The 72,089-nt window shown below is 35.4% G+C and overlaps 2 non-coding genes across 2 annotated transcripts; one reads left to right on the forward strand and one right to left on the reverse strand.

Annotated features, from left to right (window-relative positions):
- The first annotated feature begins 14,554 nt into the window (after positions 1-14,554).
- Trnah-aug lies at positions 14,555-14,627 on the forward strand. The gene has a single exon. It is a non-coding gene; the product is annotated as a tRNA-His (tRNA).
- A 32,002-nt stretch (positions 14,628-46,629) lies between these two features.
- On the reverse strand, positions 46,630-46,702 carry Trnan-guu. The gene has a single exon. It is a non-coding gene; the product is annotated as a tRNA-Asn (tRNA).
- Between the last annotated feature and the right edge of the window lie 25,387 nt (positions 46,703-72,089).

Genomic DNA, 72,089 nt, shown 5'->3' on the forward strand with positions numbered 1-72,089 from the left:
GGAAAAGGACATAAAGAACTGGATTGGTTGAAAAATATTTTGCCATGATATTCACAACCCATTTATTTTACTTATTTTTTAAACAAACTCATAACTTAAGTTATTTATTAACACCGGTCGACTAAGGATACCTGTCAACGCCAAGATCTCAATCAACATGTGATAAGAAATTTCAAATATAAATACCTGAAAGACTGGGGGAACTTCCAGTTAATACCAATCTATTTGATATAAAGACGAGTATAAAGACGAGAATTTATATTTATACCACCACATATCAGTCGGAAACTGTGACCATTGCACGCAGGCAGAGGTGATTAAAAATCTGGGTATTACTAGCAAAAGTACTACCTGGTAGTTCAATTCTGGCATTTTAAGTCGCGCATGGATTCCATGTCCATTTTAACAATTTGATGCTTACAAAGAAAGTCAAGACTCTCCGGAAAAATAAATGCGTACTAAAAATAAAATGTAGCAAAAATGAAAAAATTAGCTGTTCAAAAAAACAATCGCAACCCCTGAAAAATGGCTGAAATACGGAAACATTTAAGAGTTTCGTTTATATATAAAGCACAGATTCCACCGAAAAAGAAACTTTTTTCATAATTCCAGTGAAGTGGAAGTGAAAAAAGAAGATGGACAAAAAACCAAACACACACCCGAAAAACTGTCACTACCACTTGAAAAATGGCTGAAATACAGAAACATTTAAGAGTTTCGTTTATATATAAAGCACAGATTCCACAAAAAAAAAACTTTTTACAAAATTAAAATTCAATGAGTAGAAGTGAAGGTAGAAAAACTACATTTTCATCCAAGTAAAGATTCTTCGGAAATATAAATGCGTACTAAAAATAAAATGTAGCGAAAATAGAAAAAAAACTGTCACTACCCCTTGAAAAATTGCAGAAATACAGTAAGACTTAAGAGTTTCGTTTATATATATAGCCCAGATTCCACCGAAAAAAGAAAGTTTTTTTTATCAGAATTAAAATCCATCTAGCAGAAGGGGATGTAAAAAAAATGGGAAAAAAGCCTTCTGTTCATCAAAAAACAGTCATTATCCCTTAAAAAATTGTATGAAAGACAGTAAAATTTGTCTGTTTATATGTAAAGCACAGATTCCACCAAAAAAGTAACCTTTCACACAAAGCCTATTGCCTGTTCTCCCTCATAAAAAATTGTGGTTTTTATGGTCCAACAGAAAAAGAATCGGAAGAAAAGGAGGTAAAAAAATTGGAAGAAACCACCTGTTCACCTGAAAAACTGTCATTACCCCTTGGAAAATTGCTGAAATTCAGTAAAATTTAGAGGTTTCCTGTTTAAATATAAATCACAGATTCCACCAAAAAGTAAACCTTTCACAAATTAAAATCCATCGAGTAGAAGTGGAGGTAAAAAATTTCGAAAAAACCACCTGTTCACCTGAAAAACTGTCACTACCCCTTGAAAACTTGCTGAAATACGGTAAGAATTGGAAGTTTTCAGTTGATATACAAAGCACAGATTTCATCGAAAAAGAAACCTTTTTACAACATTATAAGCCATCGAGTAGAAGTGGAGGTAAAAAAATGGGAAAAAAGCCGTCTGTTCATCCGAAAAAACATTCACTACCCCTTGAAAAATTGCTGAAATACAGGAAGATTTGGTAGTATTCATTTGGTATATAAAACACAGATTTCACCGAAAAAGAAACCGTTTTTCAAATTTAAAATTCATCGAGTAGAAGTGGAGGTGAAAAAATGGGAAAAAATCACTGTTCATCCAAAAAACTGTCACTACCCCTTGAAAAATTGCTGAAATTCAGTAAAATTTAGGGGTTTCCTGTTTATATATAAAGCAGATTCCAAAGAAAAAGAACCCTTTTTTTCAAAATTCAAATCCAAACAGTAGAAGTGGAGTTAAAAAAAGATGGTTAAAAACCACCTGGCCATCGGAAAAACTGTCCCTACCCACTGAAAAATTGCTGAAATACTTTTTTTTTCTTCAAAAGAAAATAGACCGTCCGTAAAAAGAAATGCGAATACAAATTGAAATCAATGGAATATAGTTTACATTGTGCAGAAAAAAAAGAAAACAGCTGTTTACAGTATTGTCGCTCCCCCTTAAGAAACTGCTGAATTTCAAAAAGGTTTAAGAGTTTTCAGTTTAAAGATAAAGCACAGACAAAAAAAGAAATGTTTTCCAAAATTAAAATCCATCAAGAAGAACTGGAGTGAAAAAAGAAAATAGAACAAAAAGCAGATCTTCGTCAGAAACTACAATGCTGTAAATAATTAGACATTGATGCTTAAAAAGAAAGTACATACTCTCCTGAAAATAATAAACACAACAAAAGAAAAATCCATTTTATAGGTGGTGTGGAAAAAAAGGAAAAAACCAGCTGTTCGTCTGAAAAAGACATTACCCCATGATTAAAAATGGCTGAAATATAGAAAAAATGAGTTTGATAGGTAAAAAGAAAGTCTATATTCTAAAAATATATTTTGCATTGTATAAATTCACTTTTCCACATCCTAAATGTATTTGTTAAATGTAAACAATGTAAATCCCAGGCCCTGAAGATGATCTCAATAAAGATCGAAACGTTGGCACGATAAAGGAAATATTTTTCTGAAAACTACAACACACCAGACCGCATCTCACGATTTCTAAATAATTATCGATTAACAGTCACTAATCACCACATATAAACAAATATTTTTTTGCATTGTATAAATTCACTTTTTTTTACATCCTACATGTTTTTGTTCAATTTAAACAATGTTCGTAAATCCCAGGCTCTGAAGATGATCTCAATAAAGATCGAAACGTTGGCACGATAAAGAAAATGTTTTTCTGAAACCTACGTCACACCAGACCGCAACTCACGATTTCTGAATAATTATCGATTAACGGTCACTAATCACCACACAATTATACCAATATTATATCCTTCAAAAGGGCTCTTGTGACGGAAAACTGGACATTTTCCAATGGAAGTACTGCAATTGATCAGTACCAGTATACAATCTTGCGTGAAACGTACTGACATTTTAAGTGATACTATCATTATTTATTGTATTCACTATTTTTCGTGGTCCGCTCGACTTATCATTCTATTAATTAAGGTTTTAAGTTGAGATTATTTGTTGTGTGCGTTTCTTACTGACCTGATTCATAATTTGTTGAAGTCGTGAGGAGCAGGCAAGAATGAGGTAGTTTAGAAAAACACCTTCGTCATTTTTGCCGATGTTTCGACCTTTATTCGGGTCATCTTCAGGGCATAGATTGTGGTGCTATTCTCATGGTGTCATATTGGTTTTGTGTCACACAGCACTTTCATTCAAAATAAGACACCACAACAATAGCACAACATTCTGAAGATGACCCGAATAAAGGTCGAAACGTCGGCAAAAAAATAAGTTGTAAATTATGTTCTTTTATAAATATTTTTTCATTAATATTTTCATAGTAAGTTTAAAAAAGAATTGCAGCGGCTGAACTTATGGAAGACACGGTTGAATATCCCCAACTTATTCCTTGTTTTAATTGGATTTAGTTGATTCTTTAAATGAATTATTTTGTTCCAACAACTTTAGTAAAGTGTTTTTTATTTATTTTATGTCTTACCGTAGTTTATATTTGATAGTCAGAGCAAAAGGAACGATATAGAAAAAAATACACCTGTTGGGATTTTTTTAAATTAGAAAATTCATTCAAATGAGCCGGTACTTGTTAAGACTTCGGGTGGGTGAACTCATTACGTTCGGTCTCAGTACGTCTGAGCGCAGTTTTCCCTGGAGTCCCATTGTCCGCAATTAAATGCTTCCTAATTAAAATCAATGGCATAAAAGAAGGAACAACAAGGAGAAAAGCTAAAAGCCGGGAATTTAATAGAATCAATTAGTAAAAAGGGGGTTGAGGTTGAGGGTTGGGTGGTCCACTTCTCCCGGCGGCGGCTCATTGTAATTCAATTGTACCCCCTTGATAAGATCGCCCAGGTCGTCATTTGGTCAATGGTTAGATAAAGGAAAACCACATCTGCCCGGGACACGCAACACTCCTAGGCTCTTTGCAAGACTGTAATTATTTCATTTCGTTGTCCCTTTTGTGCTTTCGATACAAATGCGGCACACACGTACAAGCTTTTACTACTGGTTTATTTTTTTCCAATACAAAGCACTTTTGTCCCGGAACTGTAACTAGAAGCCTCTCAGACTTACCCAATTATAAGTCACACTTGATACCAATTGATTAAAACGTCGGTTCTGTCGGAAGTTTGTGAAATTTCTTGATCTTTTTAGCGATTAGCTATTTTTAGCTAAGGCGGGATGTTGTGAACTGTAAATTGAATACAAAGACGGATCAATGACGATGGTTCGGAGGATTTTTGGTTTTTAAGTTCGGAACGATTGGTTGAACCACAAGTGGTTGAAAATGGAGATAATTTAATCAGTCTTTTATAAGGTATGAAGATTTTCTCGAGTTCTTCTTTTTTGAATCGCTCCAAGTCGTTTGACGATTTATGTCCTAACATTACCTTGTCGAGGAGGGTATTGGCGCAGTAGACGAAATGATCCTTCGTTCTTTGAAAGTGGATTGTAGCTGTAAAAAGTTCCCAGTTTTACGCCTTTATTGTCTTTTTCCACCGCTTCAACCTCTGCTCAAACCTATCCACATAGGTCTTATTGATAATTTCAGAAAGGATAGGTGTATTCTGTATATAAGATGATGCCTAAGATACTTCCTTTGAGTACCCCTGTTTCTGTGCGATAGCCGGCTGTTAGAGAGGAACCACTGATTTATTTAAGCTTCTGGATCAGGTACTAGGAAGGACTCTCTTAAGCTTCCTGGCCATCTCCAACGCCATATCCGATTAAAGACTTGCTTCACATCTAAAAATAAACTGAATCATGCATTCTTTCGTTCAGTAGATAAAACGATATCTTTAACACGATGTCACTAGTAAATAGGGGAATGAGAACCTCTGATTGGTTTTTTTAATTTTTGAGGATCCATTGGGATGATAACTCTGTAGTTATAAAGATCTACAAACAATTGTAGGTAAGGAAAACTACAGATTTTTATATAGATGTCGAAACAGTGATTAAATTGAAACCAGGAGCTTTCTTTAGTAGAAGAAGCAAATGAATGAAAAACTTCGAACTTTGGGGTTCAAGAAACTATCCAATTTTCCGAATCGAATATCCTCAAGAAAAATAGAAAATACTACCTTCTACCTAATTACACAATCTATATTGATTTTATATTTATTAGTACTATTCCTCTCTTTTTTGCCGACGACCTAAAAATATTAAGGACGATTAAATAAAATGCTTCAATCTGACTTGAATTCACGTCATCTATGATCCATTGAAAACAGTTTAATACTAAATTAATTGTTCTTATCTAAGGATTCGAATCCTTTTTACATAAGTTTTTCATCTTAACCAAAACCTTAGATGATATAGGTTGAGATGGGGATCGAAGTCACGATAGCTCAGGTGGTTAGATCAGCGACGTATTGAGCGGAAGGTCGTGGGTTCGAATCCCGCTCGTGACACTGACTTTTTAATATCAACCAAGACCTTACATAAAAAGAAAAATTAATCGAAATAATTAATATGGTCAATTAGACCACTAAACATAAATGGATTACTATTTCAATTGTTTTACTCTTCTAAAAAATGTTTTCAAGCATAAAAGTGCACTTTGCATTTTATCAAGTGATTTTCATAATGATTTTTTATAATCATCAGATAGATGTTTTTGATTAATTATCACTAAAGAATAGTAATAAGAATAAACAGTTTATTTGAAAAAAATATTTAAAGTTAGTCATTGTCAAATTGAAACTGCTTACTTTAGGAAATTTTGATCTAAAATTATTCGCCTTTTATCCACAAACAAGTATAATTTTATTCAAATCGGTTGAATTGCTTTTAAAAAGATTACCAATGAATGCAAACGAGATCAAAAGTTAGCTTGAATCTGATAGTTATTTATTGTCAAAATCAACAAAATAATAATCAATGATATTAAAATAATTATTATTCGGAAATCGAGAGATGCGGTCTGGTGTGGCGTAGGCGTCAGAAAAACATTTTCTTTATCGTGCCAACGTTTCGATCTTTATTGAGATCATCTTCAGTGCCTGGGATTTACGAACATTGTTTAAATTTAACAAATACATGTTGGATGTGGAAAAAAGTGAATTTATACAATGCAAAAAAAAATATTTTTTTTATACTTTGAATGTAAAAAAAATTTTTTTAATACTTTGATTGAATATAAAAAATATACATTTTTTTGCATTGTATAAATTCACTTTTTTCCACATTTTTCATCCTATATGTATTTGTTAAATTTAAACAATGTTTGTAAATCCCAGGCCCTGAAGATGATTTCAATAAACATCGAAACGTTGGCACGATAAAGAAAATGTTTTTCTGAAACCTACATCACATCAGACCGCATCTCACGATTTCTGAATAATTATCGATTAACGGTCACTAATCACCACACATTTCAGAAAAACATTTTCTTTATCGTGCCAACGTTTCGATCTTTGTTGAGATCATCTTCAGGGCCTGGGATTTATAAACATTGTTTCAATTTAACAAATACATATAGTATGTGGAACACAAACATGTATTTGTTAACTTTAAAGAATGCTTCTAATTCCCAGGCCCTGAAGATGGTCTCAATAAAGATAGAAACGTTGGCATGATAAAGAAAATGTTTTTGTGAAACCTACATCACACCAGACAGCATTTCACGATTTCCGAATAATCATAGACTGTCACTAATCATCACACATTAAGGTAATAATATTAGAATTAAGACCATTTCAATGTGGGCCTTTTCTGAAACACGTTTTCACTCATAAAAGTGCACTTTTCAAGTTATTTAAAGTAAGAATTTCATAATGATTTTATAATCAACAAATAGATGTTGTTTGATTAATTATCACTAAACAATAGTAATTTTAGTAATTTTTTTTTTTTTTGAAAAAACGTTTAAGCTTAGAAAAATTGTCAATGTCAAATTGAAACTGCCTATTTTAGGAAATTTTGGACTATAACTGTTCCACTCACATCTACAAACAAATTTTATTTAAATCAATAAAATTGCTTTGTAAAAAAAAGTGCACAAATGTGGTATTTTACCGTGTAGATAATCGCCTTAAACAATTAAAGCATATATCATTACAATTTATCTAGACTGATCCTGAAAATATAAACTTTTGTCTATATAAATTAATCTGGCTTAGTCTTAAATAAAACTGGAATATTAAAAATATAAAAGACAATATGTAGTTTTCAGATCACTAGACCACAGACAGTGAATAATACGATCTGTCCTGGAATTAACGTTTATGAATTTTTTATGGTTTGATTGCTATAAGGTGATTACTGGCAATCGTGACAGAAGGATGAGCCGGTGGGACTGTGACACGTGTTTTCAAAACGAACCGTTCATCACAGACTTGTTGACGGTTCGTGACGGTCCACGTGCTTCCGTTCGCACATGGTTTTTCTAGTAAACAGCTAAATAAAACCAAACAAAACAATCTTTGGGACAGGGCTTTTGAAACGATGTCTATCACGAGAGCTAAAAGGGTTCTCTAATCTTCGGAATCCAAACCTTTTATTTCGTCCCAGACCTGGAAGAATTCCATTCAGGCGCAGCTGGTCCCCGATCACTGATCGATCCAAGAACCGACAAGATAAATCTTTAAATGAGAATATTTGTATCTTTTCCATCTCAATTTCGATCCTTACTAATTGCCTTTGTAAATCACAAGTATCTACATGGCGATCGAACTAAAAATATAATGCTAAAGGAAAGGAAAATCCTTCTTTATTAAGGCAGCGTTTTATCTGATTATTATTAACTTTTCCAGTTAATTATATTTCTAAGAGCGTAAAAATCCATTGAATATTCAGATGTTTTATTTATTTACGAAGGAAAGATGAATTGACTGTCAGGATATCGCCAATAAGTTGAAGATCAGGGATGCGGTCATCAGAAGAAGCAGATTTTGTAACTTACGCCAAGCTTTCAACTTTTATTGAGGTGTACAGGTTCAAAAGGTACAAATTGCAACGTTTATAATTACTATTCGGAAATCGTGAGATGCGGTCTGGTGTGATGTAGGTTTCGGAAAAACATTTTCTTTGTCGTGCCAACGTTTCGATCTTCATTGATATCATCTTCAGAGCCTAGGATTTACAAACATTGTTTAAATTTAACAAATACATATAGGAAGTAGAAGAAATGAATTTATACTATGCAAAAAAAATATTAGTGTTTATACTTTGATTAAATTTAAACAAAAAATATTGTAAAAATATTTTAATATGTACTACAGATAAAATATTCAAACTGTAATTATTTGTAGATCGTGAGGGGCGATCTAGTGTGAAGTAGGTTTTAGAAAAATATTTTCTTTGTCGTGCCAACGTTTCGGTCTTTATTAAGATCATCTTCAGAGCCTAGGATTTACAAACATTGTTTAAATTTAACAAATACATATAGGAAGTGGAAGAAAGTGAATTTATACTATGCAAAAAAAATTTGTTTTTATACTTTGATTAAATGTAAAAAAAATATCGTAAAAATATTTTAATATGTACTACAGATGAAATATTCAAACTATAATTATTTGTAGATCGTGAGATGCGATCTGGTGTGAAGTAGGTTTCAGAAAAACATTTTCTTTATCGTGCGAACGTTTCGATCTTTATTGAGATCATCTTCAGGGCCTGCGATTTACAAACATTGTTTAAATTTAAAAAATACAAATAGGACGTGAAAAAAGTGAATTTATACTATGCAAAAAAATATTTGTTTTTATACTTTGATTAAATGTAAAAAAAAAATATTGTAAAAATATTTTAATATGTACTACAGATGAAATATTCGAACTATAATTATTTATAGATGGTGAGATGCGGTCTGGTGTGTTGTAGGTTTCAGAAAAACATTTTCTTTATCGTGCCAACGTTTCGATCTTTATTGAGATCATCTTCAGAGCCTGGGATTTACAATCATTGTTTACATTTAACAAATACAAATAGGCCGTGGAAAAAAGTGAATTTATACATAATAAATACTCTCAACACGACACGCAAGAATGGCACAATTACACAGACGACAAATACAAATAGCCCTGAAGATGATCTCAATAAAGATTGAAACATTGGCACGATAAAGAAAATGTTTTTCTGAAACCTACATAACACCAGACCGCATCTCACGATTTCCAAATAAACATAAATAGGTTAAAATTAATAAAAGGGGGTTGATTTTTGTACATCAGTGTATTTGTAAGTTTGTTAATGTTGATCTTTGCGAATGAAAATCATGTTGATTTAGAATAACGTTTTTAAATATAGGGTTTAAGGAAATTAATACGATGCTTTCAAAAACTTGTTGTATACGAATTGGACTATAACTGGAAATTTTGATTTATATTACCATTTTTCAAAACCGGAACTATAAAACTAGTTTTAAGTTCAATTCCAGTGGATAGGGATTTTACAAGTTTATATTATTTCAAAATTTTATTATAATCCATCCTGTCCTGTACATTTACCAAAGTGAAAAACCTCCTTAGTACTTTTTCAAGAGTAACTGTTATCTTGAAAAAATGGTAAATGGTGTTTAATATCCGTTAATGATTATTGGTGGATCGTGAGATGCGGACTGGTGTGACGTAGGTTTTAGAAAAACCTTTCCTTTATCGTGCCAACGTTTCGATCTTTATTCAGATCATCTTCAGCGTCTAAAACCTACGTCACACCAGAACGCATTTCACGATTTCCAATTAATTGTAGATAAATATACCCAAGAGTAAAATAAGACGTACGATAGTAATATCAATTAAAATATTTTTCCAAAGGAAAGTCTAGGATTTGATATCAAAATTGGCCCATTCGAGATGATTTTATAATTGCCTGTTAGAGACAACAGAAGCCGTTTTCTCTCGAAATGGGTTAGTACGCCCCCGGCAGGAAGCCGATAACACAATCTGAACTTGTTTTTGTTAAATGTTGTAAACAAACGATTGAGGGAAGTCAAATCCTCTTCTTATCGTGTTTTTCGACGTGTGACATATTTCAGTTATCTCGGCCTGTCGTTTAATATCTCCTCTCTTGCAAAACAAAAATATAAAGGTTATGTAAAGTTTTATTATGATAATAATTTTGTAAAAAGGAATTTGTTCATTTTATGGAAAAAATGAAACTAGATTTTTAAAAAAATTATTCAAAAAAACGATTTTCTAAATATAAAATATATGTGTACAATAATGCTTGAATTTGGAAAATTATATACAATGAAATTTTATTACAATTTAAAAAATACCAAAGATCCTCTCGAAACACAAATAGCTTTTATAAACAAAACAAGATTTAGCCAGAAGTAAAAAGAAAATAGATAGCAGCAATAATTTAAAATGCTGCATTGTTATATATGTACTCTAGCCATTTTCTCTTTGATTAAATTCACTAATTTCGTGGCTCGCTTGACCAATTAATACATTATAATTAATTAAGGTTTTTAGTTGAGATGAAAAAAAGTTGATGGCACGAGCGGGATTCGAACCCACGATCATCGGCTTGATACGCCGCTGCTCTACCACTTGAGCTCGATCCACTCGGATACCAACTTCCCATCTCAACCACACCTTTTGAATTTTCCCTCCTTTTTGCCATTTTGAGATGGGAAATTGGTGTGAATGCAGTGAAGCAACAAATCAGAAAGACAGAAAGTGAGAGACGGAGAGAGAGAAAGGAGGGAGGAGAAAATAAGAGAGACAGAGAAAGAGACCAAGAAACAACTATAAAGAGGGTGATAAAGTGAGGGTGTGAAAGTGATAACAGTGAGACAGAAAGAGGGGAGGGTAAGAGAGAAGGCGAGAAGGGAAAAAAGGGAGAGTAAAGACCAAGAAACAATAACAAATAAAGTAATACAGTTAAGGAAGACACCATAGAGGCTAAAAGAGAGAAGAGAGAGAGAGAGAGAGTGAGAGAGAGAGAGAGAGAGAAAGTTGCTGGTCTCTAGGTTTGGAAATAGTAGTTTAGAATCACCATAGTAAACTTTTCAACTTTGAAAAAAATCATTTTTCAATGTTCTCGCTACTAAACACTTATTTCCCGAACATTTACAAGTTTAGTGTTGAACACATCTTTTTTGGAAATTTCACGTAGTTTTCAATGATATCAACGGATCTGTCCACAACCTTTTAGTTTTGGAGTTTTCATTGTTTATGTGACGCAAGGTCGTGAAATCTCAAAAAATCATAAAAAGGGGACTAACTCCAAAACTTTTCAGATTCAGTCCATCATAGAATATATATATATATATATATATATATATATATATATATTTGTGTGTGTCTCTCTGTGTGTGTGTGTGTGTGTGTGTGTGTCTCTCTGTGTGTGTGTGTGTGTGCGAGTATATTGGTGTCCTTTTTAGATGGCCCGGCTGAATTGCTCTTGACTCAATGGCGCTATACAACTAAACCAAAAATACATTTTAATGTTTTTAGTCTAATCTCAGATTTTTACCTTTTTTTTTAGAGAAAATTGTACAGTGTACCTCAGGCCCAGTTCAACTTCAAAATTTCAAATACGTCCCTATACAACCTGATCCATCATTATAAATGGTTTTTTCCCTCCTTTTTGCCATTTTTCAAATGTCTTGTAATCTACTTTATTCGCGGCTACAAATGAAATGGCCACGGAGAGCTTTAGTGAAAATATACTTCATTTTAACTCATTAAATTCACTAATTTTCGTGGTCCGCTTGACTAATTAATATTTTTTCAATATAGTCACGATAGCTCAAGCGTAGCGGCGTATCTAGCCGAAGGTCGTGGGTTCGAATCCCGCTCGTGACACTGAATTTTTTATCCCAATCAATACTTTACATAAAAATTAATTAATTGAAAAAAAGTTAATAAGCACGTTGAAAAGTTACATACATATTTAATATGACTGACTTTTTTTATCTCAACTAAAAACCTTAATTAATATTCTAATTAGACTTTTGATTTTGATTACTAAACTAAACATTATATATATATATATACATATATTTTTTATATATTTCCAAGGTTGTGGGGTTGATTAAAAATGTAAACTTTTATAGGAATAGGAGCATAAATTGTCCAGTTTGCTTCTAAAGTTACATGACAGTTAGATTATGCCTATCGTTTAGGAAGAAACTTATAATCGAGTTTACCAAATTTTGCCTTTCAGCCGGTACATTACACATTGTTTATCACGAGTTGCAATTTAGTGACAAACCCCCTATAATTTGATGAATTGGACGTACAAAAGGGGGTTAGACTACCACTAGTGCCTGTTATTATTTAAAAGGGATACTTTTCAATAATTCCGACACGGGGGTTGTGCAACCAGGGCCATGGGATCAAACACCTGTCCTGTTTATAAATATTTCTGCGGGGTTTTTAATCAATTGTCCTTTCCACCTAGCCCAAGGGGTTTTAATGTTAATAGCGATCGCTTTCTGACTGGTCAATAAGGCCGTGGGAATCCAGGCCTGCGACGGACATCCATTATTCAAAAACACCGCGCCAACTCCTTTCCTATTTAAACAGATCAATGTAACATAAGTGATTTTTTTGTACGAATGATTTGATTTTATTCTATTATTTGTTTTTAATTTTTAATTGTGTTAAAATAATGTTTTCACATAAAACAGTTTGGAAGTTTTAAAAAATTCCAGCAATAATAAAATGTTTTAAATATTAAATTCACGTCCTTGTTCTGATTTTTTTAATGAATTGTTTCATGGAGCGGAAAGGCTGTTTGTTGGTCTAAAGATTAAAAAAAATGTACATGATATTTTCTAGTTTACTGGATTTCATGAGGATGTCTGGTCTGTTTATTCTCGATTTACGTGTGCTACCGAAAACCTAAGAGCAATTAAAATTAACATTACAAATACATAATCATATCACTTTTAATTAAAGGATCCACACTTGGATCTTAGCATAACGGGTCAATTTTCTATTATGCCTTGATAAATACAACAGGCCGGTTTTTTATTTTTATGTTTTATTAGTTACTCTGTTTTTTTGTAATAATGATTACATTTTATTAGGTTTCATGGTTCGCTTGACCAAATAAATCCTTTTCAATTATTAAGGTTTTGGTTGAGATAATAAAGCCAGTGTCTCGAGCGGGATTCGAACCCACGACCTTCGGCTAAATACACCGCTGCTCTACCACTTGAGCTATCGTGACCTCGATCCTATCATCTACTCGGACGCTAACTTCCCATCTCAACCCCACCTTTTGAATTTTCCCTCCTTTTTGCCATTTTTCAAATATCTTGTAATTTATTTGATTCTCGGCGACAAATGAAATGGCCACGGTGAGTTTCAGTGAAGTATACTTCATTTTGCTTATTACATTTTATTAATTTTCGTAATAATTGTTGTTCAGAATTTTATAATAAAAAAATTGCCAAATAAACAACACAAAACAACTCTACATTGGCTTTAAAGTGTTAAAAACCAAACAATCGAAAAGTGCCATGCCTAGGCCGTGTCTTAAGAGAAACTAGGGTGTTTTCTCTTATATATNTATATATATTATATGATGGACTGAATCTGAAAAGTTTTGGAGTTAATCCCCTTTTTCTGATTTTTTGAGATTTCACGACCTTGCGTCACATAAACAATGAAAACTCCAAAACTAAAAGGTTGTGGACAGATCCGTTGATATCATTGAAAACTACGTGAAATTTCCAAAAAAGATGTGTTCAACACTAAACTTGTAAATGTTCGGGAAATAAGTGTTTAGTAGCGAGAACATTGAAAAATGATTTTTTTCAAAGTTGAAAAGTTTACTATGGTGATTCTAAACTACTATTTCCAAACCTAGAGACCAGCAACTTTCTCTCTCTATCTCTCTCTCTCTCTTCTCTCTTTTAGCCTCTATGGTGTCTTCCTTAACTGTATAACTTTATTTGTTATTGTTTCTTGGTCTTTACTCTCCCTTTTTTTCCCTTCTCGCCTTCTCTCTTAACCTCTCCCTCTTTCTGTCTCACTGTTATCACTTTCACATCCTCACTTTATCACTCTCTTTATAGTTGTTTCTTGGTCTCTTTCTCTGTCTCTCTTATTTTCTCCTCCCTCCTTTCTCTTTCTCCGTCTCTCACTTTCCGTCTTTCTGATTTGTTGCTTCACTATATTACTCTCTAAACTATGGCTTCATGCTCACTTTCTCCATGTCTTTCTCTGTCCAACTGTTTTTTTCTATATCTTTGTATCTATATATCTTTGTATCTATTTATCTATATATTTGTAAAAAAAACATCACAGGTGCCGTACAGATACAATAGGCAACAAACCCACATCGGAAGTCGTCAGACTGGCCAAACCAACGTTTGTCGACATAGCAGGAAGCCTTAACTATGTCTTTCATCTTGGAGTCTACATACTTGGATCCACTCAAACTTGAATCATGGCTGAAAGGAAGGAAAATTCAAAAGGTGAGGTTGAGGTGGGAAGTTAGTGTCCGAGTGAATCGAGGTCTCGATAGCTCAAGTGGTAGAGCAGCGGTGTATGAAGCCGAAGATCGTGGGTTCGAATCCCGCTCGTGACATTGACTTTTTTTTACCTCAACTAAAACCTTAATTAATTGAAAGATGCTAGTCTTTTCGGTCAAGCGGACCACGGAAACTAGTGAATTTTCTTAATATTATTGAAAAATTCTAGTTTCAAAGTTACTGCAACGAGGAATTACCATTAATCTTTATTATTTGTGACTTTCGTCGATAATAATTTAATTCAACTACGGTTTTAGCCTAATTACTAATACATTACGTGGCTAGACGGGTCATAATATTTAACGTAATCTATCGGTGTCGGGAATCTAGTAAGTATCTCGAGATTAAGTCACTGCCTAATCGATATTTAAACACCACGAAGGCTACTTTCATTTAATCCAAATTCACGTCGTTATGAAAAAGTATTCTCTTACAGGGAATTCCAAATAATTAACTTATCTCAAATGTAGAATCGAAATACTCGAATATTAAACAGAAAAAATTGTAATTGTAAATTTTTAACAAACCACCACCCTGTTGGCCAAAAGCGGGATGCTTTTGTTAAACAAATTAGCGTGTCCGCGATAACGCGATTCCTCCGTCCAGATATACGTTGTTTACGGCTCTTATTTACATGAACGTGACGGACTTTTTTTTTACAAATCCCAATCCGGAGGGACAATGTTTTTATTCTCGATAAACACGAGAGCGGGCGGACCCACGCTAACGGCCGTTATTTCTTATTACGATTCGGCCACGCAGGTCAGAAACACGTCTTTTCTAGGTGTAATTGCACAATTAAAAGAAAAGTTTTGAAATAAAACAATTTGTGGGAAAAAAAACCATAGGAAGAAACGGGAAAAATTCAAAAGTTCACTTTTTATCGTGAATATATTTATTTTGAACTCCGGTTGTAAAAGTTAACCGTTAAATGTTACGCCCATTTTAGAATTTCCCAAGGTTTTATTGTGGATTGACTTGTCCCTAATCTGTGGACAGGTAAACCCTTCGGATTTAATCCTAGAGTACCTACAATTACCTGTGGCTTTTCTCCATTCTACATTTTTAAAAATTTGTTTACCCTTTATAGAAACAATAGTGAACACCAGAAAAACATCTCAGAAGTTGTTTTTTAAATCAAGTTGAATCTCGTTAAAAGAATAATTATTCAGAAATCGTGAGATGCGGTCTGGTGTGATGTAGATTTCAGAAAACAGTTTCTTTATCGTGCCAACGTTTCGATCTTTATTGAGATCATCTTCAGGGCCTGGGATTTACAAACATTGTTTACATTTAACAAATACATGTAGGTAATGTTTGTAAATCCCAGGCCCTGAAGATGATCTCAATAAAGATCGAAACGTTGGCACGATAAAGAAATTGTTTTTCTGAAACCTACATCACACCAGACCGCATCTCACGATTTCTGAAGAAGTATTGATTAACGATCACTCTCGTTAAAAGGTTGGAAAGGCAATAAAAACAGTAATTAATAGTACGTACCGTAACTATCTCGGACGCAAAGATAAGTTTAGGTTTTCTTATTTCAGAATAACAACCATTAAAATATTTTTATGATTTTTAAATATACTCATATCTCAAGTTTTATTAACAGCTGTGTAAAACTCATTGTTCTAATGTCTCAAAAAATATCTATTCTATTTGACGAAATAACAAAATAATATAGATCGCAACATAACAAAATAGACTAATATTGTTAATACTGTTATAGTCTTTAGCAAAAAAATTGTTTTGCACTGATGATGACCTTAAAATAGATCGAAAGCTTGGCATTCGAAACTAAATTTGCTTTCTTCTTGACCATACTTTGATCCAGAATGTTCGTAAAATAGACCGATTTCTTTTTTTCCTCACGCTGAAATAGAGGGATACATAGATAGAGAAACATACAGTCAAAGAGAGAGGGAGAGAGAGAGAGAGAGAGAACAATTTCTAGTTCAAAAAGGAACATTTTACATTTTGGTGAGAGGTCATGGAAAAAAGAGACCAAGAGGCCATATTTAAGAGATTAATACCGTGAAGCAAGACATCAAAGAGACAGACAGAGAGACACGGAGAAAGAGAGAAAGGAGAGAGAGGAAAATAGAGAACGAGACAGAAACAGAGAAAAAGACCATGAAACAACAATAAAGAGAGTGACACAGTTAAGCATGACTGAGGGTGAGAGAGAACGGCGAGAAGGGAAAAATAGAGATAGTAAAGACCAAGAAACGATAATAAATGGAGTAATGCTGTAATGCTGAAGACAGAGGCTAAAAGTGAGGGAGAGAGAGTTTTTTTATTTCTATTATAACGAGGTACATTTTATATTTTGGCGAGAGGAGAGAGAGGCAAAGACTATAGTGTGGGTTATAAGCAGGGAGAGGCATGTTTTTCCGTGAAGTTGTAACGTATTTATTCGTCTAAAAACAAAAATTATTTTCCCCAGGAAATCAAAACCGGTTTGATTGTTCAACAAATACATAACGTCATTAACAAAACCTCAACATTTCATGATAAAATAAAGAACTTCTTTAAAATGTGTAGAGATTAGTGACCGTTAATCGATAGTTATTCAGATATCGTGAGATGCGGTCGGATGTGATGTAGGTTTCAGAAAAACATTTTCTTTATCGTGCCAACGTTTCGATCTTTTATTGAGATNAGAGAGAGAAGGAGATAATTAGATAGAGCGAAATAGATAGAGATAAATAGATATGTAATTTCTAGTCCAAAGAGGTATATTTGTTCCTGCCTGTGATGACCTATCGGTGGTGGGCTTGCATATTCCTATTGGACAAACTTCATTAATGTTTTGTCATATATGGTCAGGGTAAGAATACTACTGAAGCTGAAACACGTCTGACAGACCAAAAGAGCGAGGATAGGCAGACCAGTTTGATCGGTACCGGCCATATTTAATGCTGCACAAAATAAAAAAATGAGTAGGGTTTGCTACCACCTCTTGCTTTAATTAAACACGCTAGTGTTCTTTGATAAATATGAGAGTGTAATGCATCGTGTGAGCTTGTACTGGTTAAAATCATGTGAGCGGTAATCAGTGACACATCCAGTGGCATCAGGCATCTCGGAGAAAAAGATTGGCCAATGAGCAGGTGACCAGGTTATGAACCTATAATTTCGTCGTTACCGAACGCTGGCTGGCAGACATGTTTCGGTATATCGCCATCTTCAGTGGAGCATTTTATAGTTGTCGTTTTATTGTTGTGTTGTAGAACTTGTTTTTAGAACGAACATCAAGATGTACCGGGACGTTAAGTAACCCTCTGCCGGACAATGAAAACAGTTTTGTGTTACCAAAATAGGTTTCGTTTACACTTTAAACTCCTCGGACATTGTAAGGGTCGCGTATCGAAGTCGGGGATCGGCCAAGCCTAAAAGACAAGGGCATGAGCAAAGTGCTGTTGATAAGATCTGATAAGACGTGCGTCTCCCTCCCAGGTGTTTGGCCATTGTGAGCTTTCGCATTCCCCTTTTTAAAAAAGAGATCCGAACATGTGATAACAGGCGTGTCTTTAAGAGTATCTTTTTATTTATCCCACTCCCATGAAAGGTAAAGCGATTAACGCCCTTTCGTGATAAGCCGATTTTTCAACGTTTTGGTTTTTCCTGTCCAGACCGACCAAAATTAGTGTTGATATCCGATAGAAATTCAAACAGATAACTTCTTAAAAGTCTTTAAAAAAATTTAAAGTTTAAAGTTTGCTGTAAGAGGACTAGACAAAACTAAACTATACTCAATTATTGAAATCATCAAAAACCAATGATCTAGAATAGATAAGAGTCTAAATAAATAAAGCAATACCATCAATTCCACTTTTTTTTCTCGAGTCTCTATTGTCAAGAAGCATTGCTGAGAATTAAAAAATCTTAATTGATCGAAAATTTTATTTAAAAAAGAACACCCCAAAAAAAAGAAAGCAATAAATATTGATTGAGGCGTGGGCCAAAGACGGAAATGGTAGACGTCTGGTAATATCTGAGACCTGATGGAGGCTCGGATCAATTTAAATAACAATTACACCCACTAAAAAGAACATAAAAACTCACCCCTGAGGCCTTTTTTACTGCCGGTCTAATTGCGCTTTTTAAAAGGAGATACATCACCAGACGGCCTATGCAGGCCTGGGGCAACATATTTCATATCGAAGCTTTTATGGTCATTGGAACCGATTTAAGAAAGTAATTAAGTAGCACATTATATCTTATTGTCTTACTAAGCTCAATTGACAATAAAGGGTTTGAAAATAAAAGGGAAAAAATAAATGTTTCTGAGCGATATTTGTCCTAGCTTTATTGTAAATTCATGGACATACAGGGTGAGTCATTTTTTGACGCACCATTGGAAAATCAACGGGAGTGCGCAATAAATTAAAATTAATTATTAATCTGACTCGAGGCTTATTTCCTCTGATTAATACGATAATAAAAGAAAGTGAGTCAATTTTCGGTGCACCATATGAAAATCAAGATTGGTGCGTCTAATTATGACTCGGCACATTTTATTTTGTTAGTCTCGTACCAAAAAATAGGCTAGACACTTTTCGACGCACCATTCGTTACAAATTAGTTTTAGTAGGTTGGAAGGAAAATCTTTAATTTTTTTATTTTACCAGAAAAAAGGAGATTGTTATATTTATTTAATTTTTTTACTTTACCAGAAAAAAAATACTCTTAAACATTAATCAGATTAATTTGCGAAGAATTTTTTTTCTTCTAATTTTTACATTGTGTTTGAATAATGTTTTAATAATATTGGTTTTGTTTATTTTCCTTCCAACCTACTAAAATTAATTTGTAACGAATAGTGCATCGAAAAGGGACTAGCCTATTTTTTGGTACGAGACTAACAAAATAAAATGTGCCGAGTCATAATTAAGACGCACCAACGTTGATTTTCCTACAGTGCACCGAAAATTGACTCACTTCCTTTTTTTAATGTTAAAATCAAAAGAAATAGGCCTTGAGTCAGATTTAAACGCACCAACGTTGATTTTCCTATAGTGCACCGAAAATTAACTCACTTCCTTTTTTTAATGTTAAAATCAAAAGAAATAGGCCTTGAGTCAGATTTAAACGCACCGACGTTGATTTTCATATGGTGCACCGAAAATTGACTCACCCTCCGTGTTGGTTGTGCAATGTGGTATACTCATATATTATACTGTTACGTATAATTAATCTGGGAAAATTAAGCTAAGACCAACTGTGTTCTAATAATCCAGCAGAATTGTTAAACTTCAATCCCTTAAATGGCTATCTCATAATAACAAGGAAGAAATGTAAAAACCGTCCTTTTTCACTGTACAGCCAGATTTCCTTATAAAGCCTGGTCGATTATAAATAAAAAACTCCTCTGGTATACGAAATTCAGAAATCGGGATTGAAATACTAGACATCAGTAACATTTAATCCGGTTAAATGGTATGTATGCATTGAAAGAAAATTAAGTGGAGATTCATTATGAAAGGAAACAGCATTCAGTCAGAACATAACTGTATGCAAAGTACCCTGCCTAAAGTTTACACAATTAATTCAAAAAATGAAATAAAAAATTATCTAATGTGATACTCAGAAGAAGGATTACATACTAGGCAATATTCCGGGACATCAGGCAAAGAAGTCAGATGTACCAATTCATCCCAAGGTACAAAAGTTATCCCAGTTATTACCTGGATTTAGAGTACTTATCTGCACAGGTTTAAAATAATTGCAAGTGCAGTGTGCCCCCGTCTGATGGAAAAAATCAAACCACATCTTATTTCACTGTCCCAACTGGAATATCCCTCAAGGGGTACCTCAACTCCTACAGTCCCTTCTCAACCTTTGGATGCAAGGGGGGTTTCCAGATGCAAAATAATGGTGTAGCCTTGAGAGAGCGATTCACTCACTGAAGCACAAGTTGGATTCGTGTTTCTCGGCGCGGTTGATCTCCGTAAGCACCCTCCGCGTGCATATGGAAGATCGGAAGGAAACGTTTAGAATGCGATGATGCACAGACTACGCCTACCATGGAAATGCGTTAAGGGAGTTGTTGGCTTGCTAACTGGCCGCGGACGGTGGGTGATTGATCAGAGGAACCCGTTTGCTAGGGTACAAGATCCTGTCTGCACCGACGGCGGAGGGTGCATAAGAACTGAACGACGGGATAATATGGTGAATTCAGTTCCAAGCCCAGTAGCGTGCTATGTGGGAATGGAATCGTAGTTTGCCGTAAGTAAGGCCGGCGGGTACTTGAGTAGAGTCTGTTTTTCGGTGGTGCCTTTATAGAGTCCTTCACCGAAGGCTGCGTTTCTTTAGGAGGAGGTTAGAAATTTCCCTTTAAACGAAACCGCGGCCTGAGCGGATTCGGTAGTTTCGACGCTAGCGGGACCCTTCACTCAGAGTGATAGAGAGGTCTTCTCTATCTAGGGAGCGTGTTGGGAGAAAGGATGATGCATTTCAGCCCTTCGGGTATCCTTTACGCGCGCCACACGGTCTTTTGAAGCGGGAAAAGTCGGCATGTCCGTATGATTAGCTTCTACATCCGACCTCAGAGTGTTCACACTGTCTACCATGAGCGGAGGTGAGTTGTTTGAGAATCTAAACGGAAAATAAGGGTTATGTGCAGCTGCCCATGTTAAAGAACGTCATTGTCTAATTACGTTGCGTGCTATGTGGGAATGGAATCGTCGCTGGCCATAGCTAACTTGGTGGGTACTTAGAGAAGAGTCTGTTGTTCGCTAGGGATTTTATAGGCTTCCTTTACCGAAGGCAGCGTTCCTCTAGGGAGTGGTTAGAAATTCCCCTTTAAACGAAACCGCAGCCGGAGCGGATCCGGTAGTTTCGACACCGTCGTGACTCTACACTCAAGGGGATTTGTCTTCTCTATCTCGGCAATGCGGCGGAAGACCAGTTGATGCATTTCAGCCCTTTCGGGTATCTCTTTCTTCGCGGCACACGGTTAGGTGGATGAATAACCCAACTCCTCGGAAGAGGCAAGCTGGAGAAATCGTCATGTCTGTATGATTACTCTGTGGATTCGGTGGGTTCTACAACAATCCTCTCGGGATTAACACAACCTCCGTGCGCGGAAGTGAGTCGCTCTTACCTTGAGAATCTAAACATGTAATAAGGTCATGTGCCAGGTGCGCACGTTAAAGAACCTCACTGTCATGACATTGCGATGCTCAGTGGGAAACATGTCCCAAATGGAATAGAGCACCCCACATGGTCCTGCTGGATGACAAATTACAATACTTCCACAGGTTATACGAGAAACCGTAATGCTTCTAAATTCTTAGCAGTAGACTTACAAGCTAAAAATATTACTCAGATTTTTTTTTACGAGGGTTGCCAACAGCAGAGGTCATATAAACCCTCATGGTGCTGGTGTTTTTGAAAAAAAGCCCATTTGTAATTATGTCGGGTTCGAATGCAGGGCCGCTGGATTCGAACCCGAGACCGCCTAAACCGTTGAGGCCGCCGAAGCCCCTTCACTTATTATTTCGTTCATTAATAAAGATACTTAACATCTAACCCTAGGAGCAGAGAAAATATATTTCAAGATTTTTTTTTTTATTAAGGGTTTTATCTATTAGATGGGTTTTGGCATTTTGACCATATTCAGTGTTTGATTTATTATTATTTACGTATTCAATGTTGTTTATATTGAATATATAAATAGAAAATAACAAACAATTTTTAAAAAGAACAAAAACAAGAATTTGTCCAGAATTCTGTCAGAACTAAATATTCTCACGATTTTATTGATCAAATTAAAGAATTTATAAGATAATTTTTGTGTTTAGAACGAAAACTTTACAATTTTTGTTTTGATATTAATCGTCGTTCGACAGGAATTCTGAAGATGGTATCAAAACCGCCGGATTGGGTTTTAAAAATAGACGACATTCTTACAAACCCGGGTTTCTATAATGGATAATGCTGTTTGGAATTTGTATCGATGAGTGTCCGATTGTCTGGATTGTCCTCCAACACAGAGGGGACTCCCCAGGGGCCCGCAGGGAAATACTAGAAAGGTCCTCGTTGTGCAATTTTACAAAAGTACAAATTCCCAGGACGCTATTTAGAACGAGGGAGATTAACACGTTCACGGCCCGACTTCAAAATTCCTAGGTGACTAATGCCAATTTGACTCGAATCACAATAAATAAAAACCGGTTTAAAAAAAAGTCCATAGTTTTGTGGGCCAAGGTTTTTTTCCACGGGAGTAAAATAAACGGTTCGTTCGGATAATGAAGTTGACCAAATTCTTCTTACTTGCTTACATTTTTGATTTATTTTTCCCTGAAAAGTTGGACGTGATAATATATTAGGATCTTCTGTGTGATCGAATAGCTTTTCTATTATTTACATAAAATTAGGATTGTGGTCAGAAAATATAGATTTAGAATTTACCATAAAAAAATTAAAATTCATAATTATGACCGAGCGATTTAGCGAAGTAGGTTAAAATATTTTTTAGCAAGAAAAAAGTTGATATTGATTTTTTGCACATTCAAAAACCAAAAACCATTTTTGGGGAATAAACAAAGAAATCATTTTTTCCAAAAGCTTTTTTTCTTTTTTTTGAAAATCGCAAATACGACTGATATACAGAAAACTTAACTGAAGTTTAGATTTCTATAAACTGCTTTGCTCTGTCACAATAATCATGATCTTTGTAAATAAATTAGAACGTGAAATATAAAATAAAATGTTTGTAGAGATTTTGTTGATTTCATTCTTTATTTTTTTCATTATTCAGAAATCGTGAGATGCAGACTGTGTGTTGTTGGTTTCAGAAAAACATTTTCTTTATCCTGCCAACGTTTCGATCTTTATTGAGATCATCTTCAGGGTCTGGGATACATAAACATTGTATAAATTCATTTTTTCGCATCCTACATGTATTTGTATAATTTAGACAATGTTTATAAATCCCAGGCCCTGAAGATGATCCCAATAAAGATCGAAACGTTGGCACGAAAAATAGTGAATTCAGTTAAGCTTCGTTTTAAGCACCCTTTAAAGCCCTATAATACAAATTTTCACACTAAAGAAAAAACAATTTGGTTGAATTAGACTTTTTTTTTATCCAATGTTTGGTGTTCCATTCCCTTATAAAAATGCATAACTCCTCCAGATTTTATCTATTTAAATTCGGTGTTATAACAAGAGTTGGAAATCTGAATCTCTCTTCCTTCGGCCTGGGTTAACAAAGTTTAGCTTTTATGTCATTATAAGTGAGATAAATAAAATAAAGTTGTGTGGTGATTAGTGACGGTTAGTCGATACTTATCCAGAAATCGGGAGATGCGGTCTGGTGTGATGTAGATTTCAGAAACATTTTCTTTATCGTGCCAATGATACATGTATTGGGTTGTCCGGAAAATAATGCAGGATTTTGGTATTAAACAAAAAAAAAGAAACTAGTTACTTTAAAGCAATGTTCTTTAATCAAAATAATTTCCCATACNTTTAATGAAAACTTAAAATCCTGCATTATTTTCCGGACAACCCGATAGGATGTGGAAAAAAGTGAATTTATACAATGCAAAAAATATTTTTTTAAATTATATATATTCAAACAAAAGTGAGTAGAAATACTTTGATTGAATATATATAATATAAAATTTTTCTTTTTGCATTGTATAAATTCACTTTCTTCCACATCCTACATATATTTGTTAAATTTAAACAATGTTTGTAAATTCCAGGCCCTGAAGATGATCTCATTAAAGATCGAAACGTTGGCACGATAAAGAAAATGTGTTTCTGAAACCTACATCACACCAGACCGCATCTCACGATTTCTGAATAACCATCGACAAACGGTCACTAATCACCACACATTTTACAAAAACCACTATCTTCTATGCGTCAGGTTTTGCCTGTTAAGTTCCTTTTCAAAAGATAATTACAATTAATATTATTATTATATTGGTAAAGTTCCTGGACGTTAGGGAAGTTGAGGATTTCGAAAAAATGATTAGAGTTCGTGAGATGCGGTCTGGTGTGACGTAGGTTTTAGAAAAACATTTTCTTTATCGTGCCAACGTTTCGATCTTTATTGGGATCATCTTCAGGGCCTGGGATTTATAAACATTGTCCAATTAATATCATCCAATTAATTAAGGTTTTAAGTTGAGATGAAAAAGTTAGTCTCACGAGCGGGATTCGAACTCAAGACCTTCGGCTTGATACTCCGCTACTCTACCACTTCAGCTATTGTGACTTCGATCCCCTCGGGCCCTAACCATCTCAAAACCACCTTTTGAATTTTCCCTCATTTTTGCCATTTTTCAATCTCAACTTAAAATTTAGTATTAATCTAGAATCACACCTGTGAATCGTACACAGTCCCGCTAATCTAGTATAATCGTTAATAAAAAGTGTTTCTATATGAAGCCGCGATTTGCTTATAATTAGAATAAAATCGGGTAGTCGAAATGAGAAGTTTGTGGCATTGGCGATCGAAGTCACGGTAGCTTAAGTGATAGAGCAGCGGCGTATTGAGCCGAAAGTCGTGGGTTCGAATCCCGCCTGTGACACAAATTTTTCATTTCGAAAAAAAATTATATATATTTAATTGAGTATTAATATATTTAACAGAAACCGATAAAATTTAGTATGAATTGTTTTTCTTAAAAAAATTGGCCTACTTTACTCGAAGCATCGTTTAGTTTTTGTGAAAGTAAGTGAGTATATCTAATCTCATTAATACAATCCTACATATTATTTTCTTATTCTGCGTAAAAATAAATTGAACGATACATCAATTACTTGAAAATACATGAACAACAATGGCAAAAAAAATTATATTTATAAGAAGATTGTTATAGTTGGACCCATCCTTATTATTCGTCTTTTTCAGGGTATACAGAGAACATTTTCAAATTAATTTTCACACATATACATAGGTATATCACAGATGCTTGATAACTTACTAGTACTTAGGCAAAATGTGAAAATATTAAACAGGTTTGTCCAATAATAACAAAACCCCATCTCCTAACTATACTAGTTTTTAATAATAATAAAATTTATTAAATTTATAAGCAATATTATAATAAAGTAAATATAAATTTCTCAATAAAAAATAAACAATATGGCATGGAAACTCCGTCTGCCGGAAGATGGTGAGAACTAAGAGAAGAGAAGGAATTTTTTTTTACCACAATCTTAAGTAACTAAGTACTGTGATAAAATATTAAAAATTAATTAATTTGAATTGACATATTCAATTAACAATAATTTTAAAAAAATAAGAAAACGTTATTTCAATATTCAAGAGAGGCATAATAAAACTACCTACATTTTTACCTAGTAGATATTTTTTCCTTTATATATTAACTAAAGTATGCGAGGGGCGTCGGTGGCCGCAAGGTTTAGTCTTTGACACGGTGCTCATCACTGTAACGTAAAGGTCCCGGGTTCGAATCCAGCGGCCCTGCATTATGGGTATACAAATGGGTAACTAAAGTAAGTGAGGAAATTCAACGACAAAACAAGCGAGAATAGGGGGACCAAAAGCAAACTAACAAATTTCGTTGAACGAATCTTTTCAGTCCAGGAAATTCCGCGAGATCTGTCTTGATTGACAAAATTGCAGAACATAGAAATAATACACATTTTTCGCACGTTTAATTGGCTAATTAAACCTCAAGAGGAAAGGCAAATGTCTATTTTAATTGCAAGATACTGGGAATAAGGTGAAAAAATTGCGTCCAATTTTAATTATCCAATTAAGACTCTGTTTGAGATAATAAATCAATTTAATACGTTAATGCTATTGAGATTATATCAATGTTACAGTGCTATGGAATCTGGCTAGCCTTGATTTTAAATCCGACGTGTTTTGACATTTCTACAACCAACCAAACACTAAAGATGAGAAATGGCGAGAAATGCAACGGACCAAACAAGCAAATAGACAAAAGAAAACTGTTTTTACCCACAATCGAGTACTTCTAACATTTTGGAAGCTTCTCAATCTCTTTCAGTAAACAAAAAAAAACATCGTTTGAATCTGACAAAATTTTGTGTTTTGCCATTGTATTCATTCGCATATATTCAATTTTTTCATTTAAAAAAGGTTAAAAATCGTCGAAAGAAGCTGTAAAGAAGGAGCAGGAAGATCGATAATGGACAAACTTTTACTTATGGTATTTCCTCTTGGGAATACTTATTTCTAGCTCTTCTGGCCAGCTAGTCTTCGAAGTTGTGTCAGAGGTGTTTCGTCTACAGTCGCCTGCCCTGCTTATAATCCTGACTACCGTTTACATTTTACTTTTCTTACTTGTACAATTTCATTATACAAAAAAAACCTTTGGAATTGATTAGAAATTTTCCTTGTGACACTTTACGGGGTGAGGAACGTGTAATTTGATCATTTCCGACTATCCTAGTCTGGCCAGTTATCGTTGTTTCGACCTGTCAGATGCGTTTAGGCTTCAGTGGTGTCGTTCGCAAAAGAAAAAAAAAGTCAAATAATATATACAAACGTCATCAGAAATCTAATTCAGGAAGTAAAATTGGGGACTGAGAAACATAGTGATTTAGATTTTTAGGTGTTTTTTCAATTCATTGTCTCCTATCCATCCTGTTCTTGCAGGTGTCCCTCCAAATCTCCAAATAATCATGAGCAAAAAAAATTGAACTGTAAAACCTACAAAAAATACACAATAAATAATCATTTGTGGCAATAGTAATTTCCTTTTTTTATTAATTTCCCCCTCTTTGCCTCTCTCCTATTTCTTTTTCCAAAACTTCTTTAATAATGATGTGATTGACTATAGGCAACTTGTGTGAAAATCCTGGATTTCTTAAAAATAAATTTATATTTGTCACATAAATATATAAGTATTCAGCACACCTTCATTATTTGGTCAATAACCGTCGTCGTCTTTGGTATGTCCTCGCACGAATCAACTGATTTAACCGACTTTTGATATGCTAATGCGCAAAAGTCAATTAAAAGGGGGGTGAAAACGTCGTCGTCGCGTTGTGTTAAAACGCCCCCATGAGCGGGACGGGATCAGATTACCTGCGTTTTAAGTGAATGTTGTCTGCTAACAATTACATAGCCGTTCAAGTGGCGTGAAGTGCCTGGAGCACATGGGCAAATAGCCGACACCCTCTCATGCAATCCCATATGCCATGCGGGTTCCACCCCCTTCCTCGGCGCGCACGCAGACAATGTCCCATTAGACACCCCTTTATTGGCAAACAACCACGTCGATTAATTAATTCCGTGAAAATGAAATTATTGACATGTTTCCAATTCGTGTCTCCGCCAGGCGGATATGGTGTATTTTCATTAACTAGCTAAATTTTTTTTGTATATATACTACTACACATAAATCCTCTAAATTAACCATTTAAAATAAATAGAAAAATTAATTTGATTATTATAAAAATAATACCTTTAACTCGTATTTTTGTTGGGTGGGGCAGTAACCAGCTTGCCTCTCCCTTTTTATAACCTTGACAATACGTTTTCTTGACTACAGCTTTCTCTCTTTTGACAGTGAATATTTTCTCGCAGTGTTTTAAAATAGACCTTGGTTCTTCTTGACTTTGTGCACTGAGACTTAATGCTTTTTAACAGATCCCAAAGTTTTAAAGGTTACCGGGTGTACCTCCAAGAAGTAGATTGAAATCTCAGCCTGCATAGGCGTTCGCACCAACTGAGGATTCTCCGAAGTTTTTGCGATTGTCCGGGAATTAGGACTTTCTTGCCTGCCTCCGTATTTGAATACATTCCAATTAAACCAAATACTTAAGGCCGGACTGACCTTTGGACCAATGACGATGAGGTGGATTCGGTGGATGTACTTTTTTGCCCAATTTGGTATGCCGCAACAGTGGTTATTGGGTCTTCACTCGCGAATTTGCATTATGTTGAGACGTCGCGAAAATTAAGTGACCCAGTGCTGCTTGTTGCTTTCCCCAACGTCTGGAAACGGTATTTTGATGGTGAATATTTTCTCGCTGTGTGTTTAACCTAGACCTTGGTTCTTCTTGACTTTGTGCACTGAGATTTAAGGCTTATTATCAGATCCCAAAGTTTTTAAGGTTACTGCAGGTATCCTCCCAGTAGTAGGTAGAAATCTGAACGCAACAACAGAGGATGCTCCGAAGTTTCTGCGATGGTCCTGGACTTAGGACTTTCTTGCCTGCCTCCGTATTTGAATACATTCCAATTGAACCAAATAATTACGGCCGGACTGTCCTTTGACCAATGACTTAAGATGGATCCGGCGGGTGTACTTTTTTGCCAACTTGGTATGCCGCAACAGTGAGTAGGGACGCTTTTTGGGTCTTCACTCGCGAATTTGTAATATTTTGAGAAGCCGCGAACATTAAGTGACCCAATGCTGCTTGTTGCTTTCCCCAATGTCTGGAAACGGTTCTGGAAACCAGAGCAGACAAAAAATACATTGAATTGCTTCTGTGCCCATGAATGAAAACATACTAATGTTCTTTGTAATATAATTTCCCTCAAACTTTTAACTGTTATAAGTGCTGAAATGAAAAAAAGTCCTAAAAAGTTCATGATTTGGGTCTAAAAAAATTATATTTATTAATTATACGGCTTGAGGTGGTGTATGTGTTCTATGCTGTATGTTCCACCAAATTGAAAAAAAACTGTGTTTTCTTCGTTGCAAACTTTATCCAACAACCTTTTTATATTTCGTGTTTCATTGCTCGAAATTGAAGGTTCAAAGAATTAGTGTACCGTTTTGTAATGGTGTTGTATGATGTTGCTAAGTTGGTTTTTGTGTGGTCTAGGTTGAAAATAAAGCTGAAGACCTCAGAAAAGACCAGTCTTTGAAAGATTCGTGTGATTTGAAAGGTGATGAAGCTTGAGGATGCCGGGAATCGTTCGACAAACAGCGTTTTTTATTTGAACCCTGATGAAATGTGCGAAAGATCTGAAGCATCTCAAGCCAGATGGTGAAAGAGAAACAGTTTTAACGTCAAATCACAAAGACAAGCGATGAAATTCTCCTCATTGAAAATTGAACTTCTGAGTTGTATTGTTCTCTCTCATTAATCAGATGAAAAACCAGGATGAAATGACGTTTCTAGGGCATAAACGATTGTACAACAGTGAAAGTTAATATTAGGTATCAACAAATCAAATGGGATTGCCCGCCACAACAGAACAGTTCGACCTATTTTTGTCCCTCGATTTAGCCGTACAGAAATAATCTCGTTGTGGATAAATTGGAGCAAACTTATGCTACATAAGAACGCATTTTTATATTATTTAACTGTTTGCGTTTAAAAACGATCGTAGGGGCTTCATAAAACGTTCGTTAATGGCAAGTATCGCTTGAATATTAACCCGGACGAGCTGATTCCTATTTCAATAGCTCGTTAGAGCCCGTATGTGTGAACTTCCGTTTTCTTCCCTCTGAGAGGGCCGGCTGAGGTCTAATTCAATCATGTGGGTGTTTATTTATATTTGTGCGAGAGTAAGAAAGGGGTCGGGGTGCGTGGTAACCCGAGACCGCGTGTTATCCCGTTCTTTCTCTATTGCCAATTAGAAAAGGAGGGGTGGTTTTTCTTCGAAAACCGCCTACACGCCTGCCAAAACTCAGGTAATCTTATATCCGTGTGTTTCCCGGCCCGAAACCCTTTATCTCTTCTCGGGATACCTCTAATTGGGGGTTTCGATCCAAAGAAAACCATGAAAACGTTTTTTTTCGCCTTTATAAGGCCTAATAGAGTCTTTGGAGGAGCTCGATGACACAATAGAGGCCTCTTTTATCGGTTATTTTATAAAACAGGAGTTAGTTTTATGGCTAATAAGCCCATTGTGAACTGGATTAAGATCGTTTGCTCACAAGGTGCAGCTGCGGTTAACCACCTTCAATGTTGATAGGTCTGAAAAAGGACTAAGGTACAAACCACTTCGCTTTGTGTCCTAAACCGCCTTCTTTCTGAAAAAAATTTAACTCAGCGAACAATAACGATTAAATTATTAATTGTCTAATGAACCAGTCAACCGGTCAATCCGAAACCTTCATAAATCGTCTAAAAATAGAACTAAATGCTGTTGTAAGAAACCGTTTTAGAAAACGTTAAGTGCCAGCTGATAAATATTTAAAAAATAAATAAAATATGATAGATGTCAGAAACCATGGAATCTATTAATAATCACTAAAGCTATAAGTACATGAAATATTTTGTTTATGGATTATTTGGAGATCGTGAGATGCGGTCTGGTGTGACGTAGGCTTTAGAAAAACATTTTCTTTATCGTGCCCACGTTCCGACCTTTATTGAGATCATCTTCAGGGCCTGGGTTTTATAAACTTTGTTTAAATTATACAAATACATGTAGGATGTGGGAAAAATGAGGTTATACAAAGCTAGAAAATTTGAGTTTAAAACAATTTTATACAATGCTAGAAAATTTTAGATTTAAAAAAAGAATGAATTTATACGATAAATATAAAATTTTCTAGCAATTTTCCCCACATCCTGCATGTGTATTTGTATAATTTAAACAAAGTTTATAAAAGTGAAGTCTCAAGACAAGTGAAGTCTCTTGTGATTTTTTTTCGGTTGAAACGAAAATGATAAGAAAATGAACTAATCAAATTTCGTAAATTTGTTATTATTTTGTAAAGAAGTAAAATAACGAATATCCTGGCACACCTTTCTCACTTCATTAGGTGAGAAGATGTGTAGATGTTGTTCTTACAAATGGTTGACCCCGTGAAGACAACTACAGCTTCAAATCTTTTATCCTCCTTTATCACCGTGAGTGCAACTTACAGCTTGATGAATTGTTTTTCTTAAAACGCTCTAAGAAACTGACTAGTGATTAAATATACTAATAAAACGATAAAACGAGTGGAGAATGACAAGGCGAAACTACTGAGAAGCAAATTTCAAAACATCCTCGATTTTTTTTTTTTTAAATCACAATTTACATAGAGAAAATACGTTTCTTATAACCTGCTAATTACGTCGTTAACTTATTTTTAGGAGGTTTTTCTCATTTTTTTGGTTTTATAGATATCCTTTAATTTATCCGGATCGTACAGGATGAAATAAAATGCTGGGTGGAATCGCTCACGTATCAAAATTGCCAATTAAGCTTCGGTCTCCACTTTATTTTTATTTTTTTTATATTCTTTATACTTTTATATTTTAAGAGTTGTAAATTTTTATGTAATTACCTACTCGTTTCCTTTCATCCTTTCACTCGTTTACATTCTGCGCTCCTTTAAGGGCATATAAACAAATAAATACCGGGCAATTAGGCCGGCGACTGGGAACGAAAACCTGATTGCCAACATTATCACTCTAATTTGTAAATTTATTGACCAGAAACATTATAAAGAATGAGAACCATTCCTCCAACCAAATTTCACAATTTTGTTGCAAAAAATGTATAAAAAGAAAGTTAATTATTTTATCGGTTAACCAATAAAACCCCCTTGTTTTACCCGAGCCCAAGATATCTAGTGTTTTCAGACGCAAAAAAATCAACAAAAATTCAAAAACTTGCCTTTCCTTCTTATAACCGGGAATAAAGTATATTTTCACTCCTTCCTGTATTTCTCTCTCTGTCTATCTCTATCTCCTCCTCCCTCTCAATCTCTCTCTTTATTCTCTTTTTTGCCTAACTCTACTGTCTCTCTGTTCTATGCGTCTTTCTGTCCTCCTCTAGGGTCTCCTATACCTCTCTGTTGCCTTGCCTTACGGTATCACTGTATTACTCTCTCTCTCACATTGAAAAATTTCATTAAAAAACTTAGCTATTCAGGTTCATAACCAAGATTATGTTATGTTCTCACTTGCGCNCTCTCTCTCTCTCTCTCTCTCTCTCTCTCTCTCTCTCTCTCTCTCTCGTGGTATTTTCTAGTGTAGTAGAGCTATTTTTCGTACTTTTTATTATTATTATTATTATTATTTTTTCCAATTTTTATACGTCGTCAAAGGAAGTTTTTTCTACGTAATTTTACTGTTATAAATTTTAGGTTTGCAGTGAAAATTGGTTTAAGACTGCACTTGTGTAAAATTGGTTGAGTAGAGATGTGTTTTTTTTTTTCTATAGCTGAGTTTTTTTTAATAGAATATAAACAAAATTTTGTGAAATGCAGACAATATAAGGCGCTGAAGATGATCTCAATAAAGATCGAAACGAAGATGTTTTACTAAAACCTACGTTACACCAGACCGCATCTAACGGCCTCCAAATAATCATGAACTAACGGTCACTAAACACCACACATTTCTACACGAAAAGAACGAAGAAAATGGGATACTACGAACAGATTTTAACTACACATGGACACCAAGCAAAGAGTATTCTCAAGGACATCGCCAGGAATGAAAAATCCGTCTCTCAACACGACACGCAAGAATGGCACAATTACACAAACGACAAACACTTTAAGCCCTGAAGATGATCTCAATAAAGATCGAAACGTTTGCACGATAATGAAAATGTTTTTCTGAAATCTACATCACACCACACCGCATCCCGCGATTTCTGAATAATTAATGAAAAAAAACTTGCATCCGCTATCAATCAGAGAACCTTTTTGTTGAAATGCAGGCAATACAAGGCACTGAAGATGATCTCAATAAAGATCGAAACGTTGGCACGATAAAGAAAATGTTTTTCTGAAACCGACATCACACCAGACCGCATCTCACGATTTCTGAATAATTAATGAAAAAAAAAAACTTGCATCCGTTATCAATCAGAGAACCTTTTTGTTGAAATGCAGGCAATACAAGGCCCTGAAGATGATCTCAATAAAGATGGATTACATAAACAGAGATAAACATATCATCAATTACAGAACAGACACATAATGTTTCATAAATCCCAGGCCCTGAAGATGATCTCAATAAAGATCGAAACGTTGGCACTATAAAGAACATGTGTTTCTAAAACCTACGCCACACCAGACCCCATCTCACGATTTCCGAATAATCATTGGCTTACGGTCACTAATCACCACACTTGTTATACATACAACTATCATATTTCAGGTTCAGGTTATATATAATATATATATATTTTTTTTTTTTTTCAATTTGCCTTATTTGCAATTTTTTTATTTGTATACGATTTAAATCAGACAGTGCTCCTCCACCATAAGTTATGTGTGGCATGATTAGAGTTGGCATAAGTTGTAATTTGGTATTTACATTCTACTTAGCAAAACTTAACAATCTATTAAATCTATGTAAGGTCGAGTAGATATGATTTTTAAAAGAGAGAGTAAGAAAGAGAGAGAGAGAGAGAGAGAGAGAGAGAGAGAGAGAGAGAGCGATCGACAGGCAGCGATGCATAGTAAAGAAAGTGGTACAGTGAGGCAAAATACCGAGGGACTTAGCGAGAGGGAAGGAGTGGCAAAGAGGCAAGCAGATAGAAAACCAATGGCAAAGAGAGTGATACAGTGAAACAATTCGTAGGGCAGAGAGAGAGAGAGAGAGAGAGAGAGAGAGAGTGAGAGAGTGAGATAGATCGACAAACAGGGACACAGACAGAGATGCATAGTAAAGAATGTGGTACAGTGAGGCAAAATACAGAGGGACTTAGTTAGCTAGAGGGAAGGAGTGGGACATGGGCAAACAGACAGAAAAACAATGGTAAAGAGAATAATACAGTGTAACAATTCATAGGACAGGGAGAGAGAGAGAGAGAGAGAGAGAGAGAGAGAGAGAGAATCTAGTTTTGTTTATAGTTGCAGATTTTGGTCAAGAGTGAAAGTGAGAAGTGTTTGTGAGATTGAGAGAGGGAGGGAGAAAGGATCTAGACAAAAACGTCTATTTCTAGTAATTTAAGGTGTATTCTTTTCGAGTGGAAATGACATGATAAAGCAGATTAAAAAGATAGCTTTATTGTTGCAAAAGTCAGGGTGGAGTCTAAGGATCTGCTGGGAGATCACCTGCTTACAGAGGGTGCAGTGCGGGGGACAGAGCATGGAAGGAAAAGTAAGGATAGCTTGGAAGTATTTGGCAGTATAGGGATGATGCCCCTGAGCATGAGCAAGAAGCCAAGAACACTGGTTCCCGACAAATTTTTTATATTTTTGTTTATAACAAAGGAGTTGTTCTGCGATGGAAATGTTCAGTAAGAGTACTATACAATATACATAGCGAATTTCAATTCCAGCAGCAGCAGCTTTAGTCAAGGTTACTCTACCAATGATAATCTGTTTGTTCTTGTAATAATAGACATGCAGTTTTAGTATGGATGCTTGTTTGTTGGAAAGGAAAAGGTGTCTGTATTTTTTAAAACTTCGTTCTAAGTTTGCCAATGTAGGTTTCTTATTCATGAATGTTCAGACGGAAGGACACTTTGATCCTTTCAAACATAAATGTAAGTCTAGATTCGGTTGTTAGAGTGGATTCAGAAAAAATTTTGTTCAACTGTTATGTCCAATTAATATAATTCGACTATGTTTTAAAGCCATGAAGTAAAACATAACAAAAAAAGACTCAATTGGTGAGGGTTGATTGAAAAAAAAGTCCTAAAGCGGGTAAACGAGGGGAGACCGATTGCTAATGGGTGATATCACGTTGTGGTCCACGGAAACAATTACCGCATCTGTGGGCGTTGGAAATTAGAGTCGGACACCCGGTCGTGCCAGGGGCAGGGGCCTTGTAAAAAAACGCAGGGTAAAACAAGCCCGGAGAGAAAGAGGAGAAAAAACTGTGTCTAATAAGAAATAGCAGCTGTGCCGACAATTAAACAATCTGTGACGGCACGAGCTACAGGCCCAATTGCTTTATTGGGTGTTTCTCTAATTGTCGTGTGGGCGTCCTATCAGTCCACGGACGCCTACGTTAACANAGGAGGCTGATAGGTATTCTGACGGGCCACTGCCCACTGAGAAGACACCTCTTCGTAATGTGTATCCTACCAGATCCCTTTTGCCGCTTCTGCGAAATAAAAGAAGAAACGGCAAAGCACTACCTCGCAGAATGTGATAGGTATGCTAGGTCTAGATTTGAAATCTTCGAAGGAGAGGACATCACCAAATCACTCCCCGAGATAAAATGGTCCAAAATCTTGGGGTTTGTGAACAAGTCCAAGAGGTTTATGCAGGCCCAGCCGACCAAGTCCAGTAACTCGCAGTACGAGTCTACCCAGGAATTTAACCCCTCGGGTCTTGGTCGCCCACCCTGCATAATATATATACCCACGGGTAGTACTCCTATAAATCTGCATACAGATTGACATATGTAAGATTGTTTTGCCCTGTTGATGACCTTAAAATAGGTCGAAGCTTGGCAATAACAACTGAATTGGATTTTTTCTTCAAGACCATACCTTGGTCCAGAGTTCGTGAAACATCCCAGGTGGTATGGTGAGTGATGAGGATACTAGGAAGCAGGGTTTGTTCCCTCCAGGTACTGCAGCCTTCTGGCTTATTGTGCCTTCCTAGTTTTCTAGTTCAGTGCAATATACTCAATACTTCCTCTCAGAACTATCAGGTCATTGACTGTCATTCCATAGGTTTTTCTGTATACTAGTTTAAAACTTCATTTAGAAGTTGCTTCGCATTCGAAGATGATATGGGTTTCCTCCTCCTCATTGCATAATCTGCCGATGGGATCATCGTTACGTGTTTCTATGTTGTGTAGACGTTTTGTCAGATGCCAGTGACCGGTACTCGGTAGTCCTATCACACCTCTGAGCCTTGCCCTCTCCAATTGCAGCAGTGAATGCATCACGGTTTTAAGTTTACTGCGTCTACAGCCGCTAGAGTTTATCCACTTCTCCTTTTGCTTTGTTTGGATCCATTCTGCTTTGGAGGATTTATTTTTGTTATCCCTAGTAATGGTTCGGCGGCCTATGTGTGGTCTTCATTCAGATCCTCTTCTGGCCAGTGTGTCTGCTTTTTCGACACCCAAAATTCTTTTTGTGTCCTGGTATCCAAGATATCATTAGGGTGTTGTATTTACCCAGGTTTTGGAGATTGTGGATGCATTCGCCTGCACTGGTTAATTTTAAAGGATTTTTTTACATGCTGGTATCAAGGTCTCACGTGGAGTATACAATCGGAGTAAAGTAGGAGTGATCATGGATTAATTGGTGAATAACTGCTTACATCATCCCAGATGCAACCTGCAAGAACCACCACAGACATGGGATTATTTGCTTTCCGTCTGCCTAAACCGATAATGATCAGCATGTCAGTGGTTGTTTATAACGAAATAAAGAAAAAAAATTCCAATAGCAATTGACATACATAGTAATTATTCAATGGGAGCAGGAACACAATGGATTTTTTAATGGCTTTCTGTTCAGTTAGATTAGCCAACATAATATTAAATCCATTTACGTTTTCGTAGTCAATTGAACTAAGTTACTTCTTTCAATCATTTAATTATTCTTTCTAAAGTCTTGGTAAAGTCATAATATTTATTAAATATTAGAGTTGTATGCATGAATTTAATGAAGCGTAGAGAGTTTTAAAGAAGGACGGTTCAGTAAGCTACATAAATTAGGTATGGTTAAGTACTGGTCATTCCTGGAGCCTACAACCTAGTTGGATTACAAAAGGGTACGCGGTGAAAACACAGATGAATCGAATTGGATGACAGCAGGAAATCGAAAAAAAGGTCGATAAAATTTCTCATGGAACTAAGGGTGGTTTTGAAAGTGTAAGGTGCTGCATCATTTTAACGTCCACCAATTATACGGAGGTCAGTCATTAAAACGTCGTATTTCACGAAACGAGAAAGGGGGAATCCTTCAGTTTCCTAATACGGCCATTAGCTCTGACATTTCGCCGGCTTTTTAGTAAGTGAGACGTCATCGAGTTTATGCTAAGTCATCCACGCTCCCCCCCACACAAACCACCCCATTCTTCAACTTGATGTGTAAAAATTGTTGCTCGTCATCCCCTCCTGGCAGGGCCGTCACGGTGAAAACATTTAATAAAATTATATTCGAGTAAATTTTCAAATGTATTTTGTAAGTTTCTAAACAGTTTATTACAAATATAGGTAGGCTTGTTTGACCACTGTTTCGAATCAAGACGGTGATTAACGACTATAAAAGGACGACATAGTTTTGGGGTCAATCTTCAAATTTACTGCAGTATAAATATTTTCAAAAGTTTGTAACGGCTAAATTGGACGACGTCGTGTCACGATTATGAGAGTGAGGTCAACTAAGGCTGATGGAGGTAGTTGATAGGTCAATGGAAAGGTCCCGGAGCTAGTTGATCGTTGATCTTTCTTTTGCCGTCTATGAATGGAGGAGCGCCTACGCTCAATGAACATTCTGAATCATTCAGTACAAGCGAGTTAGATTCGACTGGGTGACGCGCACAATGCGGATCACGCGTACTTCTTGATGACGAATACACGAAAAATTATCTTTATGATGTCAATTGTCCCTCTTATAACTAAGAGTCATTAAAAAGACTGCACGCAATATGACAAATTAAAGCTGTCTTTTTGCCGTTTTGTTGACGTTCCTTCTTTCTGGGTCTTTGTTATCTTACCTCAAGATCAATCTCATTAAGATCTCTCTTCTCTCCGTTTTTTCTCTGTTCTCTTTTTTCCCTCTCTCTGTCTCTCTCTCCCTCCCTTCTCTCTTTGTTTATCTATCTCTTTATCTCTATCGAACATCACTGTATATACCACTCTCTTTACTATTATCTATCGATTCTTTTCTAATTCTCTATCCTCCTCCTTTGTCTATCCTACTTTGTATCTTACTTCTTTCCTCAACTACCCTCTATCTCTTTCTATCCACTTTTTTGTCACTAAATCGTCCAGTCGCACTGTATCACACCCTTTACTGTTGGCAATACTGCCCTTTGTCTGTATAGTATTCTCTCTTTCTCCCCTTTTGTTTTGTCACTAAATCTTTACCATCACTTTACCATTGTCTTTCGTGCCCTTTTTCTGTCTATTTTTCCTCTCTCTCTCTCACNACAAAACTCTCCTCTTTTTATACCACGCTGTGCCACTTTTTCTTACCCTCTCTCGTTTTATTCTTTCTCTATATCCCTCTATCTATCTATATACCTTATATCTGCATATCTTTATATGATTCTATGTATCTAACTAGCTACTTCTATCTCTATCTATCTACTTGATTATCTGTTGTCCTCAGTGTATCAGTTTTATCACCCTCTTTACTATTTTGCCATTTATTTTCTCCCTCTCAATAATAATACCTGACAAAAAAGGTCTTGGTACACAAATTAAATTTTTATCTTTTTCTTAAAGCTTACGGGTCGTAGCAATTCATATCCAAAGGTTGAAAAATCCCAAGTTTTCCGTGGTTGAAAGATTTTATTCAATTTTTCCTATTACATTAACTTACAATTAATTAAGGTTTTCAGTGGAGATAAAAAAGTCGATGGCACGAGCGGGATTCGAACCCAGGACCTTCGGCTAGATACGCCGCTGTTCTACCACTTGAGCTATCGTGACTTCGATCCCTTCGGGCCCTAACCATCTCAAAACCACCTTTTGAATTTTCCCTCCTTTTTGCCATTTTTCAATATCAACTTAAAAATTTTTCAATTTTTATTTCAACTTACAACCTTAATTAATTGGTCAAGCGGACCACGAAAAATAGTGAATTTAATGAAATAAAATGAAGTGTACTTCACTAAAGCTCTCCCTAGCCATTTCACTTGTCGCCGAGAATCAAATTGATTACACGACATTTGAAAAATGACAAAAAGGAGGGAAAATTCAAAAGGTGGGGTTGAGATAGGAAGTTGGTGTCCGAGGGAATCGAAGTCACGATAGCTCAGTGGTGGAGTATTAACGATTATACTAGATTAGCGGGACTGTGTACGATTCACAGGTGTGATTCTAGATTAATACTAAATTTTATCGGCAGTTAGATTATTTAGAGCAGCGGCGTATTGAGCCGAAAGTCGTGGGTTCGAATCCCGCCTGTGACACAAATTTTTCATTTCGAAAAAAATTGTGTATAATTAATTCAGTAAAAACAATTCAGTTAAGTTAATTAAGGTTTTAAGTTGAGATAAGTCACGAGCGGGAATCGAACCCAAGACCTCCGGCTTGATAAGCCGCTACTCCACCACTTGAGCTATCGTGACCTCGATCCGCTCGGACATTAACTTCCCATCTCAACCGCACCTTTTGAATTTTCCCTCCTTTTTTTCCATTTTTATCTCAACTGAAAACCTTAATTAATTGTAAGATATTAATTGGTCAAGCGGACCACGAAACTAGTGAATTTAATAAGTATTACATTAACGTTTCGAGCCTACGGCCCACCATCAGCACCTAAACATAGAAAACCTCGTGACGCAATTGCCATCAGAAGAAACACACATAACTAATTTACATTTTTTTAAAATAAATATACCTGGACTATGCCATAGATACATATATATTTCCACCCATTTCGAGGGGAATGTCGTCAAAATGGTTTTAAAACTAATAATTTTATAACAATAATTTTATTTTAGAACCCTCGTGGGTACAACACATGACAATGAGATTCTTTTTATATATACCCTCTGCCGCTATCCGCCCTTATCCGCGTGAGTTTCCACTTTTTAGATGGTGATTACTGGTTTTTTACCAAGTTGTCAAGCAGGGGAGGACGGAAGGTACTTACTTGTGTAGGTACTGTTTTCAATTAATTAATCTTCCATTTCAAACTTACGTAAAGATTAATCAATTGAAAGACGTTATTTGGTCAATCGGACCACGAATTATAATGGTTTTAATAAATAAAACGAAGGATATCTTCACGAAAGTTCTCCGTGACCATTTCATTTATCGCCGAGAATCAAATAGATTGCACGACATTTGAAAAATGGCAAAAAGGAGGTAAAATTCAAAAGGTGTGGTTGAGATTGGAAGTTAGTGTCCCAGTGGATCGAAGTCATAGCTCAAGTGGTAGAGCAGCAGCGTATCTAGCCGAAGGTCATGGGTTCGAATCCCGCTCGTGACAATAACTTTTTCATTTCAACCAATACCTTACATAAAGATTAATTAATTGGAAGAAGTTATATGATCAATCGGACCACGAAATATAATGGATTTAATAATAATAAAGCCCTTTTTCCCGGCAGACGGTTGTCAAACATAGCTTTTATTTATTTTTTATTTACAGTTGTAACTTATTGTATTATTGAGTAAAGTATATTATTTTCATTTCACTTCGTTGACGAGCGTCTGCTTGAACCTGTAACCTCGCGGTTATGTTTTCATTGGATAGTATTTTTCAAAAATATCCGTTTTTCATCACTCGCTACAATTATCTTTCAAAATCGATCATCTATTGGATATTGAAGGAAACTTTTAGATACATAAACGCGTTGTTGAGCTTGGGCGGTTGACAAGTCATGAGGATCCGATCTGGGTCGTATAATTCGGACATGAAGCTAGCATTTGAAACCCCGTTTCGGACTATAATCCTCGAGTGGTCGCATACGGATCCTTATTGTTTCGAGCAATCCTCCAAATCATCCACTACTAAAGGGCGACCAGATCTAGGCTGATCATGAAGGCCGTTGTTCGCCGAATTGAAACCTCCTTTTTACCGCTGGTGCCTCAGTACACCACGAATGACAATTGTTTCTTCCGTCATTTTCGTTGAGATTTATAAACTGGAATGAAAGGCAATCGGTTGGTATACATAATTAAATAAAGGATTATTCAAAATAAACAATGATAAATACTTATTCAGAAATCGTGAGATGCGGTCTGGTGTGATGTAGGTTTCAGAAAAACATTTTCTTTATCGTGCCAACGTTTCGATCTTTATTGAGATCATCTTCAGGGCTCAAAGTGTTTGTCGTCTGTGTAAATGTGCCATTCTTGCGTGTCGTGTTGAGAGACGGATTTTTCACTCCTGGCCATGTCCTTCAGAATACTCTTTGCTCGGTGTCCATATGTAGTTGAAATCTGTTCGTAAAATCCCATTTTCTTCGTTCTTTTCGTGTAGAAATGTGTGGTGTTTAGAGACTGTTAGTTGATGATTATTTGGAGGTCGTGAGGTGCGGTCTGGTGTGACGTAGGTTTTAGAAAAAGCCAACGTTTCGATCTTTATTGAGATCATCTTCAGCGCCTTATATTACCTGCATTTCACAAAATTTTGTTGTTGTTAATATTTTGTTTATATTCTATTAAAAAAAATCAGCCATAGAAAAAAGAACATCTCTACTCGACCAACTTTGTTTTCCGTTTAGATGTTTCATTCTTGTCTGTCGTGTTGAGAGTGCCGGAAAACAAACACTTTGAGCCCTGAAGATGATCTCAATAAAAATCGAAACGTTCGCCCGATAAAGAAAATGTTTTTCTGACACCTACATCACACCAAATCGCATCTCACGATTTCTGAATAATCATGGACTAACGGTCACTAATCACCAAAAAAAAAGATAAATACATTGTTTACATCAGAGTCGAATAAAGATTAAAATGGAAACTTCAATATCATCAATTAATCAACACACAAAGACTTTTGTAACGACCTTGCATGGTAGCAATCGTATATATTACTTTTGGTTTTACGGGAAATTAACATTATATAAAAGAAACATCGAGGCAGCAATATAGGCCAAATGAAATCGATGAAAATTGACGTTAAAACAAAAACCTCATTTGTTGGCAGTTGGCCCACCTTGTAAATGGTGAATTGACAGTGCATACAAAATTTAATATAAAGGGAAGTCCATCAGAAGAGCACGATATACAAAAAAAAGGGGGGAATGAAACTAGTTCAAACATGCTTTTCTGTGTAACAACGGGGTTTGGTTTAAAAGGACTCACGCAACCAAATCCATTTTTACCGCCTTCTGTAAACACCATTAGCCGTTGAATCGCTACCGACGAAATTACAGTCAATAATCGTTCTGTTTGATATAAAAAAAATACCCTTTCCAATATCTCGAATTGAAAGGATTAAATCCGAAATGATAATAGGAGGGTACACAAGAAATCTGTATTTAATAACATTGTGATTTTTCTCTGACAGAATAGTAATGACACTTGTTTGGAAATGTACATATGTTTTGTAACAACGTGATTTTTAACATATAAAGTAATAATACAATCATTATTTATAACACACTGACTTGGGATTTTCCAGACATAGTTAAATTTTAATTACAAGGAGATCGTGAGATGCGGTCTGGTGTGACGTAGGTTTTAGAAAACATTTTCTTTATCGTGCCAACGTTTCAATCTTTATTGAGATCATCTCCAGGACCTGGGATTTATGAAACATTATGTGTCTTTTCTGTAAGTGATGCTGTGTTTATCTCTGTTTATGTAATCCATTTCTAAAAAAATACGTTTATTCCTGTGTGTAATATTTTTGGATTGTTGTCGAAATTGTGTTGGTTTTCAAGGTGGTGCGTAGCCAGTGCTGTAGGATTTTGTTGGGTTTTTTTTGCAGTCATCAATATCTCACTGGCACTGTCAACACGACACACAATAACACATCCACAAGGAAAACAAACACATTGAGTGAATACAAATACTTTGTGTGTGGTGATTAGTGACCGATAATCGATAATTATTCAGAAATCGAGAGATGCGGTCTGGTGTGATGTTGGTTTCAGAACAACATTTTCTTTATCGTGCCAACGTTTCGATCTTTATTGAGATCATCTTCAGGGCCTGGGATTTGAAAACAGTGTTTACATTTAACAAATACATTTAGGATGTGAAAAAGTGAATTTATACAATGCTAAATATATTCTTTTATATTCGATCAAAGTATTTCTACTCACTCAAAGTGTTTGTCTTCTGTGTAACTGTGCCATTCTTGAGTGTCGTGTTGAGAGTACCAGCGACATATTACTGTTTTATGTTTATATATGTTGGATTTTGAAGGGGTGGGGAAGGAAGGCGGTATAGAAAAGACATTTTTGTATAATGCGTCGGCTTCCTTGCGGTGAAAAGAGCCACGTGAGGTGAAACGTTGGCACCATAAAGAAAATGTTTTTCTGAAACCTACATCACACCAGACCGCATCTCACGATTTCTGAATAACAAATACTTTGATTGCGTCTAAAATTTCAAGCATTGTATAAATTCATTTTTCCCTCTTTTTCACATCCTACATGTATTTGTAAAATTTAAACAATGTTTATAAATCTCAGGCCCTGAAGATGATCTCAATAAAGATCGAAACGTTGGCACGATAAAGAAAATGTTTTTCTAAAACCTACGCCACACCAGACCAGAATTTTACAAATACATGTAGGATGTAGGGAAAAAATGAATTTGTACAATGCTAGAAAATTTGAGATAAAAAAATGATTTTTACACAATGCTAGAAAATTTTATATTTATTGTATAAATTCTTTCTTTTTTATAATCTAAAATTGTCTAGCATTGTATATAATTGTTTTTAATCTCAAATTTTCTAGCATTGTTTAACCTCATTTTTTCCCACAACCTACAGGTATTTATATAATTTAAACAAAGTTTATAAATCCCAAGCCGTGAAGATGATCTCAATAAAGGTCGAAACGTTGGCACGATAAAGAAAATGTTTTTCGAAAACCTACGCCTCACCAGACCAGAATTTTACAAATACATGTAGGATGTGGGGAAAAATGCTAGAAAATTTGAGATAAAAAAATGATTTTTATACAATACTACAAAATTTTATATTTATTGTATAAATTCATTCTTTTTTAAAATCTAAAATTTTCCAGCATTGTATAAAATTGTTTTTAATCTCAAATTTTCTAGCATTGTATAAACTCATTTTTCCCACATCCTACATGTATTTGTATAATTTAAACAAAGTTTATAAATCCCAGACCCTGAAGATGATCTCAATAAAGGTCGAAACGTTGGCACGATAAAGAAAATGTTTTTCCAAAGCTACGTCTCACCGAACCGCATCTCACGATCTCCAAATAATAATTATTATTATTATATCATCGAAGAATCTAAGTTAAAACCTATTTATTTGTTTGTTGGGTGTGGTTATAATTTTAATGAAATAGTTTCCTCCTGTCTTGAAAATAAAAACGTTACAGCTGACATTTAACAGTGGAAAGGGCATGAATTAAGTGCCGCCACGGGATGAGGCGCTTCCCGCCATCACATTAACTCTTGTTTTAAGCACTAATCCACTACTAAATACTACACAAATGGCAATATTTATATTAATTTTTTAGAAATTTATGTGTTTTATGAGCTCGTGAGATGCGGTCTGGTGTGACGTAGGTTTAGAAAAACATTTTCTTTATCGTGCCAACGTTTCGATCTTTATTGAGATCATCTTTAGGGCCTGGGATTTAAAAACATTGTATAAATTCATTTTTTCACATTCTACATGTATTTATATAATTTAAAAAATGTTTATAAATTCCAGTCGCTGAAGAGGATCTCAATAAAGATCGAAACGTGATGAGGCGCATCCGGCAATCACATTAACCCTTATTTTAAGCACTAATCCACTACTAAATACTACACAAGGCAATATTTATATTAATTTTTTAGAAGTTTATTTTTACTGATTATTTGGAGCTCGTGAGATGCGGTCTGGTGTGACGTAGGTTTAGAAAAACATTTTCTTTATCGTGCCAACGTTTCGATCTTTATTGAGATCAGCTTCAGGGCCTGGGATTTATAAACATGGTTTACATTTTATAAATGCATGTAGGATATGAAAAAATGAATTTATAAATTCCTAGAAATTTTAGATTAAAAAAACAAAAACAAATACTTTCATTGAATCTAAAATTTTCTAGCATTGTATAAATACATTTTTTTGAATCTAAAATTTATACAATGGTAGAAAATTTTAGATTAAAAATTTTTTTTTTACTTGTATATGTTTCATTAATTCAAGAACTGTCGTATATTTAGTAGAAAAACTTTCTTTTTTCATTTTGATAGTCTTTGAACCGATTTTAATTATCATTGGTTTTTTCGGAAGAGTTTAGTCATCATCATGAACTGTTACCAGGTTCATCACGTCGCAGACCTCAACTTGACATGCGACAACCTCCAGTCCCTCGGCGCAACTCCCATCTCGTCCGGCACCGGGCATCCGGGAAGGGGTTGACAGGTGCCCGCGAATGAGAAAGGGGCGGAAATGGAGCAGGGCAGGATTGGAGAACCGGCCGATGGATGAGCTAATAAGAGATGGCGGGGGCGTGAAAAGGCAGGGATTGGCGGCGATCCCGCGAGGCGTGGCCACCGCGCAACATGTCCACTGGTGGGAGGTCGCAGCCGCAATCCAAAGCAACAATCCCTGGAACGCAGGTGTCATGATGAAGCTTCACTCATCACTATTCCAACACACCTTTCCTAGGCATTCCTACCTCATCAGGAATTGGAACCGAATGGTCGGACTGTAAGATCTTATATCCCTGCTCCATTTCCTCCTCTTTCTCGGTCACGTACACCTGTTAAACACTTCACCTGGATCTTATTTTAGTTACCCAAGTGTGCTGGGAAAAAAGCCTACAGTTCCGAACTAAAAACAACTTAATAATTAATACAGAGAGTTATAACTCCACGTCCATGACCTACCGTAAAAGCAGAAGGAGCAAACATTCCCGGATGTTTTGACCAGGCGGTCGAGAAAAACAAAAGAGACAGGGATTCAAGAATGTCCTAAGAAAAAGCGTGAATAGGCGGACCAAATAAGTAAGAAGACTTTTGAACAGACATTTCATTAAATATAATGACTTATGTGTGATGTTTAGTGACCGTTAGTCAAGGATTATTCGGAGATCGTGAGATGCGGTCTGGTGTGACGTAGGTTTTAGAAAAACATTTTCTTTATCGTGCCACGTTTCGATCTTTATTGAGATCATCTTCAGGGCTCAAAGTGTTTGTTTTCCGTGTAGATGTGTCATTCTTGTGAGTCGTGTTGAGAATGCCCAAATTCCAACCACTTTTAATCTCTCTAATTTAATCTAACTAATCAAAGTTTCACGTTTTTTAACGTTTAATAATTGAGTCTTTGTTTAAAAAAGTTTTAAAAATTCCATTATATTTAGTGGTCTATTGACTGAATTACTTCTTTCAATTAATTAACCCTTTTATGTAAGGTTTTGGTTGAAATGAGAAAGTCAGTGTCACGAGCGGGATTCGAACCCACGACCTTAGGCTCAACACGCCGCTGCTCTACCACTTGAGCTATCGTGACTTCTTGAAATTGAAATTAAGAAAACAAAGGTGATAACGAATCAATTTTTATTCGGAAATCGTGAGATGCCGCTGGTGTGATGTAGGTTTCAGAAAAACATTTTCTTTATCGTGCCAACGTTTCGATCTTTATTGAGATCATCTTCAGGGCTCAAAGTGTTCGTCTTTTGTGTAATTACACGCTCAACACGACACGCACGAATGGCACAACTACACAGAAAACAAACACTTTGAGTGAGTAGAAATACTTTGAATGAATATAAAAAATATATTTTGCATTGTATAAATTCACTTTTTACCACATCCCACATGTATTTGTTAAATTTAAACAATGTTTATAAATCCCAGGCCCTGAAGATGATCTCAATAAAGATCGAAACGTTGGCACGATAAAGAAAATGTTTTTCTGAAACCTACGTCTCACCAAACCGCCTCTCACGATTTCTGAATAATTATCGATTAACGGTCACTAATCACCACACACACTAATCAATTTATTTCTTCATAATTCAAATGAGACTGAATAAAATTTTTAAATTCCGTAAAAAATAAATACTGAAAAATCCTTTTCCTTTCTAATTGATATTCCCAATTTAAAATATAAAATAAAATATTTTACTGTAAAAACAATGAAACAGATTAAGAGTATTTTTTTTCTTTGATTGAGAAAATGAAAAAAACTCAATTCGGTGGAATTTTTTGTCTGTCAATGTATTAATAATAAAAATATCTATCAAGACGTCTACTGATAATAGATAGATAATAAAAAAATCTCCTTATCTACAAGACCGCGTAAAATATATAATTTATTTGTTTAACTATGTGAGCGTACAAAAAAATTGAGTTTTTCTTTAAAAAATATAAAAAGGGTACATACAAAAGCATACATAAGTGGAAAGAAATGAAGCTTGAAGAAGTTACAATACAAGTAGATCGAAAAAAGAGACGATTTTATAATTTTATTTATTTTTATTACGCAAATCTGGAAAATAATGTCTTCAGAACGTAATGAACAGCCGATGGAGATTTTTTTCTATCCCGGGCGTAGATCACCTGGCTCGGGCTGGATCTCTTTTGATCGATGGTTTTGTCATGGACGACCACGTGTCCTTTAAGGCCTTTTATAATGCCGACGGGCGGCGTACACGGCACGAACAGGAAGGACCTCTATGCACTATTTTTAATAGTCCTTTTTGGTACAAAAGGTGGCAAACTATTCAAAAGATTCCGTCTTTTCATTTAATTTTTTTTCTTTTAAGTTCTATTGTACGGCATTAATAATGAAAACAATATGATAAATAATTATTAAGACAAATAAATAAAAATGAAGGGGTGATAAGTGCTTGTTTTAAGTTTTTAAGTTTGACATATTAAAAATCAAATGTGAGTGTATTTATTAGCGAAAGTCGTTTGGGACTGCATTAGAGCCATTTCAGACATTGAGGAAAATAAAAAAATTACCCTTGTCTGCCAGGGTACACGGGCAGAGGGGCAACAAAGAGAACGATAAATTGGTCAAGAAAGTTCAACAGGACACCTATTGGCCCTGAACCCATTTATGACTTACCAAACTGCCAAAAACAGGGATCCGTTAGACAATGGATCAATAATAAGTCCTTAGCTCAATGGCAAAGTAGCCCGGTACAGAGGCATGCGAAAAAGTTTATCGTAAGTTGAAGAGATGCTACGTCTAGTATAATAGTCGGACAGCTAACTGGACACAGCTGACTCAGAAGGCATATGTATAGACTCGGTGTGTGCTAACCTAACAAGCTTGTGCAGATTTGCCAAAAAGAAGAAGAAGATACATCTGGGCACGTCCTCCACGAACAAAACATTCCTAATCCTGGGAGAAGATCAGCCAGGATCTGAAGGATCCAGCTTCGGGGGCCGGTAAAAAGCCTCAAGCTTAACGAGGAGCTTTAGTTAAAAAAATTGAGATAGCAAAAACAGACCAATACTGATATTTATTGGAAAAAATGCTTGAGTGTGTGTGTGTGTGTGTGTGTTGTTTTTTCGGTCCATAGNCAGGTGATAGTATTTGTATAGTCCGTTTAATAAAGTTTTCAAATAATTTCACTGTTGTTGGTTTCATGATATCGTTTATGTTCTCTGACCAGCTGGTGCCCACGTGAAGAGTGACGTCTCGAATCAATATGCTCCTAATGTCGAAACGAGAACAATTATATGTTAGGTGGTTCCAGTCTTGTATGTAGCGCTGCAGGGACAAGACGGGCTATCAGATAACCGGAAACGATGTAGGTATTGTAAGTGTTTCCTATGCCCGCTGAGCACCTGTGGCTGGATATAAAGTACCTGATAGACCTATACGTTTAGATGAATGAACGCGGTGTGATAGGCGGGTCAGTCTTAGAGTAATATAAATCTCCGTCGACTACCCTACTTTTAATTGTACAAGGCTTGAAATGTTCTACTATGTACGAATGTATTTATTAGCGTGAATTATGGGAAGAGGTACAGGATATAAACACCTTACCGGGTTTCCAAATGTCCTGTTTTTAAATGATAGTGCGTGAACGTAGTTTTTTTTTCGCTAGTACTTGTAAAGGCTGTCTTTACCGAAGGCAGAGTTATTCTAGGGAGTGGTTAGAAATTCCACTTTAAACGAAACGGCAGCCGGAGCGGATCCGGTAGTTTCAACACTGTCGTGCCTCTACACTCAAGGAGATTTGTCTTCTCTGTCTAGGCAGCGCGACGGGAGACCCGTTGATGCATTTCAGCCCTTTCGGGTATCTCTTTCTTCGCGGCATACGGTTAGGTGGATGAATAACCCACTTCCTCGGAATAGGCAAGCTGGAGAAATCGTCATGTCTGTATGATTACTCTGTGGATTCGGTGGGTTCAAGACCAATCCTCTCGGGATTAACACAACCTCCGTGCGCGGAGGTGAGTCGCTCCTACCTTGAGAATCTAATCGTGCAATAAGGTCATGTGCCAGGTGCGCACGAGCTAAAAATATTACTCAGATTTTTTTTTACGAGGATTGACAACAGCAGAGGTCATATCAACCCTCATGGTGCGGGTGTTTTTGAAAAAAAAAAAAAAGCCCATTTGTAACTATGTCGGGTTCGAATCCAGGGCCGCTGGATTCGAACCCGGGACCTTTACCTTACATTGATGAGCGCTGTGTCAATGCCTAAACCGTTGTGGCCACCGACGCCCCATGAACTTAATATTGTATGTAACATTGAATTACGAACATAAACCACGTATGGATGAGTGGAAGAATTTAGAAGAGTATAAATGACAGGAATAAGTAAAAAACAGGAGATGGAAAATTTGTGATTAAGCCGGCAATGACCTTAGCAGTTATCCAGCAAAAATAAAAAAACTGTAATTTATTGTAGCATTTAGTAAACAAATACCAATCATTGGTGAACAGATGTTCAACATAATGCTCGTAAATTTGTAAAGTATAATGGAAAACCTATTCATTCGTTTTCTTTTTTCAAAAGTTCCTTTTGGGCTGGCCCTTTTAGAAAACTCGTTAGTGTAAAATTTGTTCTTTCAATTAATTTCAACGTTATGGCCCTACTTATTGTTATTTTCCCGTCCACGCCGATCGTGTAGGGGTAGTTTTCACCCCTGTTGAAGAATGAAGAAGCCGTCCTGTGTCACTAATAGATTTACAACTGGAAACATTAGTACGCCTTTTGTCGAAACGCCTCGACCTCGCCCTTCCCTCGACGGCTTTTATAGTTTCTCGTCTCATTCTGCCTAGTCAAAGACACTCTTTACAAATTTCCCGTTGCGTTGTACATTGACGAAGGGTTCGTAAAAACTATTATCCCTTAAAATGTGGTTACAACGTTTTCCCAGTGCAACAGGCAAAGTTCTTTTCAAAATTGTTAAAGTTTTTTTGTTGTATAACTACAGGGACATCATATAATGTTCGTTAATGTTTAAGAAATTAGAAGGCCATTCAAAAAGCAAGCTTAGTTAATTTATTTATCTGTATTTTTCAAAACTAGAATATACACTGTCAGGCCAAAAATTCAACCCAATTGTAATATAAATTGATTTGTCTATATTTTTATATATTAATCAAAATTTCACGTTTTTTAACGTTTAATAACTAACTTTCCATCTCAACCCCCACTGTTTAAATTTTCCCTCCTTTTTGCGATTTTTCAAATGGGAAGTTATTGTCCGAGTGGATCGAAGTCATGATAGCTCAAGTGGTAGAGCAGCGGTCGTGGGTTCGAATCCCGCTTGTGTCACTGACATTTTTATCTCAAACAAAACCTTAATTAAACATTAATTAATTGAAAACATTTCTTAGGTTCACGGATGTACCAATTTGCAACCCTTATTGTAAATATATTCCATCAAATTTTCGCCGAAGGTTTCCCCACGAGGAACATTTCGACGGAACTAAAACCGTCATAGATTCCAAGCTGGAAAATTAATTACAAACCGGACATGTTTACGAGCCGGCCCACGTGTTTAATTGCGCAAACAGGAGGAGGAAAAAAATACGACATGCGTCACAGTTGGACGCCGGTTGACGGATGGCAGCGGCCGATGGAAAACGAAACCCGGGGCGATTTCCGAGAAAAGACTCGGATTTGTTCTTACCCTTGTTTTGAGGGATGGCATCTCGGCGAAGTCGGATTTTTTTGGCGTTCAGTCCCTGACTTTCCGATTTTAAAGCGGGTCAATTAAAAGCAGGACGATTTATGGCGATCTGATAAATACGCTTTTCTGCCTGTCGAAGAAAAAATTAATAATTTAAAGTTTATAAAGAATAAACATGAAATTGTCGTTTTAATTCGCACGCCAATAAAAACAGCAGTCTGCCGGATGTTATGCAACGAAAAAGATATTAAACTTGTAATAATACAAGAAAATAAAAACAACAACCTTGAATTAAAAACAACTCAACTAAAGTTTATTTAAAAAATGAAAAAAATTACAAAAATCAATAATAAAAAAAATNTGAATCCCAGGCCCTGAAGATGATCTCAATAAAGATCGAAACGTTGGCACGATAAAGAAAATGTTTTTCTGAAACCTACATCACACCAGACCGCATCTTACGATTTCTAAATAAAAAAAAGGAAATACTGTTCTATCAGAAAAGAAATTATCGACTTAGATGTACATATCATAGGTTTTTTTTGTGATACTAGGTCGAAAACTGAACCAGCTTTCTAGTTGATGGACCCGAGGAGTCGAGAAAAGAAAAGAGAAAAGACACTGCAAGGATTTAAGATTTTTTTAAAAATTTTAATATGGTTTTCTAACTTTTCTGCTCTGGTGGTAAACAATTCTAAAGATTCCATGTCTTTTAATTTAATTTATTTTAGCATTAATTTCTATTGTTCAATAATATTGAAAACAATATGATAAATAATAATTAAGACAGAAGGAAATAAAAATGAAGGGGTACTTGTTTTAAGTTTTTAAATTTGACATATTAAAAACGAAATAATCTGTATTTTATATTTTATTTTTAAATAGAACAATTTGGCTTTCATTGGGATGTGAATGTATTTATTAGCGAAAGTCATTTGGGTCTGCATTAGAGCCATTTCAGACATTGAGGAAAATAACAAAATTACCCTTGTCTGCCAGGGTACACGGGCAGAGGGGCAACGAAGAGAACGATAAATTGGCCAAGAAAGTTCAACAGGACACCTATTTGCCCTGAACCCATTTATGACTTACCAAACTGCCAAAAAAAGGATCCATTAGACAAAGGCTCAATAAGTTTTTGCTCAAAGGCAAAGTAGCCCGGTACAGAGGCATGCGAAAAAGTTTACCGTAAGTTGAGGAGATGCTAGGTCTAGTGTAATAGTCGGACAGCTAACTGGACACAGCTGACTCAGAAGGCATATGTATAGACTCGGTGTGCTAAGCTAAACAAGCTTGTGCAGATTTGCCAAAAAGAAGAAGAAGAAACAGCTGAGCACGTCCTCCACGAACAAGACATTCCTAAACCTGGGAGATGATCAGCCAGGACTTGAAGGATCCAGCTTCGGGGGCCGGTAAAAAGTCTCAAGGCAAACGGCATTTAGATAAAAATGCAGATACACAACAGACCAATACTGGTCGCGGTGCACAGGTCATAAAGAGTCCGGCTCCTTTATAATCTAATCTAACAGGGCACTTGAAAAGGTCATTTGAAGACGATTGATATAATCCAACATCAGATTCTGTAATGAAACAGATGAGCCACCAACACACCCACTAACAAACTTTAGCTCTAACGTAAAGGCGGCTCCAGACATGCGGTATTCACCGAACGCCGTGCAAATTTTCGCCGGATCCCGACTAATGTGGATGGACTCTCGGCTATTCGCCGAATAACAACATCCGGTGCTCCCCTTGCTCGGCTTTTTGTCGGTTTTCTTGTCCGCTTCAAAGGGCACGAATATTCGTGAAGTAACCGCAGTCAAACCATCCACACATTCGGGAATCAACTATAACTCTACATACCTTTAGCCAACTGTCAACTGTTATCAGAATCAAAAAGTGTATACTATTTATTTTTTTTAATAAACGATTGATAACTAATATGGATGTTTTAATTTACATAATAACAATTGTTTTTATCTTGTTGGGAATGGATTGAACCAATGCAACAGTTTTTGGAGTTCTTCGATGTTTACGAAACAGAACCAATAATTTGGAAAGCTTCTCTTACAAATCATAATTTGTTTTATAAATAAAGCAATAATTAAAACTATAAAAAAATATAATTAAATATATTTTTTCAATTAGTTTGTAGTCACTGCACAAAATAGTAACCGCAGCTGCGGCAGTGACAGTTTCGCTGTTGTCCAATACGATTTGTAGTACGTAGAGGAATCCCATGGTATCTGTAAAATACGCATTCCCTGTTTCCGCAACGACCAGGAGGTTAAAACACGCTATTTCGGAATGCCAAGACCAGCATCTAGAGACTTGGCAAATATTCGGCGGTAATTGGCATTCGGCGAATACCGCATGTCTGGAGCCGCCTTAACTTAAAAGAAATTGAACCACTGAAACCGGGTCTACTAAAAAAATTTCTTGAAGAACTAGGACTAACCGGTGTGCTATTGGTGCAGAACGTTGGATACAAAAGCTCTCAAGGGCGAGATATATTCCTCTACGAAAATTACATTGATAACAATTAAATTAACTACTTTCGTGGTCCGCTTGACCAATTAATACCTTACAATTAATTAACGTTTTCAGTTGAAATAAAAAGTCAATGGCACGAGCGGGATTCGAACCCATGATCTTCGGCTTGATACGCCGCTGCTCTAACACTTGAGCTATCGTGACCTCGATCCATTCGGACACCAACTTCAATGGCAAAAAGGAGGGAAAATTCAAAAGGTGTGGTTTGACACTGACTGACAAAATTAACCCACCACCCTTAAATTTTAATGTATTTAGGTTTATGCTTATTTTAAGTATTAGAAATATCGACTACTTGTTCACTCACGAAAACTCTGGATCAAGGTATGGTTTTGAAGAAGAAAGTAAATTCAGCTGTTACTGCCAAGTTTTCTACTTATTTTAAGGTCATCATCAGGGCAAAACAATCTTAGTCTATAGATTGAAATATTTAACTTTTTTACGGGCCGACTTAGTCTCAACATTGCCAAGGATTCTGAGAGGTTGTGGCCTGAAATTACCTAGCTGTTGTCATCACCCGGATTGGAACAACTGAGGTAGGTGATTTATTTGGTAGTTTTTTGTAAATTACAAACGTTGGAATTGCCGGTGGACTGCGAATAGTGAAGGCTGAACTCTGCACATATAATTCAAAAAGGTGGGGTTGAGATGGGAAGTTAGTGTCCGAGTGGATCGAAGTCACGATAGCTCAGGTGGTAGAGTAGCGGCTTATCAAGCCGAAGGTTGTGGGTTCGAATCCTACTCGTGCCGTTGACTTTTTTATCTCAACTGAAAACCTTAATTAATTGTATTAATGACAATATTATTGTCTTGGCCTTAATCTTGTGTTTTAGGCCTAGTATGAAGATGAGACATTATGTGAGGGTTAGTAAGAGGCCATCACAGTTAAATAGCATGGCGTTCACTTGTATAATTTGGTTAAATTTTGGCTTCCTTGCCGAGAAGAAATGCTCACCTGTTTTACCAATAATAAACAATCTTTTTCCCATTCTCAACAAAAGATGCCCAAGAAATTCAATCTCTTGCCCTACTGCAAACAAATTTCACTTTGCTTTTTAATAATACAGGAAATATTCCGGTCGGTTAACCAACTTTTTCCACGAGTCGCCACACCTCCGTTCCCATGTCAGAGAGCTGTTTGTCATTTTTTTCCTTTAAACTTGCGTCCGTGTGTCACCACTCGCCGAAAGGCGCGTCCGCCTGGCTGCTCCTCCCTGGGGATCACCTCGTCGGTTCCCACGAGTGTAAACATCCACCCTCCCCCGCACAGGTAGCGCAAACGTTAAAACAAGCGTTACCTGCCGCCGGTGGCACAAGGGGTGCAAAAGGATAAAATAATGTTTTCGAAACATTTCCCGAGCCGGCTTTGATCCATGGGTCGATCAGCCGAAGCGAAAGTAATTCTTGATTTTTTATATCGAACCTAAACCCGCCTTTGTACGGGCGGGTATCATATCATAAAAAACATAATTTTGCCTAAATGTCATAATACCATTTACAATACAAAACAGAAACGGAGAATACCAAAAGAAAAACAAACAATTTCAACTTTAATTATCCTCCCAGTTTAATTCAATAAAGGTTAAGTCTTAATTACACTGAGTATCCCCGACGTCAATACTTAGGAGGTTATTCAATATGTAAAATATGACTAGAAAGTCTCTATTGTTCAAAGTCTGATTCTCAATTTTATTCCACATATTTTAAACTTTCACAACCTCATGACATAAATTCGTCTTATCTAAAAAAAATGTTAATCTTACTGTAAATTTCGTTACTACAATGGAAAGAGCATTAAAAACCACAGTGAATAAAATTCTAGGGAAAAACTGATCATAAGAAAAAACAAAATGCTTAAAAAATTTTAAAAAAATGTTCAAAATCTCCACGTACTTCTTCTCTCATAAAGAGTGAATATATTGAACTTCATTTTAGAAGCATTAACTTTTTAACTTATCTTAGAAGCTTTTTCTTTTTTCTTATGATCGTGTACCAAAAAAATGTATTATATATATTATTTTAAATGAAAGTTTCAAAATCTTATTGGCTTGTTGCTTTTAACCAATTGTAACCTAAAACTCTCACTCTCAACTCGACACCCAATAATGACACCTCTACGCAGAAACTTTGAGCCCTGAAGATGATCTCAATAAAGAACGAAACGTTGACACGAACACGAAAAAGAAAATGTTTTTCTGAAACCTAGATCACACCAGACCGCATCTCACGATCTCCGAATAATCATCAAATAACGATCAATAAACACCACACATGCAACATAAAAATTAAGTCCTGAGAAATTAAATGTTCATGCTTACACCGGCATATCTAAGGAACCAACAAAATCATAGTTAAACTTTCTACAAGAATTTCAGAAATTCGTAAACCCCAGTTCTATTTTCTTGATTTCACATTATTTTTTCATGGAAGTTTTCAATGATTATTTTTTTAACCACTTTCAACTAAAAACCCCAATTAACTCACAGATAGTATAAAGGAATATTGTGCTCTTTTGAAAAAAGAGAAGCAGGATGACCTCTTGATTGGAATAAAATCTATCAGAAAACGATGCCAGGTTTAAATTTTGAACTTAAGTTTGAGAAGCTTGTTGGTTTTTCTCATATTCAATTCACTAGTTTTCGTGGTCCGCTTGACCAATTAATTTCATTCAATTAATTAAGGTTTTTAGTTGAGATAAAAAAGTCAATGACACGAGCGGGATTCGAACCCACGACCTTCGGCTAGGTACGCCGCTGCTCTACCACTTGGCCTATCTTGGCCATTTCATTTGTCGCCGAGAATCAAATAGATTACACGACATTTGAAAAATGGCAAAAAGGAGGGAAAATTTAAAAGGTGGGGTTGAGATGGGAAGTTAGTGTCCAAGTGGATCGAAGTCACGATGGCTCAAGTGGTAGAGCAGCGGTGTATCAAGCCGAAGGTCGTGGGTTCGAATCCCTCTTTTGACACTGTCTTTTATATCTCAACTAAAAACCTTACTTAAGTGACTTATATTCAATTTTATACCAAAGAGTCCTTTTTGTTTAATTTACTTTACTTTCATTATTTTTAGTAGAAATTCTTTATGACATTTTTTTAAGAAACTTTTAACCAAAAACTCAAAATTTTAATAATTAACGTTTAATTTTACCTCGTGATTGATCTTTCAAAAATTGAGAATATGTGTTTAAACCTCATTAGTAGAATCAACTTTTATGGAAACGTAAATGTTTAGTATTTAATTAGCCAAGAAAATATTACTTAAAATTTAGACAAAAACTATTTTGTTCGTAAACTTTTTTGGTCTAATTAATTTTGTACGTTGTTTGCTTAAGGCTACAATTAAAAAACATTCGAATCTCATAGAATTTTTGATTTTCTTTCCGTTGATCCAATCTTGATTAAGGGGCTTTATGGGGGAAAGTTGTTACAGGTTGAACTATCACAAAAAATGAAATATCTCGAATAAAATTGATAATCAGATCTTTACTCCCATTTGAATGTAGAATGATCTCCTAAATTATCGACACCTGTTCAAGGAACACCCTGTATATAACATATTTTCAGTTACCCCTAGTACTGATAGGAGGACAATCAAGCAACATTTTCTGTTTTTGTTTTGCATTAGACTCTAATAAAGAAATTAAGAACATATGTTTATGACACATTTGTAGGGGCAGCTTTTATGTAAGTACCATATCTGTCAATATTTACATAGCAAAGAAAATCTTTCTTAAACTTTGAAAACTCGTAAAAGTTTATGCTCTAAGTGATTTTATATTTCATTTGCTTGACGTTTCGGTATACAAAAATGAATCTCATAGGATATTTAATACACTTTCCATTCGTGTAATCAAATTTAAAGTAGGGATAGTATTTTATGAGATAAAAGGGGCTTTAGGGGAAAAAATTGTAAACGATTGAAGTAACCTGAAAATTGAAGGATTTCTAATAAAATTAAAAATCAGGCTACGATAAAGTGAAATGTTTTTTTAAAACCTACGTCATACCAGACCGCATCTCACGATCTCTGAATAACTTTTATTTATATTATTTTATTTATCGTTATGTTTAATTCTTTTATTAATTTTTGAACTTTTTAATGTAATTATTGAAAAAAGCTAGACTACGAAATCCCTCTGAACGTTCTTTTCATAGAGTTCCTGTTCATAAATTTCTCTACTAATGGTTTATGCTAAATAACGGTATACTTCTAATTATACTTCCTATGAATCGAAAAAATATTTACTTCTATAAATAAAAATTGTATAAAGATGTAAAAAATAAATGTAAATATATAGTTGGTTGAGATGGGAAGTTGGAGTTCGAGTGGACCGAAGTCACGGTAACTCAAGTGGTAGAGCAGCGGCGTATTGAGCGAAAGGTCGTGAGTTCGAATCCCCCTCGTGTCACTGACTTTTTCATTTCACCCAATACCTTACATAAAGATTAATTAATTGATAGAAGTTAGTTGGTCAATCGGACCACGATATATAATTGATTTGAATATATATAAATGGTAAGATTTTCGTTAAAAATCGACAACCTGTCACAATCCTTGGCATTGTTGAGACTAAGTAGGCCTGTAAAAAAGATAAATATTTCAATCTATAGACTAAGATCGTTTTGCCCTGATGATGACCTTGAAATATGTGGAAAGCTTGGCAGTAACAGCTGAATTTACTTTCTTCTTCAAAACCATACCTTGATCCAGAGTGTTCGTGAGTGAAAAAGTAGTCGATACTTCTAATACTTAAAATAAGCATAAACCTAAATACATTAAAATTTAAGGGTGGTGGGTTAATTTTGTCCGTCAGTGTATATAAAGTTGCACTTTTATTTAAATAATTTTTAAATGCATTACGAATTTTTTTAACTGGACCATTTTTTCCTACTTGGGATAATTCCATTAAATAAAATTTCAAAAAATTGCAAATAATCGTAAAATTAAATTTTTGCAGATATAAAATATATGATATTGCAAATGGATCGCCGAAACGACTAAAAATCGTAATAAGGAATTGTTTACTTATATACCAAATTTAATGGAGAATTGCTATTTCAAAAAATTGACTTGACCATGAATTTAAACGACAGTACTCTAAAAGCTTTGACAGAAAGTCAATTTAAAAACATACTAATAATGAAAAAATTGATGTATTAATAAATTTGTAATATTTAACAAGATTTTTTCTGAACAGATATCAACAGGTTTTACCTATGGGCCAAGTCTCAGCTTAATCATGCTTTCAACGTTACTTATAATCCACTATTTTTCGTGGTCCACTTGACTTAAAACCTTAATTAATTGAAAGTTACTTATAATTGATTACTTATAAGTATTTTTGTAGATATGAGAAACAAGTATTCTTGTAGAAATTTTAGAGGGATGTCTCTAGTGAAGCAAGACGTTCAAAGACTTAGCATACTCCAGGGCGTGAAAAAGCATAACAGAAAGGCATTGTCGTTGGATTTCATGGTCGTCATTGCTCATAAAGCTTGGGGTGCATGCTCTAATTATTCAACCGGGGCCCATTTCTCCAGCTACCTGGGCGGACGGCCTTTTCTGAATAATTCCTCGAAATCCTGTTCGTTTGGAAAAGGCTACTGGTTGATGCCCATGGAGAATCGATTCCGTGCTCTGTCTCTGCCTCCGAATAATTGATTTTGTTTCCTTTTTTTTAAAACCCCTGTCTTTAGGACAATTGGCCAAATTTCAAGTTAATTTAACGTAATGTGGACAACGGAGAATATACAACTGTTACCTCATGAATGAAAAATGAGAGAGGAAATTCACTCCAAAGAGAATATAGGAAAACATTATCTTCATAAAACATTATCTTCATACTTCATCCGTATCTCATAAAATGCTAATGGTAATGCAAATCTGATTACACCAATGGAAAATTCATTAAAAATCTTATGAGATTCAGTTTTGTAAAATGTTTTCTTTCGCAGAAAACACAACCAAAAAAAATTACTTAGAATATAAATGTGTAGTGATTAGTGACCGTTAATCGAAGATCGTGAGATGCGGTCTCGTGTGATGTAGGTTTTAGAAAAACATTTCTTTATCGTGCCAACGTTTCGATCTTTATTGAGATCATCTTCAGGGCCTGGGATTTACAAAAATTGTTTACATTTAACAAATAAATGTAGAATGTGGAAAAAAGGGAATTTATACAATGCAAATTATTTTTTTTTAAATATTCAATCAAATTATTGCTAATCACTCAAAGTGTTCATCACGCCGCTGTTCTACCACTTGAGCTATCGTGACTTCGATCCACTCGGACACCAACTTCCCATCTCAACCAACTATATATTTACATTTATTTTTTACATCTTTATACAATTTTTAACTAAAGAAGTAAATATTTTTTCGATTCATAGGAAGTATAATTAGAAGTATACCGTTATTTAGCATAAACCATTAGTAGAGAAATTTATGAACAGGAACTCTATGAAAGGAACGTTCAGAGGGATTTCGTAGTCTAGCTTTTTTCATTATTTATTTTACAAAGTTCAAAAATTAATAAAAGAATTATTACGATAAATAAAAAAATATAAATAACAGTTATTCAGAGATCGTGAGATGCGGTCTGGTGTGACGTAGATTTTAGAAAAACATTTTCTTTATCGTGCCAACGTTTCTATCTTTATTGAGATCATCTTCAGGGCCTGGGATTTACAAACATTGTTTAAATTTAACCAACAAGCTTCTCAAACGTAAACGTTCAAAATTTACACCTGGCATCGTTTTCGGATAGATTTTATTGCACTCAAGATGTCATCCTGCTTCCCTTCTTTCATAAGAGCACAGGATTCCTTTATCCTATCTACGAGGTAATTGGGGTTTTTGGTTGAAAGTAGTTAAAAAAATAATCATTGAGAAATTCGATTAAAAAATAATGTGAAGTCAAGAAAATAGAACTATGGTTTTCGAATATCTGAAATTCGTGTCGAAAATTTAACTATGATTTTGTTGGTTTTGTAGATATGGCGCTGTAAGCAATAACACTTAATTTCTCAGGACTTAAATTTTAGGTTGGATGTGTGGTGTTTAGTGACCGGTAGTTAATGATTGTTTGGAGATCGTCAGATGCGGTCTGGTATGACGTAGGTTTTAGACAAACATTTCACTTTATCGTGTCAACGTTTCGATCTTTATTGAGATCATCTTCAGGGCCTGGGATTTACAAACATTGTTTAAATTTGACAAACACATGTAGGATGTGGAAAGAAAAAATATGAATTTATACAATGCAAAAAAAAAGTTTTGTTTTATATTCAATCAAAGTATATGTACTCACTCAAAGTACTTCAACTTTGGAGAACTGAAGAATTTTTATGCACTGTAAAAATTCATATTTTTTCTTTCCACATCCTACATGTATTTGTTAAATCTAAACAATGTAAATCTCAGGCCCTGATGATGATCTCAATAAAGATCGAATCGTTGGCACGATAAAGAAAATGTTGTTCCAAAACCTACGTCACACCAGACCGCACCTCACGATCTCCGAATAATCATTGACTAACGGTCACTAAACACCACATATAAATAAATATTTTCTTATTCCTCTTAGTTTACTGTCGTGTGGTTTTAATTGGTCATCTAGCGCAAAATATTTTTATCTATCTTCATTTGTACGTAATTCCGTAGATTCTAAAAGTCTATATTTTCCTGTAAAGGAATTTCCCACGGCAAAACAAAAATTCGTCAATTAAGAAAAGGGTGAGAAAGGCGAGTTGCGCTCCCCTAGGAGAATTTGCCCCGTGGGGGTCGAGGGTGGTAGTCTTTGGGTAATTAGGGGACAAAAGTAGATTTACGAGGCGTGCCAAAAGGGCTCATTGTAAACGGCAGCCCCCGTGATGATGCCTGGCTACTTCCTTGGACGTTTTCACGTGAAACCCGGGTCTTGAAGAATGCTAACGCGGAACGACCGTGTCCTCCGATCTGGGATCTCCTACTTGTGAAAATTCGTCCGATTGTCCACCGGAGCTGATGAACTCCCTTTTCGATTTCTCGCCACGACAATTATCGCTTTACGAGCTCCTAGGTAGAGAAAATACGAAGTCACGGTCGCATTTTGTTACGTCCTCTTTTTCCCTTCAATCGCTATATTTTTACGACCCAAAAACTTTTTTGTATTCTTAGTCAACCTCCGAAAGTAACAAAAAATTGATAAGTGAGAACCTGGTAAGACGTTTTCTTTAGATTTAGATCAGTAGCGAGAACAGACGGACCTGAAATGACCAACTCACATCTTCCCAAAAACAATATAATCTTTATACCTTTAAACATATCTGTCTACATAAAAGGAGACTATAAATTATTAGCAAAAAATTTAAATGCGTGTCACATAGTAGTTAACTATTATTGTTACTACTTTAATAAATTCTACATGGAGATATTTTNACAAACACTTTGAGCCCTGAAGATGATCTCAATAAAGATCGAAACGTTGGCACGATAAAGAAAATGTTTTTCTGAAACTTACATCACACCAGACCGCATCTCACGATTTCTGAATGATTATCTATATATCTATATTTCTGTCAAATGATCTATCTGTCTATCTCTTACTCTTCAAATTCCTTTTTTCTTTCCGTCTCTGATTGTGTCTATCCAGCATTTATCTATTTGTCCATATTTCATCTATATATTTCTCTTTTATTGACATACTTATCTGTACATATATCTATAATATCTCTTTCTATCCATATGCTTATCTATAAAACTATCTATATTTCTCTCAAATGATCTATCTATTCATCTATTTCTTATTCTCTCACTCCCTTTTTCTTTCCTTATCTGACTATATCTATCCATCATTTATCTATCTCTTTTTATCTATATAGCTATCCAGCTACATATCTATACTTCTGTTGAATTATTTATCCATTTATCTATCTCTTTATCTTCCACTCTCTTTTCTCTTTCTTCTCTGTCTATCATTTATCTATTTGTCGAAATATACAATTTTCTATCTCGTTGTCTATAGATATACCTATCTATCAATCTATCTATGTATCTGTACCTCAGTCAAATTATCTTCTATTTTCCTATCTGTCTCTTGCTCTTCCACTACATTTTTTTTCCTTCTCTGATTGCATCCATCCATCATTTAACTATTTCTCCATATCAGTCTATTTCTCTTACTTATATGTACATTTATCGGTATATCTACATTTCTGACTACCTATCTCTATTCTCCCACTGCCTTTTTTCTTTCCCTCTCTGATCATATCTATCTTTGTATCATTTACGTATTTGTTCATATATCCATTTATCTAACTAACTTTCTATCCATCTATCCATTATACATCTATCTATATATCTATACTTCTGGCGAACTATCTATGTTTTCCTAGTTTCTCTTACCCTCTGTTTTCTCCCTTTCTTTCTATTTTTGTATCTATATTTCTCTTGTGTTTATATTTCTCCTTGTATCTATCATTCTCACCCTCTTACAAGCTCCTTCTGTTTTTGTATCAGGCTACAATATATATCTTTCACACATGCTCTCTCTGTCTCTTTCACTCATGTTGATAGGCGGCTTTTTAAATCTGTTTATACTCAGTTTTTCGTGCAATCTGTTCTGATTTCTCTGTAGGCCTTTTATAAAGATCTTGATAGTGGCCGATCGTCCCTAGAAAACGGCTCCCAGGTTTGATGCTCTTTAAAACTGGCAGTCGTAAACGGTCCTCCGGTAATAATGGTTTAATGTCCCGGCCATTCGCCGTTGTCACAATTTTATCTCTTTACAACTCTGTCCACGTTTTTTGTTTTGTTTCTTTTTGTTTTACAGCCGGGCGTTTATTTGTTTATTGCCACCTGTAATCGTCGGAATCCAAATTGAATCACGGACCGAGTCCGGTTCGGTACAACGCGATACGGACTAACGGCCCTCCTGTTATTACATGTATATAACAAGAAACAAATTATGCCATAATATGCAAATTAGATCTGTTTTTCTTCTTCTTCTCCAGGCTTTTATGTTGTTTTAATTTTTACTCCAGCGAACTGGCACGCTAAAGAGACCGATTTGCATTCCTAATCAGCATAAATTATCTTAATAGCTTAGGTTGTGTAAAAACCTTAAGAATTATTAATGCTTTTAAATATCGGAAAACAAAATTTTTTACAGCTCTTTATTTAATTCATGTTAAACTGAAAAACAAAAATAAATCAAGATAAAATTGATTTGTAAAAACGTGAACATAGGTACGTAAATTCACTAGTTTTCGTGGTCTTCTTGACCAATTAATATCTTTCAGTTAATTAAGGTTTTTAGTTGAGATAAAAAAGTCAGTGTCAAGAGCGGGATTCGAACCCACGATCTTCGGCTCGATACGCCGCTGCTCTACCACTTGAGCTATCGTGACCTCGATCCTCTCTAATACTAACTTCCAATCTCCCCCTCCCAATATAGTCATATTTATTTCCTGTTGTTATTATATATCTACAGTCATTTTGAGAAAAATATTTTTTTTTGTATTGTATTTTTTCTTTAGTGTACGTGAATTTTGTTCTGTTTTTAAGCATTTGGTACTGACTTTGCTTAGATGTCCAGATTGTATTCCTAATATATTGTCAAAAGAGTGCAAATTTTAGAAACAGGAATATTTCCTATCATTCGGAAAACTAGTCACATTGTGCCAATATTTAAAAAAGTCGGTGGAGCTTTAATTCAGGATTATAGACCTAATAAATAAGTTACCAGTTATTCCAAAGGTTTTTGAATAAATATTATATATAAAAAATTCCTCGTATGTTCAATTGTTTAATTGATGAAAACATTGGTTTGTGAAATGTTAATCCACATAAACAAATCTTTAACTTTCCAGCATGGCAAACTCGAAGCTTTTGAAACTGTCAGTTGACGTCATTTACACTGACTTCGGAAAAACTTTTGATCAAGTTAACCATTCCTTTTCTGAAGCGATTGGTATTCATGGGGACCTGCTGGAATTGCTGAGAGATTTTCTGATTAACACAACTTAAATTGTTAAGATAGATAATACGGAATCACAACTTGTATCTGTTACCTCTGGTGTATCGCAAGGTGGCCACATGTCGCCTTTGTTATTTAATATATTTGTTAATGATGTGTGGTGATTAGTGACCGTTAATCGATATTTATTTAGAAATCGTGAGATGCGGTCTGGTGATGTAGGTTTCAGAAAAACATTTTCTTTATCGTGCCAACGTTTCGATCTTTATTGAGATCATCTTCAGGGCCTGGGATTTAAACATTGTTTACATATAAGAATTACATTTTGGAAGTGGAAAAGTGAATTTATACAATGCAAAATAAATTTTTTTTTTATATATTCAATCAAAGTATTTCTACTCACTCAAAGTGTTTGTCTTCTATGTAAAAGTTAGTAGTTCTGTGTTACACAGAAGACAAACACTTTGAGTAAGTAGAAATACTTTGATTGAATATATAAAAAAAATTTTGCATTGTATAAATCCACTTTTCCACATCCAAAATGTAATTGTTATATGTAAACAATGTTTGTAAATCCCAGGCCCTGAAGATGATCTCAATAAAGATCGAAAAGTTGGCACGATAAAGAAAATGTTTTTCTGAAACCTACATCACACCAGACCGCATCTCACGATTTCTAAATAAATATTTGTTAATGATATTAACAAATAGTCAATTGAAGTTTTTAGAAGACGATCTCAAAGATTTAAAATAATAAAATTTATTGAAGACTGTGAAATGTTAGAAGACATAACTAATCTACTTAGATGGTGGGACTTAAATTATATGCCTCTAAATATGTTGTACGTTATCATAAAAAACGTAGTCCATTGCAATTTAACTATAATATCTGTGATATCGAAAAGCTTTAAATAATATTAAAGATCTAGGTGTAATTTTTGATTTCTCTTTCTTTTAGCCTGCATACTGAATCTGTCGTAAATACATTTCAAACGACTTGGTTTTTTGAAAAGAAGTACGCAGGGCTTTAATAATATATTATGCCTAAAAATATTATTTTTTCTCTGATAAAGCCAATATTAGAGTTTAACTCAGTGGTGTGGTCACCTTATTATCACATTTATATATATAGACTTAAATCTGTTCAAAACAAATTTCTTACCAACTTTGTCTAAATTCTAGTCAGATATCGTATGAAACTCTTAGAAATGTACTGAACATTAATTAAAAGATCGTAGATTGATACAATATTGATATTGTTTTTCTTGTAAAATTGCTAAGAAATATGGCTAGGTGTCCTGAATTGTTAGAGAAGATATTTTTTGAGGATCAGATTCACTCCTCGATTCCATATACCATTTTGTAAAACGAACTACCTAAAAAATGCTCCTATTCCTTGAATATGTGCTAATGTCTTAAATAGTGATCTGGATATTCTGTTCATATTTTGTAAAAATTAAAACTATGTAACTCCACATACTTTAAGTATGTGTACTGTTGTAAACATTAGCTGCTTGCCTTGATGTAATAAAGAAATAAATGAGTGGTGATTAGCGACCGTTAGTCGATGATTATTCGGAGATCGTGAGATGCGGTCTGGTGTGACGTAGGTTTTAGATAAACATTTTCTTTATCGTGCTACGTTTCGACCTTTATTGAGATCATCTTCAGGGCTCAAGTGTTTGTTTTCCGCGTAATCGTGATGAGAGGGGCACACTAAATAAAGATCGAAACGTAGGCACGATAAAGAAAATATTTTTCTAAACCTACGTGACATCAGACCGCATCTCACGAGCTCCAAATAATCATTGGCTAACGGTCACTAAACCCACACATGACCAACAGCATAGACAACAAACCGACAGACCCAAACTCATTACAGAAAACATAAAATTCACCGCAGGCACAGAAAAAAACACTGGACTTAACAGTCACAAAAACAGACGACAAATACAGCATGGACAACAAATCGACAGACCCAAACTCATTACAGAAAACATAAAATTTACCGCAGATACAGAAAATAAACCTGGACTTAACAGCCACAAAAACGGACGACAAAGTACAATTTGACGCATACAAAAATACCTACTACTCAATAAATGTTTTTCTAAAACCAACGTCACACCAGACGCACCTCACGATCTCCAAATAATCATTGGCTAACGGTCGCTAAACACCACACAATCAAAATATATACACATAGCATATACAACAAACCGACAGACCCAAACTCATTACAGAAAAATAAAATTTACCGCAGACACAGAAAATAACCTGGAATTAACAGTCACAAAAACGGACGACAAATAAAAATTTGACGCATACAAAAAACCTACTACTAACTGTTTTTCTAAAACCTACGTCACACCAGACCGCATCTCACGATCTCCAAATAATCATTGGCTAACGGTCACTAAACACCACACATTACCAACAGCATAGTCAACAAACCGAGACCCAAACTCATTACAGAAAACATAAAATTTACGGCAGGCATAGAAAAAACCTGGAATTAACAATCACAAAAACTGTCCACAAACTACAATTTGAGGCAAAAAAAACAACCTACTACTAACCGTTTTTCTAAAACCTACGTCACACCAAACCGCACCTCACGATCTCCAAATAATAAATAAATAAATGTCTATTTTAAAATGGTTTAAACTGAAAATACCCTTTGAATTAACGTTTGTTATTTAGGTGTCATTTTAACGCGTCATTTTTCCAGATAGTTTTAGCATTTGTAAATTAAATAAATCTATAAATCCTCGTAAATTATTGAATCTTTTCCTTAAGAAGTATTTCGTCCTCGACCAAACCGTTCCTGATTGTAAAACAATAGAAAATGTACAATAATTTCAAGAGTTATTCTTAATAAAACATCTTGTTCTTTTAATGAATTATACAATAAAAATACATAAACGTATGAATCTAACACCATGCATCGTTAAGCCTTCTGGTGTGGGATTTCTTTGCTGTAATAGAAGCACCCAGTGGTGCGTTTTAGCATAATGTTTAATTAAGTAGCTCGTTTGAGAAAGTTGGTCACAAAAGGTAGATTAGCTTAATTATGCACTAAGGTTTTTTGTGAACACACTTTGTTATGTTAATACATCCTCCAACCATTGGAAACATTTGGCATTGGCATTCAGTGGTTGTAAACAAACATGGCCCTTTTATCGTCGTGTCGCTTGTCGAACTTCCCGCTGTTTTTTCTCAGGAAACAGTATGTGTTTTGTAACTGTTTCCACGGAAATACACGTGGTAGCAAGGAGGAGCCTAATGAAAACACAATCGCACCCCTCGGGGGTGAAAGGGGCAGGTAAACGGGGCGCACGGTAGGTGGCCGCATTTACAATCTAGAGCACGTCACATGTCACCCCGGGCCACTTTCTCTTTCTTCTCCTAAGATGATTTCACCCTCGTGTCAATCAGCTGACAGTTGGACTTTTGAGAAATTGGTCGGATTACGATTGTGGTTTTTCTCCTTCCTCCTTCCAGCGAGTATGGATACAATAGATAAATTTAAAACACTGATATTTAACAGTTGAGTTCTTTGGCGTGAAGTTGTATAATTGTTGGTTTGCCTAGTCTCAGGTGTTATTTAGTCAGTCATGTCTCTGTTAAAAGAAAACAGTGAAGATTGGGTCTATATCAACTTTGAAAACATTGGACTGCTTGACTGAACAAGGCAAGTGACAATGAACTTTCCCAGAGCATACAAGGCAGAAGGCAGTATATGAGGAGGTTGTCCAGCATAATTAGGACCAAAACTCTACTTTAAAATTTCAAATTGTTATAAAAAAAGAAGCAATTATTAATAAAGTAAAAACTACCTGGTGGGCAACACTGAACATCAGAGACAAAAAGTCTTGCCTAAACGTACAACGCTGTTTAACCACTACAGTTCAACCATCTTGTGCTGTCTTCAGTGATGTACTGTCAGTTTCGCTGTTCTTCCTGGATTGTTCGTGGACCTAGAAAGTTCCCTCAACCAACATCTACAACAACTTTCCTACAGATTTGCTAAAGCCGGGAAAACTCTGGTTAATTGCAGGTCTGTAACTTGGACATTAACAACAGACATTTCAAAATTTTGGGAAAGGCAGAAATTGTGTAGATTATGCCAGGAAGAATAGGAAACCGCATTATATCCTTTATATCATTATGAATAATAATAAGCAAAAGGTTTCAACTCATTGCTAAAACAAAGCTCAATTCAGAAAAATAACTGAGGAACCACTATCATGGCTGTACATGTAAAAAGCCTGGCTTAACAGCTAAGCTGTATCCTACACATGGATGAGTATGAAAGAATGAATAAAAAACGACTTTTTAAGTTAACAAATGAAAATAATCTTTTACAACTACGTATAATTCAAAGCCCATTATGCCAGTGGATTACAACCGTCTGCAATTTCGAGTCGAACTAGCCACTTGGCACCTTGGTCTCACAGTGTATTAGGTTTTTATGTGATCCCTGCTGCTACATGACATTTGCAAAGTTCACATCCTTCTAGCGGATGAAGGAAACGAGTGAGACTCTAGAATTCTTCAAATTGCTTAGACTGGGAAAAAAACCTCTTAGGGGGTTACGGGATAGGTATAAAAGAGGCGGCCACAAGGCCTACTGCACCTCGAACTGAACAGATCTATTGTGTCCTCTATTATTTATAACTCACTGGCCAGCTTCAGGTTATTAACCAATCTCCACAGCTTTGCCAGCGGTTTCTTGGTGTAGGATCTTTTCTTGTCCTAGTTGCAAGAACCTGCACCTACATAGACCTTCACAGAAACATAAAATGTGTTCTGCAGTCTCCTCCTCTTCCTTGCACTATCTGCACAGGTTTCTTCTGTCTGTACCGGTGCATGTGCTTTCTTAAGTGGCAGTGCCCTGACAGGGGTCCAACCAGAATCCTGGTTCAGTTGCGGTTGCTTTCCAGTAATCTTTTGTAAGTTTTGCGGATGGTCCTTCTATCTCTTCTCATAACTGTGGTATTGTTCCACCGGGTTTTGGACTCATTAACGTTCCATTTTAAGGTGTATCATCTTTTGTGGCAGGCTGCTAGGCCGCAGTAGGTTTCTCGGCCCAGCCTCTATGCCCCGAATGTCCAGGGACCCATACCACGGTCAGGTCATTAGTGTCTCCGATTCCGTCAGGACCTCCACACATTTCCAAACACTCTTTGCCTTCACCTCGCAAGATTTTAAGGTCCTGAGAGCTGCCTGGCTGTCAGAGAAACTGGCTATCTTTCGAGAATGTATTCCAAGCCTTTTTATTTCTCTGGCACATTGTTCAATCGCTATGATTTCAGACTGGAACCGGTTTACCGTCAGTTCGGTTTTGGGTTCATCCAAAAGACTCCAGCTCCCGTACCTTTATCGGTTTTGGAGCAGTCAGTATAACAGTAGGAATTTGCATTTATTGGTGTTCCTTTGGCCCATTCTTCCCGTTCTGGTATCAGTACTTTATACTTCTTGGTAAAGTTGTACTTTTGAGTAGTGGCTCAATCGGCATACCTAGAATGGCATCTACCTGTATCTCCTCCCTCAGTTTCCATTGTTTATTCTCATGGCGTATCCTAGCAGATGGTTTTTATTTCTCTGGCACATTGTTCGATCGCTATGATTAAGACTGGAAAATTGTAGCATACGTGCCTAGGTTTACCTTCAGTTCGGTCTTGGGGTCCACCCAATGACCCCCAGGTCCCGTACCTTTGTCGTTTCGGAGCAGTGAGTATACCAGTAGGAATTTGCATTCATTGGTGTTCCTTTGGCCCATTCATCCCGTTCTGGTATCAGTACTTTGTACTTCTTGGTAAAGTTGTACTTTGGAGTAGTGGCATAAACTGGCATACCTAGAATGGCATCCGCCTGTATCTCCTCCCCCAGTTTCCATTGAAAAAACCTCTTAAGAAAAACACAACCCAATTTGTTTCATCCAATGGATTGTTTTTAGATATTTAAAATGAAATGAGATGGGTTATAGTAAATTATTAGTCATAACGTTGATTTTCCCCATGTGATGAATTTTTCTATAAATGTGTAAAAATGATACCATTGGCAAAATGATATAAAGGCCAATAATGAAGACTGCCAAAACAAATCGGATAGATAAACCACACTAGGATAATGAAAAACAACCCAATTATTGTATTTTCTAACTACTTTAATTTTTACCTATGTATAGTTATATTTCTGCAGATTATCCTATCCATTCTAGTCATCCTCATTTTAGAATTTCGACATGAGTAGTCATCCTATTCAAAGTTATCAATTTGATTGATTTCCACTTCAATTTTTCTTTAAAAGAATTACAAAAAAAAAATTCTAATCAAATTGCAATGTTACTTTGTAGTTTAATGAAGCTGTTAAGCTTCTAAACACCATCCCACACGATTTTATCATCATTATCATCTCCATCTATATAAATATTTAATATTCATGAACTTTGTTAATTGTATACTGCACATACTGTACAAATTAGCGCATCACGTCCCACTGTGGCTGTATAATTGATATAATTAGAGGTTTGTAATGGTCATGTCTGACTGTAGGTTTGACTTTTATAGTTCTTTGTACTGTCTGTTTTATTATATTTTTTGTCGGTTTCGCTTCTTTTTATTTTTTTTTCAAGGAACGAAAGTTTGAATTTTAATTAAAAAGACAAGACAATAACCACTATTTAATGTTTTAGACATTCTGATGTTGGAATATAATAATAATATTAAATTCTAGTAAAAATTATTTATACCAAACACAAGCCTTTTTAGTGAAAATTTTTACTTTGTAATAAACATTTGAAAGGTTCTAAAATTATAATAATTTAAAGAAAAAATAACATAAAATTCGTTTTTTCATCTTCTATCGGATTATTTAGGTCATACCATCATTGCTCATTTGAACTGTTAGTCTCGTTTTGGCTTTTAACCAACTTGCCTCCTTGTTAGCTTTAAATTTTGTGAAAAACTGAAGAGGTGACACCTCTGAAGATGGCGAAACGCAGGTGAAAAAAGTCCGACAGTCCGAACTAGCGAGGATAGTCGAACAAGATCATTCCTCTCAAACTGCAACAAAGAAAGAATTAATTAATTATATCTATATTTTAAACTTTTCATCTAGATTTATCATTACCAAATGGGCATCTATAAAGATACTTTAACGTTATTCTGAATGATTATTTTGAGATCGTGGGATGCGGTCTGGTGTTTTAAAAAACATTTTCTTTATCGTGGCAACGTTCGACCTTTATTGAGATCATCTTCAGGGCTC

Source organism: Cimex lectularius, unplaced genomic scaffold, assembly GCF_000648675.2.
Source record: "Cimex lectularius strain Harlan isolate CLEC.00 unplaced genomic scaffold, Clec_2.1 scaffold285, whole genome shotgun sequence".
NCBI classification, from domain to species: Eukaryota; Metazoa; Arthropoda; class Insecta; order Hemiptera; family Cimicidae; genus Cimex; species Cimex lectularius.